We start from the raw sequence: 71,886 nt of genomic DNA on the forward strand, positions 1-71,886 counted from the left end.
TTTCCATACCCTGACATTCCAGAAACCGATGATCTGATCGGCATTATGACATTGTTTTGAAAGTAAAGCCAAAGAATTTCTCTTATTGCCGATTAAAAAATTAAATGCCCATCATGCAAACCTGGCACACAGCAACAATTTCTACCTGGAGAAGGTTTTAAACAAAGGTACCGTACTAAGTGTTTTCCACAGCTATCACTTGTCAGCAGTGGTACCCAGGGTAAGGCACAAGCACGTCCTCATCTTATAACGGGAGTTTCCCAATTCAGCTGATCTCGGCTCTGGTAGAAGGCATCCAGCAGATCACTTGGCCTCTTCCCTCTCACCACCTGCAAACAGTGATTATCCTGTTTATAAACAGACAGCAAAAGGCCTGTAATCACCCAGAGCTCCGACGAGCTCCAACTTACACTCATCCTTCTGCCGCACCTGAGAGAGGCCAAGTCCGGGCGCCGCAGGCAGGTGAAGGCAGGCCCGGCGGGGCCAGGGCGCCTTTCCGCGGCAGCCGAGCTCCTGCTGTCACCGCGGGGCCGGGCGCTGGCGGCCCTGTGTGGCGGCGGCGGCCCCGCAGCCGCTGCAAAGCCGCCCCGAGCGCTCCGATCCACCGGGGCGCGGCTGCCGCCCGAGGGCAAACCGGGGCAGGCGGCCCCGCCCCTCCGGGACTACACTTCCCATCGAGCCCTGCGCCGCAGCAGGGCCGTCCTCCCAGGAGGCCGCGCGGCGCCGTGCGCTGCCATTGGTCGGATTCGAAAAGAAGCCGCGGCCGGAGCAGAGCGTGAGCCTGGGAGCGGCCGGGGCCCGGCGGGTGAGCGGGACCGGGACCGGGACATGTGGGGGTGCCGGGCCTTCGCTGTTAGAGGGGACGTGGTGCTTGTGACGCGGGGGTTGCGGGGCCGGGAAGAGGCGTGGGTGGTCTCTGTGGCGGCGGCGTGGAGGCCGCTTCCCCTGGCTTACCCCGCTGGCATCGCCGTTACGCGGGAGGGGCTGTGGGGTGTGAGCAGTTTTCGGTGGGGCCTACAGGGCCTGGGCAGCTCCGGCCCAGGGCTGTGCTGCTGCCAAAGCCGCGGCAGTTGTGTCCCGTAGGAACAGGCAGATAGTGCAAAGCCTGGAAGTGAAAGAATGATACCTGCAGAGAGGAAAGTTTCCTTTTTTTTTTTTTTTTTTTTACGTGTAAGGGCTGGTGCTTTTGCTTTTGTAAGCTGCTATCCTTATTGTGTAGTTTGGAGCTCTTTCTACCTTTTTTTGTTCTGCCTGGCAGCACCACAGTCTGTGTATATGTGCTGTGACCGTACTTTACTGTGTGCTTCTCGGGATCCCCTTTTAGGGTGTTTCAGCTCTAAATTCTATTGCCACAGTTAGCAGGCTTCTAATAATACATCCCAGGATACGAGTACCTCTTAGTGCCTGCAGCCGGGCCGTATAGTTGTTCACACCAGAATACCTGAAGTATTTACAATGCTGTGTGACTCAACGTGGTGGCAGATAAACAGTCCGCACCTTGGGCTTTGCACCCTGTAAGGGCTTGAACCTCACTCTTCTGACCATTGGGCCGTGCAAATACTTTTTGTTCTGGCTTTGTATACACAGCTTAATATTTGTCTTTTTCTCCTTAAGGAAAAAGATACAGAATTAGAGCATAATCTTGACAAATCACACTTTAAGCTTAGTTTTAAAGCAATTAAATGTCAGTCATCTAACAAATATATTTCCTGTCAAGGACTGATAAGAGTTTTGCAGTGTGGCTTTGTGTAGCTGATGAATGAGACTTCCAGATCGTGACAGCACAGGTATGTTTCTTTCCAACAGTAGCTTATTCACAGGTCAGTCTTTGTTCAAGCCATGATGATATTTCAGGCCAAGTTTTTCCTGGTTTTCATACAGATGCCTGGACAAAAAAAAAAAAAAAATAGATTAGAAGAAGCAAAGTAAACATTGGTGCTTAGTTTATGTATACCTTTATCTCTCTTGCAGCCTGGTGGTATTTGTCTAACTGCTTAAAGTTGTGTCGGCTTTTACAGCCTAGCTGGGAAGACTGAGCACTTAAAGTGTTTTGACACTGAAGTGCAGACATATCTCAGGTTTTATGCTGGGGGAAATTAAAATGGGGCTGCATTATAGGCAGGAAACCAACACTCTTCACGAGCAAAAGGATTTTGAACCAGCCCTACTCTGTCCATTGCTTTAATGAACACTTCATGTTCTCCATTAGTATTTAGTAAAACAATTTATATGCTTTGCTGTAGCCTAGACATGACAATGTAGCACTAAAAGGCTCTTGAATTGTTGTGTCCAAAGCTTCAAAATGTAGGCAGTCATGTGGTAGGTGTCTTTTTGCTGGATCCTTTGCTGCCATAGTCTATTAGTAATTGCTCAGTGGATTATTTTAAATTTGATCTGTAAAAAAAAGCTGCCACATCACATCTGTAATAATATCACGGGAAAAATCAGTAGGAGAGTAAAGTGCAGAAAAAAAATACTAAAACTTTAAAATAAAATGCCCTTATTAAAGGCTATTTTGAAATTTGCCTGTCAGCTATCAACACTGAATCATGTTACTTTTATTATCTATAGCAAATTTTCACTGCTTAAATTGTGAAATGCACAAAAATAAGTAAATTATAGATTAATAAATTAATTGCTGAGCTGTAAAGTTACTAAAAAGCAATACTTGTACTCTGGCATGAGGTTTTCTAATTTACTCATGCCCTTTTAATGCTTAAAATTATCTATTAGTCTTTGGAATGTCTCTGAACTGTGTCTTGTATTAAGCTACATTGTGTTATCTTTATAACACCAAGTATTTTTCAGGTCCTGCAGAGATAACCATGACATTCTAAATGGACACTATAATGGGATGATGAAGTTGATGTGGAATTAGGGTTTTCTAAAGTTTTATCTTTCTGTCAGACATGGTTTTTAGCAAGTTTGTGGTATGTAAGGCTTTTCCCTGGTAAACGTTTCCTTTCCGTTTAAAGAAGAGTGGCTGTTCCCGATTCATGATGCAAAGCCCCCTGCAGACCCCCTCCCCAGCCATCAGAAACTTGCTATGTAAATTATGAATAGGGTGAAGAAAACTTTCTCCTTAAAAAAATTACCAGTTTCACATTGTCTTCTAAGGGGCTTCAGGAGCTCTATGTTTTATGATCAGAGAGCACAAAATAATTTTTTTCTCTTGCAGAATGGAACCAACTTTGGATAATGAGAAGTTTTACAGACCATCCTATATTGCTAGCATTGAGCCATCTCCAAGAGCAGGACCAGTAAGTGTGGAAGATATTAAAACAGATCTCTCCTCTGAATTTTCTTTGGTTTCTTCAAGCTCAGACACAAGCCAGGTAAGAAGACTTTACTGTTTGGATATTTATTTTTTAAAACATAAGCTTAGTGCTTTCATAGATAAGAACAGTCAGAATTTTACAGGGAAGATGAAAAGCTGCTTTGTTATTTTTTAGTTTGAAAGAGATGCATAGGATTTAGACTAAGTTGTGTGGCACTTGTTGATGCCCTATTGGGCACATCAGTTTTCTGTGACTGAGGCTGATTGCCAGTTCATTGAACGTTTTTGTTGGCCTGAATGCAGTGTTTACGTATATGAGCTGCAACATTAACTTACTACAGAAAACTTCTGCAGAGGCCTAAACACTTGTAAAAACTGATGTAGTAAAGTAGTTTTGATTCTGGTGTTATCAAATAAATCTGTTCAAATCAGCCTGATGAAATAAAACTGCTTTGACATGCTAATTATCAAGAAAAGGACCAAATTTCTAACTGTTGTAATTTTTTTTTTTTAAGAGGAGCAGTTTGGAGTCTAAGGGACACATACAAGTCTGCCTGCGTATCAGGCCATTTACGTCACTGGAAAGAGAAAACGGATCGCAGGTGTGACATTTACTTAGTTTAAAAACACTTAAATTTTGTTTTGTGGGGTTTTTTTGTTTGTTTTCCCTGTAAGCTGAGCTTTTTATAATCTCTTTGTGCCTGCATTGCTTGTTTCCTTTTAATAGGACTGTGTTTCACTCGAAGACTCAACAAATATCGTACTGAAGCCCCCTCAACACTATTTGAGTCGACTAAGTGAAAAAACTGCAGGACAGATGTTACAGAAGTTTACTTTTTCACAAGTAAATGAGTTGTCTTTAAAAGCTTTTTTATTTTTTTCTGCTGCAGATTGTTTTAACTTACATTATTGAATACCAAGCAAACTGTTTTTTAACTTTATAGTCTTTAAGATTGTAAACAAACAGAACTTAAAAGATTCTTTAAAAGTCTCTTAATAATTGCTCAAAGTAGAAATATTTCTTGGTAATACTCAGGTGTTTGGACCTGAAACAACCCAGGAAGAATTCTTTGAAGGTACCATGAAGCAACCAGTGCAGGATTTCCTGGATGGATATAATCGTCTTGTCTTTACATATGGTGTTACAAATGCTGGGAAAACTTACACTTTCCAAGGTATGAGTAGAAATGAGTTCTTGAAAGCACTTTTTTTTTTTTTTTCTTTTTATTAAAGCAAGGCTTACTTCTAGCAGAAACATTGTAACTTTTTCCTGCATTTAAATTGTGGTCTCTATACATTTGCTTCTCTTGAATAGTACTTAGACTTTTTGAAAGTCTCCTTCTATATCAAATTTAACTGCCAACAGATGGAGTCACTACCAGAGTTAGCATAAACACATAGTCATATTACTTTGTAAGGCTCTATAATTTCAGCCAGGTACCTGTGGTCTTTCTATTTTTCTCCAAGTATCTAGTATGCTAGGGATAAGGGGGAGTTTGAAAAAATACATGTTCTATGGAACAGGATTTGAAAAGTGTATGTCACTCTATACCAGACTATTGTTTTCTTGAGCTTTATTATTATAAAGGTTATATGCACAAATAAGAAATAATATTTGGGTGCTTCAATTATTATAGGCAGGGAATAAATATTTTGAAACATATTTGGTTATTTTCATGTATTTCTGTCTTGGCTTGAGTTCCCAAGCATAATAATATCTTGGGAAGCCTTGTCTCCTGGTGCACTATTTCTGTTCTGTTAAATCTCCATATCCTTTCTGGTCAGAAGATGTCATTCTTCAGTTATTTTTCGAAGCATTTTAACAAACGAGGTGATTGATTCAAATGGAAACAGTTTCTCCTATAATGAAATGGCAGATCTGGATGCCATACCACTTATTTTATACCAAAAAATAGTAGAAGGACAATGAGTTGTGTCACATGAAACTGGTCTTTATTGAAGTGACATTATTTTCTAAGCAGTCCTCTGTTAGCTGCATTATAGCTAACTGCCAGTACTTTCAGTTATCATTTGTCTGGAGCAATAATAGGATGTTTTTTTCTGTCCTACTAAATAAAGGTAAGTAACAAAAACCCCAACAATTCCTCACGTGTACAGTCCCCTGTGCTTGACAAGTTTAGGGTATATTGTGTGGGGTCTCAAGAATTTTTGATTCACATCTTTTTAGACTAGAAGCTTTTTCATGGTGTTGTATTTTTAGGACTTTGATAAAAATTGGCAGGGCAGAGTGTTGCTCACTGGGTGCCATGATTTACTCTTCTGTTATTGCACTTGAACATTGGAGCCTGTATTCAGTCAGTGGCAAAGGACCTAAGTGAAGGATGAAGCAGGTTTTCAGGGCTTTTCCTCATTCACTGGTGACTGTTCCTTTGTTCATATTGGGTTGAATTACAGCTGGCATTGCAGCATACAAAAAGTTATTAGAGAGGAGATGAGGAAAAACAAATGTAATGCAAGAGTACCTGAATTTAATGTGGTATTTGGCTACTAGCTAGGGGTCTGAGTGCCAACCAAATTTTATATAAATTCTGATTTAGGTGACACAGCTAGGGCTGTAACTATTAAACGTCCATCTGTCTCAAAAGCAGGAGAAATTATCAGCCTGAGGCAGGACAGTAGTTTCTCTTCCACTCTTCCCTTTTCTCTGGTTTAGAAATCAATGGAAGTGAGCCCTTTTTAAACTTGCATTTGGATTCAGAAAGATCAAGTGTACACTGAGGCTTTTATCTGATTCCTTGTCTTTTAGGTACAAAAGTAGTATGTTCAGAGAAAAGGGTCTGGGGCAGGGAAAGGAATGTGTCTTTGCAAGGCTTCTAGAAACTGTTTTGGAGATTCTGTGGAATTAGTACAGGACTGCAGCTAAGAGATTATTCATGAATTTATTTCAAGATTACTTCCTTGACAGAGTGAAGGCAACTTATGAAATACAGTTGAAAAATTGCAAATCTTTATCAAGAATGTCTGTTGGTCGTGGAGTTTTTATTTGTTTTCCCTTAAGGCTAAGCTTATGCAAAATACTCCAGCAGTTTGTTTTGTTATACCCATTATTGATATAGAGCATGAACTGTTCCTGAAAGCCAAATACTTTTCAAAACTGTAATGTTTTGTTACCTTGAGAATACAAAGAAAACTCCACTTCATGCTGTAAGTTGTCTTCAAACTCCTCATGTATGCCTTGAGATTTATATTAGTTTTCTGTCCTCATTTATCTGTATACCATATAATAGTTGGATTTTTCTTTTGTATGTCCTTTCAGGGACAGAAGATGATGTTGGTATTCTGCCAAGGACTATGGATATGTTGTTTAAAAGTATTCAAGGAAAGCTATACACAGCAATGGATCTCAAACCGTATCGGTGTAGAGATTATATAAAGCTGACTGAAAACCAAATGAGAGAAGAAACTGCTATTAAAAATTCACTACTTCGTCTAATAAAAGAGGTAGAGGAGCACTTCTTTCTAGATTCATGAGTACATGCATCTTTAGATAGCTCCATGTTCTTAATTTTCAGTGGGAAGAGACTGGCTGTGTTTAACCACGGACGGGCCTATTTGCTGGCAGCTGACTGTTCATATTAGCAGCAAAGTGAGCAGTAGCTCTGATGAACCCTCTTCTCCTGGGGATTTTTGTCTTGTGGCTGAATACTTCATGGGCATGTAAACTCTAAGCTTTTTTTCCTTTTTCCTGTAGCTTGGGCACCTGATAATTTATCCTCTGGGTTTACTGGTGGTTAATAAGAACTGAATGTAAATAGTCCCCTCTCTGTTTGTGGGGATGGTATTAGGTCTGATCCTTTGAAGAACATACTGTCTTTCAGGATACTTGCAAAAAATTAGTAGTTTTGCGGTTGCTGCCCTTTCAGTTGGACACATATCCTTAAAGGAAGCAAAAGTGTTTGAAACAGCAGAGCTATAGAGCTAGTGGACTTAAAGGTTTGAATAAAACATGGGTTTCTGCTGGACTTTTTTCTTACAGTTCACTGTTGAGCAGTCCAGAGATACACTCCAGTTTAGAATTTGAGTCAACTCCTAAAAGCTGTTTAGTCCAATTACATTTATGGGGAATTTGTGCTTAGTATAACCATACCTTTTTCTTAGTGTCTTAATTCTGAAATGAGTGGAATAATGTAAAATAAAGCCGAGTTAGGATTTGGAACTAGAAAGGTACTATTTTGATTTTTGTTCTGTTGGTTTTTTAAAATTGTTCTTAACAAAAAGAATTTAGCATTTCCCTTGTGGTATGCTAGGTTGTAATAGCTAGTGTTGAAAGGAATGGATGTATCTGTTGCCTTGATTTTTATCTGTTAGTTTACTGGGCTCTAGTGTGGAAGGTAGGTGGCAGCAAAACACTGTGACTTCCAAAGCACAGGTGTGAGTTAAATCTAGCTCTGTCAGCCTTCAGAAGGGGCTTCAGAAAAACTTTTCATGTGTGTTTGAATACACCTTCTAGTTTCTGAAACTGTTTATAAGAACAACACTTAAACCTACAAATTTGCTGGCAAAGTTTGCATCTACTGCAAGTGTGGTTTGGGTGGGTGTTTTGTATGTGTATAGCCTAATACCTAGAATTTTTATTTGAAAAATTTATTATGAGATCTACTCTTGAAAAAACTAAAAAACACCCGAACCAAGCCATACCTGTTTTTTATTTTATGTTAGTTCTCTTAAGCATGCTTTAAAGTTTGTTTTCTTTTTGTAGGTAGACCACCAGATTAACACCAACAACAAAGCACCTATGGATTCTAAGGGTATGTTTTATATAAAAGGTTTGCAATTAAAGCTGACAAAGAAGCTTTCTTAAGGTCAATAACTGACTTCCAGCCTATGTTAATAGAATGACTATTTGTCAATTTTATATGCCTGTGAATTGGATAGCAAGCAAATATTTTGGTCAGAAAACCCAGGGATAAAATGGTTAGCAGAATACCTGAACAGATGTTAGGTGGGCTGAAGTTATAGCAGAGAAAAGTAGTACCCTGACAGGCTTTTAGAGTACCTATATGTAATTACATTAACTTAATTCCAGCATTTAAAAAAATACCTAAATATTAAGTCTGCTTTAAAAAGTCAAAATGAAGTGTCTTGTCAGTTTGTCTTCTGAAGATATTGAAGAGACTTGGCTAATTTTAACCAAGCTGTATGTGTTCGATAGGATTTAAAAGCAGAAAAGGAAGCAGTAGAGTAGGTGTCTCTTGCAAATATGTAAATTTAAGTATGTGACTTCCAGATATTTAAGAAAGGGGATGGGAATGTCAATGGGTTTTAGAATGGATTAAATGTTTCTTTAGAAGGTTGCTGTAGTATAAATTTTTACTTATTAATTTTTTAATGAAACTTACTTTCCTAGGTCTGTAGTGACTTGTAATATTTTTTTACTTGGTAGATTTGGAAGATATCTCAGAAGACTCAGAACAATCTATCACAACTGCAAGAAATTACATCAAGTTTTCTGTTTGGGTTTCATTTTTCGAGATTTACAATGAATGTTTTTATGATCTACTGGTTCCTATATCGAATGACAAGAAAAGAAAAACACTGCGCCTTGCTCAAGACATCAAGGGATGTTCTTTTCTAAAAGGTAAATAAACACATTGCAAATTGCCAAATATAGTTTGAGAAGTTGGTCTACCTGTAATGATGTTTAGATTAGAAAACTCAAAATAATAACAAAATTATTATAATCTACATACATGGAAGTATCTATACCTTTAATACTGTTTTGTCTTTACTCTTGACTGTTAAAAGCCTCTGCATTCCACTGCCATTGTGTCCCTAGATATTTCTTTGAAATGGAAAAAATATTGGAAATAATTGACAAACTTTTTAAGTGGTTTGCTTTTTTTCCATTTTATTAAAGATGCCAATAGTTCTTAACTGTATTTATAATTGGCTCAACAGTTCTTTAGATTTTTGTTTCTGGGCTTTTTTCAGTATTCTCTGTAGAGAAGCAGACTTCAGATATATAGTCATCATATTGCAGACAAAATTCTTCTCATCTTTTTCAGTTAAGTTGATGGCCCTGAAAAATAACCATCTGACTTCCTCTTCCTCCCTTTTCCCTCCCCACTTGACTGAGGTATAAAATAAAGAAGCTGTTCAGACAGTTCTGCCTTGCTGAATGCGACTATAGGGCTTTCTTCTCATATTAGACTGTACTTTTTTGACTTGTCTGTGCTCAGGCTAAGGTTGCTCACTTAATTTGAATGGAACATACTTAATGTGATAATAGAATGATGAAATTATGTGATGTACTTGCCCTTCCTTTCCTATGAGAGGAGGCATTTTTATGATTTGTCATCATATAACTTCTGTCTGAAGCAGGTGTAGTAAAATGTTTCTATGCCTAAATGTAGTGTCCTTGCTGTGCATACATTATCCCCATAATACTTACTTTGGTAATGTTATCTAAAAAATTATCACATTTGTTCTTCCTGAAGATCTGCAGTGGGTCCAGATTTCTGACTCTAAAGAAGCTTTTAGACTTCTAAAACTCGGCTTGAAACACCAGAGTATTGCAAGCACAAAACTAAATAATTGCTCCAGCAGAAGGTAAGAAACATTTTGAATAGCATTGGGTATAGGATAGTGTGTGGGAGGAAGAAGAAACTAAAACATGTCTTGTGGTTTTTAGGAAGGGAAGAGGCTTTAACAAGGTCTGGATTTCTAGGTTTCAGTTTTGGTGTCCTTTAGCAGTATGTGATACAATGCTTGATGCCAAAGGGATTCAATCCTTCACTAAGATGAACATGTACTAAAGCTCATAGTATTTTATCAAATACTATACAAAAGCACTTAACTTTATGCCATCTAAATATCTGAGAAAAAAGCAAAATACACACATGCTACATAAACATCTCTTTAAAAGTTCGTATATGATCGTATATGCTTAGATATGTTGAGAAATCCAACAACATTTTGAGCAGATGTTGTGGAGGCTAAAATTGTTTTGAAAGTACTGGTCTACCTTATCACTTCTCTGATTATTTCAATTTCTCTTTTTAGCCACAGCATATTCACAGTTAAAGTACTAAAAATTGAAGATTCAGGAACACCAAGGGTGACCCGAGTCAATGAGTAAGTTCAGAACAGTCTTTTGTGATTCAGTTGTTATTTATCTTCCATGTTGATGTATTGGTACTGCATCCAGCACTCACTGGCAGAGCATCCTGCATGTCTGGTGGCTCCCCAGTTCTACCCTTGTACAGTACTTGGCCCTCTCCCTCAAGCCATCAGGTTGCAATGCTGTTCTATCTTGTCACCTCTGTTCAGCACAAAGTTCTGCCAGACATCTTTACTCCTGAACTCATGCAAGTCCTGAGAAGGAAGAGGATGAAGAGATGGATGGGGTGAAATAGGAAGTATGTTGGGCAAATATTTAGCAGGAAATATTTAGTGGGAAATTTGATTAGGGAAGCAAACTTCATAAGGATGAGGAAAAGTGATCATTTTTAAAAGTGGGTAATTTGTGCATCTTTAAGGTAAATATGGTGATTTTTTCCTTGTGTGCTTTCAGATTGTCTTTGTGTGATCTTGCTGGTTCTGAAAGATACACCAAGACTCGCAATGAGGGTGACAGATTGAAAGAGAGTGGAAATATAAATACCTCTCTCCTGACTCTAGGCAAGTGTATTAATGCACTCAAGAACTGTCAACAGTCAAAGTAAGTCCTTTTATGAATTACCAACTGGTTGTGGTTTTTAGGTATTTCCTACGATGTTTAAAAGCTATTGTTTAAAATGTGCAATAGTAACACTTCAATTTTTGATAGAAGAAATGTATAGATTACTGAAGTCTATACTGTAGTCTTGTTGATGCACCGAAGTTATCTTTAAACTTGTTTTGTTTTTCAATTAAACAATTTAAATTATAACATCCTTTAAACATGCTATGGTAGATGTTAGCAATTTTGAAACTTACTTGTTCTGAGCTTGCCTTATCAAAGAAACTTTGGAATAAATTTAAATTTAAAACACCCTTGCCACTACTGTCATAGTAAGAGTGAAATTTTCAAGTCTTCAGGCAGGATAGCTCTTAATTGACTGGAATTTACTAAACTTCTGATCATCTGTTCTTTTGTCTTTTAAAGGTTGCAACAGCACATACCCTTTCGGGAAAGTAAGTTAACTCATTTCCTTCAAGGATTCTTCAGTGGAAAGGGGAAGGTGTACATGATAGTAAACATAAGCAGATGTGCTTCAGCATATGAGGAAACACTCAATGTGCTAAAGTTCTCAGCCATTGCACAAAAAGTAAGCGTGTTGTAGTCTGTCTTGTTGATCAGTAACTTTGATTTGCTTTAAAGAGCAGGTTCTCTCACTTTTACTTAATAACTGGATTTTTTGGTCTCATGTTGCAATCATATTTCTAATTACACTGGTTGAGCTTTATCTCCTAGAGCTTTTAAAAAGGCTTTATTGGGACATTTTTTTCCCTTTGGAGTGTGGGGGTGGAAGCATCTACTGAAAATTTGTAATTCCTAGGAAACATCCAGCCTAATAAGAAACTTATTATATTTGGAAGAATTCCTCTGAGATTTAGGTAAATTTCTTCTGCAGGTACAGCATGCTCTCACTTCTAGCTGTCCCATACACTACTGCTTTCTTAACTTGGAATATTGCTCACCTGAAATGTTAAAATGATAAAATAGGTTGAGCACCAGAGATCATCTTTATGTTCACAGGGGCCTCAGTGGGAAGGTGGAAGCAGAGTCAGTAGGACTAAGTGCAGTGATGTATCTTTGGCAAAGTTGGAAGATGAAAGTGTGGAACACCAGTGCTGTAGCTTTAATGGAAGTCATGGAAAAGTTTTGTTGACAGTTAAGTCCATACCTTTGGACCTTGGGCAGGTTAAGGACAATACCAGAAGGAGCAGACCATAGGGGTTATAGAGCTGTTAAATAGATTTTGTAGGATGGCATTCATGTAATGCAATTGGAAACTCAGACTACAGGAAATGGACAGTCTGTTGCTGCCTCTTGTAGGTTATCCAGCTAGTGAAACTTGGTGTTCCTGGGATCAAAAGAAGGGTTAGGCTATAAAGTGACAACTTTGTACTGTAGCTGGAAACTGGTCTAAGTAGTGACTCTGAACAGTGGATGAGCTGGGAGAGTGCTCTGCTCAGAAGACATATAGGAGAGTGCAGCAGGTCTTCAAAGTGCCAATGGAGCTTTAAAAAATAACAATAACTTTCTGATTTTGATTTTCTGGGTAGGTTTTAGTTATGGACACATCTATTCCTCCCCAAGATCAGTCATTTGGCCAGAAATTGGCAGGAGAATCATCATTGCTTAATGTCACTAGAATGCCAATCCCAAGGAAAAGAGGTACTATCCTATGGGACAGAACCTTGGAAGATGTGTTTGAAGATGATGATGATGAGATGGAGGAACAGCCCAGTGTGTCAAGAGAAGAAGCAGTGCAGGAAAATGAAGGAAATGAAGTTGTTATTGCGAAAGAAAAATACATGGTATGTGCCAGGGCTATTTTAAGAATTAGTATAGCATGGAGTCTTGAAGCAATGTGTTCTTCTGGTTTCTTCCATCTCACCCTTTCTTTTTTTTTTTCTTCCCCTCGTCAATACCTTATCCTACCTAAATCCAGTGTTTAAAACTATAAGTGGGATTACTTATAACTTGGTGCTTATTGTGGGAAAACTATGAAATGTGTCAAAGTGCAAAGTGAGCAGTAAGAATTGCAGCATTGGCTTTCTCTTCTTTTGGTATCCTATGGTCAATACACAGGAAATATTACCTGTTTTTTACCAACACAGAACATTTTTCCTTTGTTATTTTATGCACAAGAAAACTCTGGACACTGTTCTTTAAGAAACAGCAATTTTAGTCACTTGTGCAGAAGATAAGGAGTAGGGAACAGAGGACTAGAAACCAGTTTGTGGAGGTTTCATTAATACCTGAAAAGGGGCATCTGGAAAAAAAGGCCAAATTCTGTGGATCTTAAGCCTATCTTTAAAGATAACTTCAAGAATTTTTGTGATAAACTTGGTGTTCTTTGGAAATACTCACTCTGTGCAAACCTAAATTGCTGTGTTAGTACCAAACAGGTAGTTCAATCTACTCATAAATCCTCCTGTTTATGAATAAGCTAATAAAAGAAATGGAAAAACTTTTGCCAGCTGCAGAGTAAAGTGTTGTAGTGTTAGAGGAATGGGAAAAATCTCACTTGTGGGAAAGTATTTCTTTATGAAAAGTATAATACTGATTGTAATTCTAGATGCTGGTGAGTCTGGTACAAGACCTGAGGAGCAAACTTATTACTGAAAAGAAAAATAAGTTACTGCTGGAAATAAAAATTCGTGAAGAAGTGATGCAAGAATTTACCCAATATTTTGCTGAGCGGGAAATAGATTTCAAGTAAGCTGTCTTTAAGTGGTTTTAAAGTTACTTGTTAAGAAAGTGAAAGTAAATTTACTTATTTATTAAATCTCTCTTGGTTGTAAGAGACCACAATCTTAGATCTGATCTTCTACTGCGTCAGCTCATGTGCTGGTTTCTGTTTGGATTATGAGCTCAAGAAAAATGCTCTGTAGAAAAGGCTTTGATTTTTCTGTGGGATGAGTAGGAATGTGTGTGTATAATTTGTAAGCAGTTTCTTCCTGTAGAACTCTTAAGGGAAGAGCTGCTTTGATAAGTTGTCTGTAGAAAGAATGATGTGCAAATTCTTTGGTTCCCTTTTGTTTTAGTGATACTCCAAACATACTGTCTCAAGCAGCTTAGAAAAAAATGCTTGTTGTTAAGTGCTATCCATAATCTGTGTTATTTGTTTCCCTCTTGTTCTTCCTGCATGTGTGAAACATACTTCTGGTTTAGGGTAGCAGCATTGTTTTGTTGTGCCAAAATAAAGAAGAAAGCACCTTTGTAGGCAACTGTGCTAATAACTTTGTAGCCTCTCATAGCTAGCTTTTAGTTGACTTATTTTTTCCTACTCTAGAGAGTGCCTTTCTCACGAACGAGCACAGCTTGAAGAAAATTCTGAGAAACGCCTGGAAATCTTCAAGGAACTTGTAAATAGTTATGCTAAAAATGCAGATGAAAAAAGTAAATTACAAGATCGGCCTTGCAGTGAGCAAGCTGGACCTCTGGTATTTTTATCTGCCTGCCCCAAATGTCCCTTTTACTAACTACCTGTTATGGTCATGGTATTTCTCAAGAGTTAGAAGGATGAGTTCAAGGAATTGCACACACTGTAGCTGTGTCATCAGCAAGATATATTTATCTTATTTAATAGATGAGGTTGCTGAGCCTTGGGATTCAGGAATTTTTGGTGTTTTCTGCATTTCTCCAGCACAAAGAGACAATCGTTCCATACAAAGAAATTGGGGGGAAAAATCATTTTTTGTTATATAAAATCCATTGCATTTAGTGCCTATTTAAAATCTTTGAGGCTGACTTCTTAGGCCCCATATATGGACTGTGCTGGAGTAGTCACAGAGACTTCTCTCTTAGGGCAGTAGTTGCTACAACTGAAGCAATGAGAATTATTTATCCACTTAAGCCATACCTAGACTCTTAACTTGAGTCTGTCTCTTGAGACTTTGAAACCCTTTGTTTTTAAAAAAACAGAGAGGGAAGATATAAAGTCAGTCTTTCAGGTATAATTTAGTTATAAGTTACTGCAGATTTATTTGATCGCACAAACTTTTCCTGTTATATGAAAATTTCAGATGTATTCCTTCTAAAACTGTTTGCATGCTCTGTTCATTCAATATTCTCATTGGTTGAAAATATGCTAACTTTTATAGTAAACTTGGATGGATGTGGAGATATAAGGGGGAATGTAATGGTGGGTCATTAAATGCTATAAAAATAAAGTAGCTCTTGGTACTGGAGACCAGTGTGTGAATGTAGTCAGAACCTGGCAATCAATGCATATGAAACTACAAGATGGTTTTAAAGTCAGAAGTAACTGTGCTTATATATTTGAACTCCTAGTGATCTTCCATATTTTCTGTAGAAACAGTGGCTTTTGTGTAATTATTTGCCACTTCTAAATGAATATAAATTATCTTCCAGAATGAAGAAAACAGCACAGACACAGGTGCCTACATTGATTTTGAGGGTGTTATTGATTCTCTGCAAAATGATATCACTGATATCAAAAATCAGGCAGAAGCAGCACACCAGTACATTGTGTCCCTAGAGGACCCACAGGAAACTATAGGTTGTCTTGAAAAACAGCTGGCAAAATTAACTGCAGAACTAGTTGAGACCAAGGAAGAGCTGGAAAAGAAAACCAAAGGTAAGCTGGGTCTAAGTGTGATGTGAAGGACACAAAAAAGAAATGACTGAGTACTGTAAAACAGGAATAATAATCTAGTTGAGCAGGATTGTGTAACCAAATCATATATATAATAGTGGTAATCCATTATTTTGTGTATGTTAAACAATTCTACAGGCCTTATTGCATTTTTAAGATGAACCTTAAAATTGTCAATTGCAGACTTAGGAATTGTGGGGTAAAACGTGAAAGTTTTTGATTTCCTTGTTGTATTGTAATCCCTGTACTTCTTTGTTTTGCTGATGCCGTGTTTTCAGACATCATGTGGAACTTTGATGGAGGGAAAACTAGCAGTACCTCATAGTGATCTCAGCAGAGGTTTTGTGATACAATCTGTATTTTGTGTGAGTTGCAAGTCCCAAATGTCCAGTTCAGAAAACATAAACAACTTTTGAAACTTCTATAAGTAGAAGTCAACTTGAAAATAAGTGTATTCAGAAACTACTGAAGTACCAGAAGACACAAAGAAATGGATTACTGAGTGAACTGTGGTGGCTGATTATGTGATGTAGGCTTTTTTCCTGTTGCAGGTTTTGAAACACAGAGGATTAAATTGGATGAGTCTGCTGAGCAGCTTAAAGAAGCAACTGAGGTAACTTTCTCAAAAAAGACTTGTGCAAAATTATTTGCTTTAATTCTAAATTCCAAGAACTTAAAATGCTATTACACTATGCTTCTAGCTTTTTTCTTTTATATCAAGCGTAGTTTAACTGATCTTGCTTCTAAAAGCATGGTAGAGTTCAATTTAACACTGAACTACTTTTTTTTTCCTCTTTTTCAAGAAAATGAATATACAAAATGAAAGGATTCAAGAACTAATTGATATTGTGAAGCAAAAAGATGAAGCTATTATGAGACTACAAGGTCAGGTAACACGTTCAGAAGAAATCATAAAAGACTATGTAAGTCTTAAGCATCTCTATTGTGTTTATACAAAAAAACCTTAGTATGTGCTTATAATGGATGTCACTTTGGAAAATTGGAGTTTTCTTTAAATAATTGCTGTTGAAATGATAGCAGGTCAGTTGGCATTGAAACTAAAGCCGAAGCAAAATGTTTTCAGGGATGTGTGTAAATAATGGAACTTTCAGAAGTAGTGATCTGAAGTTGTTATTGGAGGACTCCTGGTGAGACTCTGAAGAGCCATTAAATAAAATAAGACCACCTCCAACTGTGAAGAGTTAAACAGTGGGAATAGAGGAAGATCATCACTGTCTCTATTTTTTGCCTGAATGAAAGAAGAGGAATAGGAGGTTTTGTTGCAACAATAGGTCAATTGTAGTTGAAGTTAAATTCTAAGAATGTAAAAAAGACAATTTTCTAAATTGAGGGGGGGAAAAAAGAGTGTATTCCACCCACCACCAACATGCTTGCACACTTCCAAGGGAAGAGTGTTAATATGAATGTATTGAGCAGAGTTTGAATTAAGAAGGTATGACATAGGTATTTCTGCTTTTGATGTGATTAATAAAACTGGAGTTATCTAGTCTAGTGATGTCTGCTGAATGACAGAAGACTAGCTTGGCTAAATGTATACAGGTAAAAAAAAAATCAAAAAGTGCTGTTAGAGGTTTTTTGGGTTTTTGGTTTTTTTTTTTTTTTTTTTTTTTTTGAGCCTGGTGTCCAGTAACCTGAAGTAGTTTTGAGAACATTTTAAATGAAACTTAGTCAGTACTCTGATCCATTTCTTTTACGCTGTAAACTCAAAGCTTTGGCCATACTTAATCTTGTGTTCTCTCTCTCTCTCTGCCCAACAGCTGCTTAACTTGTCAATAGCGAGAGTGTTCCAAGAGTGAGTGGAGTTGTGGTACTTACTATTACTGCTCCTTCCAAGAGCAAGGCTTTAACTGTCCAGTATTCCTATGAGGCTGTGTGGCATTAAATTTTAAACATGACCACAAATCTCAACTCTATTCTATAGTCTATTGTGGTTTTTTTAATGAAGTAATTATAGATGAATCACTGGTCCTTGACAACCACGTGGCTTGCCACTGGTGTCATCTTGCAAGTAAACAACTTTTTTTCTTAGTCAAATAGATATATGAAGTATGTATGGCAGAACTGACTAGGCTTTCAAATCACATCAAATGTGTCATGACAAAAATTATTTGTGGCTTTTCTGAAGGCTGTTAAAGCTCCCAATTCTATCGACCATGATCAGAAAGGGATAAATTTGTAGAATTGACTGTGTGTACTTTTAACAAATTGGGAATTACATCAACTCTTTTGACGCTGGTTTTCAGGTGGTAAACTAACTCCTCTTAATGTGAGTCTTGCATTTTGTAGGTCTCTAGTCTCTTGCTCTGATTCCGTACAATGCAAAGTATTGTGTTTCTCCATATCTGAAGGTGCACCAGGTCTTGGTGTAACTAACTTACGTCACTGACTTTTTTCCTCTGACAACCCCTGTGCACCTTACGCATAAAGTTTTGTAAAAATATTTGTAAATAGAGATACTAAGCTTTCTAAGTGCTCAATTTGTACAGCTTCTAAGCAATTGATCTTATTTTAACACAGGAGAACACTTTGACTACCATTAAGAGAAAATCAGCAGAAAAGAACTCTAAGGAAGTGATTGAAAGCAGCCAGTTAAAGGATTGTGTGGAAACTGTATTGGAAGTGGGAAGAAAACGTTGCTTGGAAAATAAGCCTACTGCAGAAGAAGAACCACCTACAAAGAAAGGTACATTTTCTACCATCACTCAACAGCGGGCCTTCAAAAAAAGCTTGATTACTATTCCAGAACAGAAGCAAAAAGCTGGGAAGCGTAAACATTATGCTCTGAGGAGGAAATCTGCTCTGTTAAACTGTAAAAGGAAATAACTGTTCTGTAAATGTAATCTCTTTTGCAGAGGGCCCTTTATCATTTACTCCTAAATGCTTTAAATAAAAGTTAGTTTTTAGACTCTTTCCTTTCTGATGCTTTTTCTTATCTGTGTATATACCTGCATACCCAGCTGTAGTTCTCAGGCAATTTCTTAACAGTTGTTGTTGTACTAAATTTTCTGTTGCTGGACTTCTGAGAAAGTAGCAACTCCTGCTCAAGTTTTTGAAAATTGCCTAAGCAAGCATCAAAGGTGTCAATGACTTACTGATTGTTCAGTAATAGTAAGTGCTGTGAACCTTGATATTTTGTTCTGTGTGCATGTTGTGAACACACCAGCTCTGGTCAAGGGGCTGGTAAAGGAGGAAAATGAATTTTACTTCCATTCAAGTGGAAAGCTTAAGTCCACAAATGGCATATTTTGTACAGCTCTCATGCTTTCACTTTCAGTCTTTTTGTGTTTCTTGCTTTATCTGTCAACTTATCAGATGAATAAAGTCTGTTAATGAGTGGGCTATGTAGGACTTGTGCAAAATGGTATTTGTAAGAGCTGTCTGCCTCTAACATGACTTCAGGACCCAGCTTGCTTTAGTTTCTCATAGAACTATGGAAAGCATATGCAAAAGGAAGGTGAAAGGCCTTTCCTTTCTGTAAAAGGAGAATTGTCAAATTCACATATTCACAGAAAAATGAGGATACAGTGAATAAACTGAATGTTGGACTGTCATTTATTACATTGTGCAGTGAAAGAACAAGGGACCACTCATAGTAGTACATCAGTCTTAAGTTTATGGAGCAAAGAGTTCTATTCACTGGGGTAACATCAGGCACTAGTGGGGCTCCCCAGAGCTCCATAATGAGCCCAGTTCTATTCACCATCTTTATAAACAACTTGGATGCAGGACCCAAAGCTATCTTAAGTTTGCCAATGATAGCTGTTGACTCCCTTGAAGGCAGGGAGGCCCTGCAGAGGGAACGAGCTGGGCAATCACCAACCCTATGAAGTTAACAAAGACAAGTGCCTTATTCTGCACCTGGGCCAGGGTAACCCTGGCTCTAAGTACAGACTGGGGAGTGAGAGGCTGGAGAGCAGCCCTGCTCTTGATGATCATTGAGGGTCTGTTTGAACTCAAGATCTTCTATGATTCCCTTAACAAAGCACTTCATGCAGAGGGTATTGCACCTCTAATATTTGCTGCCCTAGAAGGTGGGGAGAGGCAGCTAATTCTCAGATTGCAGGCATAGTTAGACAAGGTAACAGCCAACAGGTTCATGGGTAGAGACTGAAAGAGTTCAGAAGCAGTATAGTCTCAATTCTTCAGTGTCAAGAAAAGTCCATAGAAAATGGCTGGGCCTGCCAGCAGTAGGAAAAGGAGATAAAAATATTAGTCTAGGTCAGCTGATGCTGTGGGATCCAGTAGGGCACTTCTGTTGTTTGTACGGCTTGAAGTAAGTGTCATTTGAAGCCAAGACTAGTGACTTCGGCAAACTATGTGTTAGGACACCCCAGGACCTCTCCCTTTTAGTGAAGTTTGCAAAACTCCAGTCCAGGGAGAGGAATATCTAATATTTTGTCTGATCTGTTTTCTTAGGACTACACAACTGGGCTTTCAAAGAAAACCATTTCCAAATCCAAAATTTTTAATCTTGTAGGATTTAAAAATATGACCTTATATGCTACAGTAAAGCTGCTGTTGTGGCTGAGCTAGCAGAAGCCCTTGATGTATCCTGTTAACATAGGAAAACTATGGGCAAGCAGGAGCAAAGTGTCCTGTTGGCTTTGATTATTCAAAAACCAAATTGCTATTGCTAATGTTTCAGAATGGCCTTTTGTTAGTGACTCAAATTTAGTGACTATACAACTTGTTGGCTCTGTTCAGAGGATATTTCCATGCAGTATACATGTGCTTAATGGTCCCAAAGTGAGATGGTTGCCTAACTAACCCTACCTTACTGTAGGTGCAGTACTCACAAGAATCCATAGCAGCTTCCTGTAGTGCATAGCTGTGATGGCCTAATCCTTAGAGATAGTCAGGCTTGATTTAATAGTGAAATGTTACTAAAGGGACACAACTGGATTCTTAAACACTTGTGTGAAATACAGCTGGAGTCAGTTTGGAAAGTGATGAAATACATGTGGTTTTAGTTAGAATGGCTCATTACTTTGTGAAAATAGTCTTAATAAAATATGGAAGTTTTGGGTTGGGATGATATGTTGTAAATCTTTCTTGGAGAACTTTACCTGCAACGTATTAGGTGTGGGCATTAATAGTTATCCTTTTATCTAGTTTGGAAACCTATTGAATACATAAGAAAGGAAGGTTCCAAACACAGAGCCAAAACAAACTTGTGCTGGATTTTTTGCTTTGTTTTTAAAGTAAGGTGATATAGTGTGCATAAAACTTCTCAGAAAAGCATATGACACCATTGCTTCCCTAAATGGAGGATGGGTAATTGGTGGCTCTGTTTAAAGAGATTGTTGAGTCAGTGGAGGTAGAAATTGGATATCACTGTGAATGTTATCTAGCTCATAGGCATTGCAAATACTAGTAAAATTAGCTAGATTTTTCTGCTAGTGGGGCAGAATAGAAGGTTGGACTAGAACTGTAGCAAATTTTTTTTAAGTCTTCTGGACACCTCTTTCTTCAAGTTATGCCTAGAAGTCCAAGAGGCACTTTATTGCATATAAAACATCTCAGAGATTTATAACAACTTCCAGGTTATAAAATGCTCTAAGAGTCTGGCTTTTAGGTGGTGCTAATTTTCTACACAGCAATTACAATTTGATGTTGCTAGGGACTTTTTGATTTTAATTAACCTCAGCTATATGGGGATTTACTTGTTCATGATGTTATTTTGGTTTTGTTTTTAGGAGATAAGAGGGAGAATTGGGAAAATTACTCTCTTGATCTAAAGAGAGCTAATAATTCTGAGACCTACATGGAAATACTAGCACTGAAGGAAAAAACAGAAACTTTGGAAGGTCAGATGGCTGCACTTGAAGAACAATGCCAAAGAGAAAAAAAGGAAAAAGAAGAGTTAAATCAGCAGATAGCAAGCTTGCAGCTCAAGCTCTCTGCTTCTGAAGAAAGGGCTGTTGGTTTAAGTGGAGAACTTCAACAATGTCAAGCTGAATATCAGGAGACTGTTTCTGAATTGGACAAACAGAAAACCATAAATAAGGAACAAGAAGAGAAGATTATTCAGCTAAACAACGATGTAAGAGGCGCTAAACAAAATATAATTGATAAAGTGTCACAAATTAAAACAATGCAGTCCCAGGTAAATGAATTGTATAAGTGTCACTCAGAATCTTCTGCTGTGGATATAGATTCAGTTAACCTAAAGGATTCCTTAGACCCTCAAAAAGATGAACCACAAACAGCTCAGATGAGTCCTCTATCCATGCAGTTCCAAACTGCTTCTACAGCAGATCTGAGACAGGAGAGCTCCTTTCACCACAGTATTGAAAGTATTTGGGAAGAATGCAAAATTGTGATTAAGGCTTCCTCACAAAAAAGTCATCAGATTCAACAACTACTTCAACGAGTTGAAGATTTAGAGAAGAGACTTTGTGATAGTGAGAATTACAATAATCAACTAAAAATAAAATTAAATGAGATTACAAATCAAGATCATCAGTCTGTAAAGGAAAAAGATCTTATGAATCAATTACAAGAGCAAATCCAGAAGAAAACCCAGGATTTTGAAAACAAGGCTGCAGAAGATCAGAGAGTAATTGCACAGTTTCAGGAGAAAGTTACCAGCTACAAGGGAAAAATAAGAGATCTTGAATGCCTGTTGGAGGCTTTTAGGGCAAAAGATGACAGCATGAGAGAATTAGAAGAAAAACTAAAAGAAAAAGAATCTACTATTTTAAATCTAGAAAGTAATACTGTAGCTCTGCAAGAGAAATGTACCAGTTTAGACAAAAAACTGAAAGAACTCAGTGATCGAGAAGAAAATCTGAAGGATGAAGTTGAGCAGTTGATGAGCAGTTTGGAGACCATGAAACATGTTCTTCAGGAAAAGGAGAAAAATGAGTATGAGCAAATACAGTCTACAGAACTGTAAGTAAATAATGAGATTACTCCTAACCCTTTGAGAATAAAATTAAGTTAAAACTCCCTTATGTCAACATCAGTTTATTTTGACATAACACATTTGCATGTTTATAAACTTGATTAACCAAACTGCTTCTTTGAAAAGTTTGAATATACTACTTGAATTTTATATTTGTATATTCTGCTGGCTATGTTTTCCTCACATGTTTGTATATTCTTTCAAAAATATACATCTGAATCATGTGGAACTATTGTGCAGGGAAATAGGAGCATACATTGAAATTAATTATTTGGGGATTTCTAATAGTTTTGTTGCAGATACTTTCTGAAAGAAATTATGTAGTATAATGTTATATCCTATAATGTGTATAAAAGTAGGATATGTTTTCTTTGGAAAGGACTGAATGGTAAAAGTAAGGAAGAAAGGGGGGGGGGAAGCAGATGATAAATAGATGGTTTTGGTAATAGCTATTCTACTGTAAGACTCAAAGGAATAATGGGTGTTGATGCCTGAGGTGGCCCCCTAAAACAGAGACTAGACAAGAGTAAGAGAATGAAAGGAGGTATTTGTTTGAAGGGCCTTCAGAGGTACACCCTGGGCAGTCAAAAGGCTACACCCAAGATGGACAATGGGTCACGGGTTCTTCACCCTTTTATAAGTTTGGTCCATTTGCATCTCAGGGTTAATTCTCCAATTATAACCTCAGTTCATGATGTAATGACCCCAAGTTGGCCCCCCCCTTCAGAGGCTTTTAGTTTACACATTTTGGGGCCTGCTGTCCTTGAGGTGGAAGCCTAGAGAGGCTTGTTATGTCTAACCAGCATGAGATAACAGCAGCTAACAGGTCACAAGAAACTTCAGAGTTGCACACTAGGCAGTAGAGGATTTGAAAAATATAAAAGTTAAAACCTTAGGTATCAGTGTAGAGGGTAGAACTTTCCCTAGTACCCTCTACTTTTTAAATCTCTAAGAAATAGGAGATTACATGTATCTGAGAGATTATATTTGCTATATGGCAAGGAAATTTCAATTATGTAAAAATAGCTTTAAGATGCTATGCAGCCCTTCTCCTGGCTATGGTTTCTTTAGTGCCATATCTGTGCAAACTGCACATGCTCCAAAGTACAATCTGGCATGAAGGTCTGATGATCCCCAACCCTGTGCTGGTGAGACTTTGAAAGGATTTCTTTTTGTGAGGCCTTGTATTGTATTGCCAATTATAGGACCTAAAAAACCTTCCTTTAGTTAGTTTAAAAGTCCAAGATGTCTTCTTAGAAACTCTTTGAAATAAATGTGATCACTTAAAAATAAACCCATCAAACTTATTGTTTACTTTGCAGAACTTGTGATGGCAGGAGTTATTGCAATATTATTGGCTTTTTCCATTTTTCTTTTTATTTATCTTGATACTTACAAGAACTAGGATGTAGTTATCAACTTCAAACTTATTTGATATTAACCTTGGGTTTTTCTAATTTGTAAGGTCACCTAATGACAAAAATGGTTGCTCTACTGTGCTTAGAAGATAATATTTTTAAAAATTGAGTGTTCAGAAGTGAATCTGAGCAGTTTGTTACTTCAAGCTCATATAATAAGAAATGGAAATCCAAACATAAAATTATAAGGCTTGTCACTGATCTGATAGAGCTGAGATTCTGTTTGCAAATAAAACCAGCAAAGGGCCCGAGTTAATATATAAGACTAATTTTATTTATGTCTCTTAATTTCTAACCCAAGGCTACGTAAAGATCTTTCGGAGAGCTCTGCCCTGGTACAAAGTTTGAAAAAAGATTTGCAGAGGAAAGAGGAAGAATACACAGATTTGAAAGAGAAGTTTTATGATGCCAAGAAACAAATTAAGCAAGTACAAAAAGAGGTTGGTAACCATAGGCAAAATGTTTTTCTGCAAGTTTGGACTTCTGTTAGTGAAACCTGTTTTCACAAATCTCAATCTATGGATGTTAAAAGAAACTCATAGTAAGGCTATTTTGAGGGATACATTTAGAGTATCTTTGCTTGTGCACTACCAGCCCCTCAAATTTAGTGAAGATGCTTGCAAAAATTTGACTCTGATTAAAGTAGTTGGTTATCTAGGTAACTTACAGAGATTGTAAAAGGCTTTTAACTAAATATAGGTTTTGCTTGCTGTCTTTCTGCAGGTGTGTACAATGCAAACTGAGGAAAAATCCCTGAGAAAACAAGTTAATGAACTTGAGAAAATTAAAAAGCAGTTTAGTGAAGAATTAGAGTTCAAACAGCGCACAATCCTGCAACTTAAAAAGGTATTTTGTTTTCTAAAATTTTACCTGCTCTTAATTTTCTACCTAATCTACTAACGAGGCAAGTTTTCCAAGCAGCTGGCGAAAGCTTACAGAAGCTGGGGTAAAAATAAGAGTAGCCACCTGAAATTAGTTTTAACAGATGAATGAAAAATGTTTAAGGAAATTCTCAATCAGGACATTATTTAAAACAATTTGACAATCTGCCTAGTAATAAGTACTTAATACCTGCAGAGTTTCTGATTAGGGACACTTAGATACATTAGTAGTAATGTCTCTTTTTATTTTTTTAAACAGCTGGAATGCTACTTTGTACTAGATGAAGAACTTATTCATTGGGACCATTTGTCTCAAGTACTTTATTCATTATTTATTAAGTTTGAAATGAAAAGCTATTAATTTCTAGCATAGGTATTTGTTCCTTTCAGCATGTTTTAACTTCTTTAATTTGCTTTCAATGTGATATTCAGGAGCAGTTGAATAAAGAAAAGCTGGAAGAAGTCTCCAAACAATACGAGAAGACACATAAAGGTCAGAAAGAACCATTATCGTTCCAATTTTTTTGTGTGTGTGCAATGACAACATAATGACTGATCATGCCAATAACAAATTTGGGGAGTCTTGTATGTTTAGAGTACCAAGACACTCCAACCTGGACATTAAAATCTCACAGTCAGAAAGTAATTTTTATTGAATTGTTATTAGATATATTTGTAAGCAAAGAAACATAAGCCTCGGATAAAGTGTTAGTGTTAACTTATTAAATAGTGGGGTTTACTTGCTATTTTAGTTGCCCATTTTAACAAAAGAATGAACTAGCACAATATTGTGCATGCTGGCATGATGTTTCTGCAGATTTAATAAACATTAGTAGTTGAAGTAGTTAGTTTCTCATAGGCATACAAGCCAGAGTCTGACATTTAACACCAAAACACACATCTAAGTTGGTGAGAATAGAATTGCGTAAGAGTTTGGGATGTGGATAGTTCAGTACAGATGCTCTATTTCCTTCTAATAGAATTTTTGATCTCAGGGAATGGAGAAATGACTTGTAATTAAAGCACTTTGGGAGCAAATGGTGGCAACTAGGAGGCTCATCTGTAAATTTATTTTCAAATTTTCAGATCTGTGTGCAAAGGAAAAAATAATTGCAGATATGCGGATGACATTAGAAGAACAAGAACAGACTCAGATTGAACAAGATCAAGTGCTTGAAGCCAAATTAGAAGAGACCAACAGATTAGTTTTGGGTAATCTCTCCATGGAAAGGGAGCAGGGAAGCAAAATTGTTTTGAATGTGTTTTACATTTGAATAGTGCTTTACATTTCTGGTTTTACTTGTCAATTGTTATTTAGGCATTAGTTTTATGTAACAAATAGCAATTTCCTAAAAGGCTTCTGTTGTCTGTGATCATAGCTGATAAACCCAAGCAACTTTAGTAGAAGGATGTGAACATGTTTAAATACGTGTTTAAAATTATGCATTATGTGATCTCATTTTGTGTTCTGACTAGAACTGGAAGCATGGAAGCAGAAATATAGAGAGCTGAATAGCCAGTGCAGTAGTGACTGGCAGCAAAAGATGAGCAAAAATGAGGAGAATACCATAAATGAAAATGAGGAATTAATAAAACTGCAAAAAGAGCTGAAGGTAAAACATAATGATATAATTCATATTTAAATCTAAGGCCATTTAGGAGTCTAAATTTTTTGGGGATCATTGTCTTCAAGAGCCTAGAGCATGATATGGCAAGTTATTACACTGGTAAAGGAAACCTCCTCTGAAGAATCTTTTCATGCGGCATCACTGATGCCCCATAATGGAGTGCACCCTGCCCTATGTTTTGCTACTGCCGTGCACAGTGATTCTGTAGCTGGTCTCCTCTTAGTTGTCTTAATCCAACTCCTGATATCAGCTCCAGACATCTTTCCTATCAGTTGCTAAACCAGACTCTCTCAAGATCTTGTGCTTGCTGCATAACCTGTAAGCCCTTCCTGTAATGCTGAGGACTTTCCTTTAACTCTCCTTGCAATGGAAAGTAGACTTACTTTCTAAGCAACTTTACAGGTGCTTGCTGCCTTATATGGTAGAATGTCTGACAACAGGTTTGATTGTGATAGAAAAGGAGACAAAATTGCTGTGGATTAGAGTGGCATTTGTAGGTACATGCTATCTCTGCCTGCCATTCAGACTGTACTGCATTGAACTGTACTCACTTTCAGTCTTGAAGCAGAGGTTGGTTTTCTAACATGACCTTTAAGGTAGCATAAAAGATTGGGGATTTGTAAGGTAGAAGTGTCTCTTTACCATTACTTTTGGTGTAACTTTTATAGTATCTGTGATTTACTCAGAATGCTTTGAGGAAAAAAAAAAGCCTCTGTTCCATGAAGATGTGTCAATCTGAATAAGAAATGCTGAAAATTGATAATTTTTTTTAATACAGAAGAACAAATGAGAGTATAATACTTTTATCTTGGAGTATGCTAGAGTAAAACTATGCTACTGCTTCTGTTATGTTTCTGAAATTAATCCATTCAATGGTATTCTGAATTTTAAGTCTTTTTTTTTTCTCTCTACTTACAATTTTGTTTCTGGTTTCATCAAATTAGGAAAATGAGGCAAAGTATCAAACTGATAGAAAAAAGTGGCTTGAGGAAAAAATGGGACTCATAAATCAAGTAAAAGAAGCTGAGAACCATCGCAATAGAGAAATGAGAAAGTTTGTGGAGGATAGAGAACATCATGTAAAGCAACAAGCAGAAATTGTAAGTGACTTTGTCTCAGCAGGGTCCTGTGGTATCTTCAGTACAGAGTAAATAACATGTCAAGTGTTGAACAGTGGGGGCACTTGAGAGTAGCTGGCTGTAGTCAGTTCCCTGACTTTCTCACAGGACAAAGCCCAAATGAGATGCTCTCAATGTGAAAAAGGAAGAATAGGAGGATCATAAAATGAAAAAACTTTGTACATAATGGAGCTTAACATGCCTGTTCCTTCCTGTCCCATCACTGCTACCTCTCTATGAAGTCTTCAGATTTCCTTTTGTGTGTAAAACACCAATAAATAACCTACACTTTAATGAATTGCTCCTTAAAAGCAAAGAAAACTTACATTGGAAAATACTTGGTCAGTATGCTGTGGTAATATGTGCTAGCACTGGGGAGACTGATAGTTATTGTCTAAGACACCCTGCTTGCTCACTGGACTCCATCAAGGTTGTAATTTTTTTATCAGCTGAAATTATTATATGAACTTCTGCAATCTAACACTGCATTTGCATCTAGAAGTAGGTAGCAATGCCTTTATGGACCTGCAATCAGTACAGGAGGATTTTAGGAGCTTACAACTACTTTTACTTTATCTATGACTTTTCTTGCCTGAGAATTGTTATTAATAAAATCTTCAAGTGAGCAAATAGGAGCTGTGGTTCTCAAAAAGAAAATTCTCTTCACAAAGAGTATAAATACAGATTTTCTAATTGCAACATGGCTTACTCTTGCATATTTGTACTGAAACTAGTTCTATGTGAGCTTTATAAGAGCTGCATAGGCTCTTAGGCTGACTAAAGCCATAAAATAGTGCTAACTGCAAAACAAAACTAGCAGAAGAGTTCAGATAGTGCCTAGAAGTGGTGTTCTATTCTAACTTACCTTTTTCAATATTTAGGAAAGACTTGCTGCACAGCTGGTAGAGAAGGACAGCAATCTTCAGAAGTGGCGTGAAGAAAGAGATGAACTAGTAGAAGCTTTGGAAGTACAGCTCAAGACTTTGGCCTCTAGCGTCATACAAAAAGATAAAGAAATAGAAGAGCTGAAACAGGCTGCACTAATAGCTTCAGAAAAGGTCAATTCTCTTTATTCTTTCTGTGTGATTTTTTGGGGGGGTTTTGTTACTCATTAATTCTGCAAAATACTGTAGTTGCTCTTTGCATTCTGGCTCTATTTTTTGATCTTAAACACTGTCATATTGAAACCATTTGCTGCTAATTTAAAAAGAAAAGCTTTATGTTTGTTTGAAACTGAATTTTTAATAGTAATTTGAATTTGAAAATATTTAGTAGTGCAAGTAAACACACTGATTGTGAATTTGGACTGGATATCTGAAACAACTCTCCCATTTGTTGTCTTTTTCACTGCACCAAGAACTTCATGAGCAAATGGAAGGTGAACTTAGAATTCTAAATAAGTATAGTAAAATAGAAGGTTTTGCGTTAGGTTTCCTCAGACTCTTAGAAGACTTTTCTTCACTTTACATAGAGGCATTAAATTATTGCCTTTGTATTGGATACCTGGCTGGTTTAGCCTGCAGTTATAAAACTGATATGACCAAGTAATCACAATGATGCTCGTGATATATAGTACTTTCTTTTGACAGTCCTAAAATTTGTGGCAATTTTCGTTATGTTTATTAGGATAAGGAAACTGACATAGAAGATCTAAGGAAACAGCTGGCAGAGAAAGATGACTTTATAAAGGATATGAAACAGCAGATTAAGCATGAAAATCTTCAGTCTTTGGCAGAAGTACCTTTACCTGAAGAAGGACAAGTTAAAATTGATCAGTCTGTAAACAAAGAGGTATGTTTGTTTATGTACTAATGATATGTTAATAATTCTGGGGTTTTTTTCAGTATATATTTCTGTATATAGTTCTGCAAATCTCCCAAAACTTCTTTGTACTTTACCTGTACAGTTTTTCAGTTCTAAGTTCTTATTCATTCTTTCACAATCACTCTCAGAAAATAAGTACTTTAGTTAATCGAGTATTACCTCTCTATACATTATGGAACCTTTACACCTGAGGCAAAAACTAGTTAACTAATCCAGGTTCTAGAGATCTGGAGACCTGGTATTTGTAGTGTCATCTCAGTTTGATTATGTCAGTGTTAAGGGAATTTCAACTCACACCACTTTCACGATGTCACCTGTCATGTAGTGAGATGATTCTGTAATTAACCAGCCCATATGGGGGCTCATAAGAACAAAACAGTATCTTACATCCTACTCAAAACCAAACCAAAATAGTATTTGAAGTGTACACAAAGCTAGAAATAAAAGCTGTATAATATAATCATGTGAATAATTATATCTGAATTCAGCTGTGTGCTCTTGAAAACTCACCTCTCAGTGCTGCAAATGAAGTGGCTGATTATTAGATAAGTCATCTGGGAAAAGAATATAAACCGTTTTAAATGGATGACCAACAGCAGGGCAGACTGGGGTTTGCTTTCTTCTGCTGTAGGAATCCTGTGTGTAGCTTTGTTAGCTAATGAACTAACCATTCCTGGGCAACCCTATTAGTCTGCTCCATTCTTGGGAATGCAGTGCTGCTGGGATTCTGGGTGGGATTCCCTCTCAGAATCCCAGCAGAGCCTGTTGGAGAACTACCTTTTGGTGTTCCATGAACTTTTATCATTTTCCTTTCTAAGAGGAAGGAGGTACCCTTCAGGGTGAACCAATGTAAGCAGGAACATCAGCTACTCGGGAATTCTCTAGTGTAAGAGGGGAAGAGAAATCCCTAAAGATAAGCTAGAGAAATACACTTTTCTAAGGAGCAGCAGAGTTAGGATGGAGACAATCACTAAGGCTCTCTACCCTTGAGGAAAAATGACTTGGAAACAAAGTATCAGGCTGAGTTCAGCAAGGAAAGTTCTGTGATCATAGATCCAAATAAGTTCAAAATTTAACAAAAAAGGTTTTAGATAATAAGAGTTAAACTCTGCTGTAATTGAAGCAGATTTCTTCACTTCTGTTATAAGTGTTCTGAAAGCTAACAGCTGGAATATAGAACACCTACTTTGCAATCCACTGGGGGGTGGCATGTAATATGTATCATATATTATTTAACTCATAGTTAGTTTAAAACTTGTTTTCTTACAATTTCCATATACTTGCAGGACCATTCTGAAATTGTCCTTGACTCTACAGAAGTATCCACAGAGGATGGAAAAACTAGTCGGTTCCCAAAACCAGAGATGGAAATCCAGTTCACACCTCTGCAACCCCATAAGATGGAGGTGAAGCACCAGGGCAGCACCTCACCAGTTACAGTTAAAATGCTCAGGCCAAGAAGGAAAAGGAAGAGTGTAGAGATGAATGAGGTGTGAACTAGACCAACTGACAAAATCTTCTGTGCAACCTTTCTGTTTGTTACTCTGATCATTTGTTAAAACTCTAACTTCTGATTTTCTGCTGAGATCCCAGGGTATAAGTAGGGTATTATTTAAACCCCATGTTCCCCACATGGTGGATCTCTGGGCTTTGCTGAATAAGGTCATAGACTTCAACTGATCCAAACTCTGTCCCTTTGTGCCTGATTTGTACTTTACCTGTTACATTTCTCTCTCTCACACAGTGCCATTTGTTCCTGTCTCCAGCTCTCATCTGTGGGATTACAGATCAGTTCTGTCAAATTGTTTCTTTTTGTTTAGGCAGTCATTGGTATAAAAATATTGGTATCAATTATAGTTTCTTCTAATTTTCTTTAGGATTTTGTGAAAAGTGAGAACAAAAGAAATGCAAAACCTGCGATGGCTGACTCACCTTCTGCAAGCAACAAAAAAATGGTTTGATTTTGTTCCATTTTTGAAGTTAGTTTATCTGTAAAGGTAGACTTGTGAAAGGAGCAAATATTCTCATGCCAGCAGTATTTTATCCTTATCTATGTATTTCAGTAGGATTCTTCAACATTTATGTTGTCTTTCTACTAAATTCTATAAGCCAAAGGGTCTGTATTTGCAAGAATGTGTAGTGTCCCAGCTGCAGTGTGTAGTGATTCGAAGGGGAAGGATGTTGCATATTAAATAGTTTAAAAGACTATAGAGCGTGCTATTAAAATGTGCTGTTATAGGCAATGCATTTGAAGTAAAACTAAAGTTTATCTATATTCATGGCCTTAAGATTATTTTAGGCCGTAGTAGTAACCTGGGCAGCTTCAGAGGGCGAGTGAGAGATTTATTTGCCCCACCAGATTCTTTTATTTATAATTAGAACAGCTTGTCTAATAAAATACTCAACTTTGAATCTGCCTTATTTAAAAAAACCCAACCCTCTGTTTCCTTTATGACTCATGCTCTTAAATGCATTCTGTGAAACTTTGGCAATTTTCTTTCCTCTAGGTGTAAAATGAGGTTGTCTACTTTACTTGCTGTAGTGATACTATGAAAATGAGGTTTGCTACTGACACCTTTGTTCAATGTGTCAGTTTGGACATAACGTTGAAGTAAAATAAAATGAAATTAAACTTGAAGCTTAAGTCAATTCTTAGCTTAAACAATGATCCTGTATTTCTGTACAGATGTCTACTACACAATCTCTTGGAAAAGAATATCCCTTAAGAAGGCAAGAATCTACTCTAAGTAAAAAGTCAGCTAAGAAGAAAGATGGGACATTACAGAAAATTGGTGATTTTTTCCAAAGTTCTCCTACTATTTTTCATTCTAAAGGTTAGTACAGTATAAGTAAAGCTTATTTTCTATTCTCTGGCCATTGCAGAATGGCAGAGAAGAAAAGATTGTCTTGGTTGTGAGGACCAGGTAGAATGAAAGATGCAGTGTGAAATATGTGCATATTTATCATAAAAGCAATGATAACTGTTAGGCCCAAAATGTTGTAGTTACTCTGTGCTTTTTTAGAAACTCACCCTGCTGCTCTAACAAAATCAAGGGCTGAATCCAAACTCTAAATCTTACCTTGTTTTATAAGCAACCCCTTGTTGCTGTGGAAACTTTATTAATGTTTTTTGATGTATGTTATTTCTATGAAATCTGAAAGCCAGTGACTCATGAAAATATTTGGAAGACTTCATTAAACTGAATATAGAGCAATGAATGGATTTTTTTAAATTTAGGTATAGCCTTGGGAAGATTAATTGCTAGGACTTTCTGTTGAAGGATATGTTTTTCTTTTTTCCTACAGTAAGAATGATCTCTGGGTTACTGTGCTTCTTACAAAAAAAAAATTAAAATTAGCAGAGGGAACAGAGAATCACCAGTATTTAATTCTAAAAGACACTTGCATTTGTTTGTTTAGAACAAAGTCGGTCTTTATTTAAGGTGGACAGTTAAAATAAACTCCTACACCAACTTGAAAGCTTGTTCTGCTACAGAGTACATCTTATCTGGCATAATACAATCTAGATAATAACTGTGTGAAATTTTAAAAAAATTTCTACCTTTGTCATACTGGTACCATGAGCACAGTATTTATTATTATCAATGGAAGCCAAAGTCAGACTACTTAAAATTTCATCCTTAACTTGGATATTTAATTTGAGCAAATGAGTTCTGTTTTGTAACCTTTATTACCATGTCCTGTATGGTTTCCCTCTTTGTATAATAGTATTGCTTATTTCTTATATTTCTTATTTTTGTCTAGTGCACATTCTCTTCTCTTTATGGAACTAGTACTAGTTTGATAAAACTATAAAAATGTATAGAGAAAATTGACTGTACTTCTGTCTGCACAAAGAAGTTAAGCCTGTTGTTCAACTTAAAAGTCTTTAAGTGAGATCTCAATGAGATCTGAATCCTAATTGGTTTTTAATGTGCCATTTAAATGTGTCCTTTAAGCATTTGCATCTGAAGCTACAGAAAACTCCTTCCAGCTACAGAAAACTTGCAGTCAAATACCACTTCTGAATTTTTTTATTTGAACCTTGGACTACACTGGTTTAATTTTTAAACTGTTTTAATAAAGCCTGCTTTATTCATGAATTTTGAGGCTCACAAAACCATGACATGTATTTATGATAAAATTTGTCCTCTAGCAAAGAAGCTTATTGAGACAATAAGCTCTCCCAAGTCTGCAGAACCAGAAAATGTCAAAGAAAATGAGCTGAAGCCAAAACGGGCTAAGAGAAAGCTGTATTCAACTGACATTTCTTGCCCTCTGGATATCCCTGGTCCTTCAGTAAGTGATTAAGATTTTTTTTCTGTAATCTTAGCTTAATGTTTTTCTGTAATCTTACTTAAAATTAACAATTAGGGGAAAAAGACAAATCTGAAGGTCTAATCGAGTTGCAGAAGAGGTTTGAAAATACCAACTTATTTCTTTATTCTACCTAACCATTCCTTTTGGTCTTTTCTTTCTGCTCTTTTACTTTTTTTTTTTGTTTGTTTTCTCACCTGTCTTTCATTGACTGCTGACTGACTGTATAGGTGATAGAGCAATCAGAGATACCTTCACATCTGGATTCACAGATATCTTAGTTGTGGTGTGTGGAGGATTACTTTTTCTCTGCTACAGCAGTGAAGTCTTAATTTGTTTTTCCACTAGTTGCAGTTCATTTAAGTGTAGCATAAAGGGAAAATAGAAACAGAGACCAGTAAGGGATCCATGGATTTGGAATGACATGGTTGAAACACTAACGATAAAGGTCTGCATGTACAATTAACTTTACACGTGAGCACCAGAGGTATTTTTCAATTCCATTTATGCCCAGCTAATATTTGGGCATAATAGCATGTGGATACATCCATGCTTTTCAAAGCACAGTCTAAATAGTGTTCTGGATGTGTTTAAATTGTGTGGCTCTGTCTAAACCAGTCTAAGAGTCTTACAGGCTGGGGTTTGAGGTATTGCTTCTGAAATCCAACTTTCATGCTTTAGACAGTTAACTGTAGTGCTGAGCATTCTTCTGCTCTGTTGGAAGTACATCTCTTTATTCTGTTCAGTCCTTTCTTCCCTAGCTATGGTAAGCATTTGCCCATACAGGGTAGCCTGTTGAATTGCAGCAGAACCCAAAATGCTGTCCATAAGAGGAAGAAGAAAATGGCAGAAATGCTTAGCAAAATGAGGCAAGAAGTTTGGAAGTGAAAAAAGCGGTGAAAGACTGGATTGTGGGGAAGTCAGAGAAAGCTAGAGAAATTTAAGCTAAAAGTGTTTCCTTAACACTTCCAGTATCAGAAAATGAATATTAGAGACTAGAAGTAAGAGCTGCATTCAGATAATATTTTTCTTTGGACTTTGTTATTTGTTCCAGCAAAAAAGGGATTTTGTATGTTTATGGAATTTGTTGCTTGTTACGATGCACTAAGATGGTCTCTCCATCCTGGAGAGCTCTGACAAAAGACATAACAGAATCATAGAATTGTTAAGGTTGGAAAAGATCTCCAAACCATTGAGCCCAACTGTTAACCCAGCACCACTGGATTAACACCAGCAAACCATATCCCCAAGGGCCACATGCACACATTATTTGAGCACTTACAGGGATGATGTTTTCCACCACTTCCCAGGCCAGCCTGTTCCACTGACTGTCCACCCTCTCAGTGAATAGGTCAATTTCACCAGAGTGACTCAGGTAAAACTCTGGAAACAGATTCTGGGAAAAAATATGGTGTTGGGCACACAGGTCTAAAAAGTGAATGTCATTTATCTTTGAAGAAATGCTGAATAACCATATTTTAATGCATCTTTTTCAGATCCTTGTAGAACAAAAAAAGAAAGAAAGTGATCATCTAATCATCAAGCGACGGCTGCGATCAAGAATAGCAAAATAACCTTGCAAAAATGTGTTTATATTTCTTAGCTAGGACCTATTCCCACTGTATTATTCTTGCTCATTATATGTAGGAAGTAATAGATACTTAGTCATGCTTCAAAATCTGTATATAGTTGTATAGAATTGTTCTGACTCTATTAAAATCGAGCAGTTCAAGAAAGGTTGTGTGTGAAACTTCTTTTTTGTTTACTAGGGAACAGTGTCTTTGGAAGTGTTCATAACTTACTCATTGTGCAGTAAGAGCAATGCCTGTGTGGAATGATTTAAATTATTTTTTTTCACACAGCCTATCTACCTTGACTTTGAGTGGAAAGAAATGAGTACACATTGATACTTTGGATATCCTTAAATTCTTTAAAAATATTGAAAAAGTTGCTTGCCTCAACTTCAGCTCCTTTGGGGTGAATTTTTTTCATCCTTATGGCATTCCAGTTACAGACAAACTGAAGGCTTCTGGAAGGAACATGAGGACACTGTTTCATAGAGGTCAAGCCTTTATCTTTGGGGAAAGAAAACAAGGAGGAACAGTGGCACCATTTGATCAGACAGCTGATGAAAAAGGGGAGTGACTTCTTGGAGTTAAAGTGAAAAAGGGAGCAGAATATTTTTGGGGTGTTTCCGTAGATAATGCAAGTATTTGAACGTGGTTGAAACCTGATTCGTGCTGTGAGAGAGGAAAACTAAAACTGCTTTAAGGAGGCGTGGCCGCAGGCTCTGTGCAAGGCCGGTTCCCTGGCGAGCCCCGCCGAGAGCGCAGCCCCCGGGCGGTGGCGCCGGGACCCCGCCGGCCGCGGCACGGGCACTGAGCCGGGAGGGCCCGCGGCGTTCGCTTCGTTCGGAGCTAACCCGCCTCTGATCCCGTTCAGCCGAGCTTTGCAAAGAAAGATTCGGAGCGGGGCCTTGTAGGACTGTATTCTCTTGCCCAAGTCCTAGGCCTCCAGATCTTTGTTCCCCGCTCCCACCTGCCCACGCACACAGCAGTGGGCACAGAGCCCTGGCAGCAGCGGGGTTTGGTCAATATCCCTTAAACAGTATTTCTGCTCTGCCTCAGAGCAACACCAAAAATGATTGCACAGGCTCTGTGCAAAAAACCAAACACTAATCCTGCCCTCAGCGACCTTTAACGCTGGCTGTAGTCAGATGAGCCTGTTGAAAGGTTCTTGGCTGGCAGCATGTCCCCATGCAATCTCGTACAGATTCAATTTCTTAAAGGATAGAAGCATGGAAGTAAGCGGACATGAACGCGTTACTTGAGAGTGTTTGACAGGAGCCTTAAAAGCAGTTGGCAATAGAATACTTCTATTCTCTGAAGAAGAGAGAGTCACAGTATTTGTTACTGTATAAATTAGTTTTTCTTTGCTTGTAGACTTGGGATGTCGACGTTTGTGTTCTGGGGAAAAAGGATTGGTGAAAAAAAAGAGAAATTGCATGTTTGTATTTAAATACCTCATTAGGTTTAACTGCTTGGTGTTAACCAGACACTTCTGCATATGGATTCCAATGTGGAAGTTAGTCTGATCTCGAGACGGATCGTAGAATCATGCTCCCAGGAGAGACAGGCAGCTGCTACACAAGTACTAAACCAAGGAATTTATAGAAGTAGATGCCTTTGAAATTAGCTATGCTCGGGGGGGTTTTAACCTGTTCCACATGTAACAATTGTAATATAACACTGTTTGAACTTTGTGAGGTTTTAGAAGTTTGGTTTGAATACTGTAAGAGGATGCATCAATGTTTTATTCCACTGTGAAAGGTGTGTGCTACATTTATCCCATATTACTTATTATGATTTGGGTTTTAGGATAGCCCTGAAAAGGGGAAAAAATAATGCTAACATGGGAGGCAAAAGTACCTAGAAAAAAAGAATCTAATCAGATAAAAGCTGTTGTCTCCTTCCAGTGTTAATGATACCGGGACAAATAGTTCCAGTAGACAGCAGTGTGTCTCAGGACCAGATTGCAAAATCAAACACTGTAACTTGAAGTGTTCACAAGGCCATTGCAACTGACTGATTAACTGCAGTCTGAATTACTTAAACTGATTTTTCCATTCTAGAAATCTCAAAGTTATTGACTGTGACATTGGAGGCAGAGGCTTAGTAGTGAGCAATCTAGAACAAGAGATGCTGTTTCAGTTTCACCTCTATCAAACATTTATATGTGATTATATCACCAAAGAGCTATTTTTTATTTTGAAACAGCATTTTCATCATGAGAGCAGCCTAATTACTCATTTCCACTGTACAACACCTCCCTTTCCCCTCCCCCCCCCCCCCCCCAGTGTATTTACTTGTGTTCTGCTACTACAAAATTGACCTTTCAAAAAAGGTCAGTGTTTGGTGGTTTTCAGACTTATTTGTGTGCATTTTCATAATGCACAACTGTCAGGGAAGATAAGTTGCTCCACTTAAAAGAGTAATTAAGCATTTAAGACAACAGTTTAATCAGTTTGACACCCTCTGACTTTTAACTGCTGTGACAGTAGTGTCATACAAAGTTATTGGCAATTTTTTGAGACACCATGTTGTCAGTGAGTTCCATCAAGGCTAAGTCTTTTGAGAGATGATGAAGGCAACAGAGACATTATTACTACAAAAATTATTTTCAGCACTGCTGTTCTGCTAGCAGAATTTCCTAGCAAATGACAGTACTGCCTCCTCACTCCAGCACTCTGGGCTGCTACGGTGTTCTCATCCAGAGCCAGGCCATGGGCACTGCACAGCAGTTGGCTAAGGAACAGATCTACTGGCTGGCTTGTCATTTCTGCAAAGTCTCTGAGCTCCCTATTGCCCTATGATAAGTGGAATAAAATTACCTGCATTTACTCCCAGATACATCAGCCTTTTAACATTTAACATGATGTTACTTTTCAGGTTTTGATGAATTATTTAGACTGTAATTTCAGTGGAACTGAGATTTTGCATCTAAATGCAAGAAGTGTTTGGAGGTCTCAGGCTTTCCAAGTCCTTCCTTATTGGAAGAAACTTTTTGTGATCATCTGTGGGAAAGGAGGTTTCACTGATAGTTGAGATGCTGCTGCACAGGTTTATGTCCTCCCTTCCTTCCACAAGAAACTCTGGCTTTATCAATCATGATGATTTGGACATGTTTTATGTCTATCTTTGTATCTGGGGTTTAAGATCTTCATGAGGAAGAGACAGTTGTAGGAGAGAGAAAAAGGTCCATGCCTTTACAGAAGCATGCTGCTTCTGTAATAGGGAAGTCTTTGAAAAGTGGTTTTGAAGGAATATTTTACTTTGAGCATTTCTGGGTTTTGAAATAGAGGCAGTGACTGAATTCCTGAGGAAAGTGGTTTTACAGAGATACCTCTGTGCTCACAGGTATTTGAAAAAGTCACTTGTCCCTCTTTTCGAAGGGAGGAATGTCACTAGCCCTGATCTGATAGCATTATATCTGATACTCATGTGAGTACTTGAATAACATGTGTTCTTCTTTGGAAAAGAACACAGGTGTTCCTGTTGAACATCCCAGGAAATACTTCACTTGTTGAAGTGTTTCTGTCTTTCCTTAGCTGTAATAAAAGGTCAGGAGAAAGAATCTGTATTTTAGTCACCCATTTAAGTTTTCCCACTCTGAAGTGCAAATCACCTGGCATTCAGATTCCAGAGCCTTGGGCTTTCTCCAGCCACCAAGAAACACTTTCGGGCTGCTTGTTTTAGGTGCTTCAACAAATAATTTTGAAATTAGGGAAGTAAAGGTTTTGTGGAAACTCTGTGTGCAAGATGTTCTGGATGTCTTTCTTTCCAAGTGGTTTAGCCAGCTAAAACATATTATCCAAATAATAAATTTGAATAATCCTTGTGTTTCAAATAGCAATTTCAACTGTTAAAAAAAAAAAAGAGATAATGCTTTGAGCTTAATTTATGTCATCTTTTTAGGCATATAATGTCCATGTGTGAAATGCCATATGGTATTTAATTCCACTAGCATCTATTAATAATGTTAAGATGATCAGATAGATGTTCTCATCACTAATATTGGCTGTTAAACTTCTTGCTTATGAAAAAACACCCAGTGAAATGCTGACTCCTGCAGACATTGCTTAAGCAAAGCTGGAACAGTGAGTTCCCAGCAGGAAATCACTTGGACAGTCTCACACAAAGTAAGTTTTCTCTTCCTTGCAGATTAAATTTCATAAACATAGTCAGACTCTAGCAATGCAAATCTAATAAAAAATTAAATAGCAAGTACAGTCAGTCTCTTTGGTTCTCGTGACAGCTTTTGAAAGAAAAATCCTGGAGTTGAATTTCCCTTAAAGAGTAACTCCTGTTTACTAATGTAATAAACATAACTGATGAAAGAAATATCTGTTATACAGATATTGCCAAAATACAAAGTTCTTTGTAACTTAAACATTTCAGTCTTGTGGGAGGTAGAAATCTGTGTTCCAGTAAAAGATATGCCTGTCATACTTCACGCAAGCTCTATTTGCTTGTCATTTGTGATTTACAGGAATTAAATGTTCTGCTTGATTCAAACACGTTTATAATATTTAATTCCCAAAGATGCTGAAATTTCACTTTTAGTTACAAAGAGTTTCAAAAACCTGCGTAAAATGAACTTTTTCACCTCCTCATTGTTTAGCATTATAGCTACTAGGGAAAACATGTTGTACATAAAAACAGCTACAGCACGGTCAGTACCTGAAGTTTTGCCAGCTGAACTTTTGGTTTGGGAGATCACAGGGCTCATTTTGGAGCATCAGATGGGCCAGTCCCAGCTCAGCCGGGCTATGGCTGTACTGATGAGCCTGTGCCTCTAAGCAGTTCCTGCTGTCTGCTCGGAGTGGCAGCAGTGTCCTGTACTCCTGTGCCTGACCGAGCTGAACAATGACATGGCTGAGCCTCCCCTCTGTAGAGCTGCCCCGTGGCTGCAGGTGCGGGTGTCACCAACACAGATCTCAGCCTGGGCTAATGTTTCCTGACTGGCACCTGAAATTGCTGCAGAGGCTGACTCGCTCCGTGCTCAGGTTCTTCTGCTCTTGTAGGTGCCTATAAAGTGCTGAAGTTGGGCCATCTTGAGAGCAAATAAGTGTCTCAGTGGGTATCTTCTCTACCCTTCTTTTCCTCTCTTGCTCATTTTCTAATACGTCACAGCTTTCAAAATAGAGGCAGTGTTATTCCACTGTTTATCCATTCTCTTATAAAGATTTATGTTCTTTATCATATTTTGATTTTACAGTTCAATAATGTATCATCTTACAGTAAAAGAGCACTTGTACATTTTACTGCAGTTGGAATGGGCTGAATATTTTCAGTTCCCTTTTCGTCTAACATTATTTCACTTCTTTTCTCCCAGCCTACGTGCAGGATCAAAATATCAATCTTGGGTTTGTTTTTAACTTTACTGAGAGAGATCTTATTGCTAAAGCACAATAACACCTCTCACATCTTTTTAATATCTAATTTTTCGGATTTTGAAGATTCTATTAGTTAACAAAAGTATCTTATTGTTTTATTCAAAAACTGGGTTCCACATCAGATGAGCCCTTAAATAGTATTTCTTAATGTCAACACACAAATGACTGAAAACTGATTAATTTATTACCACATGCACAACATTGAATTGAATTAAAAGAGTAGGCAGAGAACTTCAAAACTACCTTTTATTTTTCTTTCTTTTGACATATTTTTCTCTTGGTTGCTGTCAGTTTTTCTTGCATTAACTAAAGGCACATGAAATACTAAAACTAACTACAGATGTTTGGGAACAGGTCATGATAGATGCAGTGTTGGACAACCCACTAAAAATACATTCAGAAATGAGATTCTGCAGACCACCAGTTATGGCAGAATCACATAATGGATCAGGTTGGAACGACACATCCATTGTGTCCAACCTCCCTGCTCATCCCAGAGCACATGGCACAGGATTGTGTCCAGATTGTTCTTGAATATCTCCAGTGAGAAAGACTCCATACCCTCTCTGGGCGATCTATTGCAGGGCATGGTCACCTGCACAGTAAAAAAGTTCTTTTTCCTATTCATGTGGAACAGCCTGTGCATCAGTTTCTGCCTGTTGCCTTTTGTTCTATGTACTTGGATATTCTAGGTACTTGGATATCAGCCAAGCACCCTGGACTGGCAGAGAAAACTGATATGAGAATGTAGCAATTGTAAAATTTTAGATAATGGAATCATTCTTTCATACGTCACAGCTTTGCTTTCCACTGCTGCCATTCAAATATACGTACACTAAGAACTAAAGCAGAAAGAGGAGACTACATCATTGTGTTGGGAACATACATCTCCTTTTGTTAGAACATCCTCTCCCAGCCTGGAAATTGATTTAATTTGTAAATCAAATTGGAACAATTTGCCTGTGTGGTAAATAAAATGTCTGTTTTAGCTGCTATATTGTTCCAGCTGCCATGACTGACTGCTCACAGTGTGCCAAAATCCATCCTTCAGTGCAATTTTATGTGACTGGGTTGGCTTCCGTGGACATTTGCCTGCAAATACAATTTATCCCTGTGGTTTCATAAGGGACTGTAATAAGAAGAAAATGCTTTAGAAGACACAGCCTGTGAGTTCTGAATGAAAAGTAAGAAATGTGTGGCTTGGTGTATGCCAAAATAACAAAAAGTTACTGTTTCATGGATGCTGATCAGAAAAAAGCTCCTAAAGTACTGAATTACTTGCTGGTGTTATCAGAGTTTCATTGACAGGCAAGTGCTGGGAAAGTGATTTTATTTAAACAGGGAGCTGGGGAAGCTGTTGGCAGCTGCTATGAAGAGCAAAGCCTCAAACCAGCAGAAGCATAAAGCTTGGACTACCTCAGATATTTTAAACAGTTTTTCATTGATGGGTGCTTAGTCTCTGCAGTGCTTCTTTGTAGAGCTGCAAACAATGAAGGGATGAAAAACAAACGAATTAAGCAAAACCACCACATTTTTAGCCTCCTGCCCTTAGTGAACACCACAAACCTTTGACAAAAAGCAGTTCTGCAAGTCTGTCTCCACAATTTAGCATCAACCTTCTCTTGCATACAGTTACGGTGTCAGTGCCTTTAGGACCAGAGAAACCTCACAGAGCTGCCTTAGTGGCCAGTGAGAATAAAGACCAGGCAGAAATCTGAATTCACACTTCTCCCCGGTTTGTTCTGTATTCTGTCAAAAACATTCCCTGAAAGCTGTGAATTTATCCATGAAGCTAGGGAAGATAAGAATGTGCAGCTCTAAATTTTTAGATTTTATCTAAGTTGCCCATCAGCAAAAAGACTTTCTTGAGTCAGTGATGTGATTTTCCTGTAATAGAGATTAGCAGTGTCTGCAGGCTGTCAGGTGTTGTCTCTTGTAGAGGAGTACAACAAAAGCACAAAAGGAGAGCACATCTCTGGAAAGGCTAAAGCTAATTCTTAATTTCAGCAGTAGCTGCAGTCAACTTTTGTGGGAAACAATCCTCAGAAAATGCCCTGCATTGTGTATCTCTGTGAGATTTGTTTTTCCCTTTTAAATGACACAAACTTCAGAAAACATCAAGGCATAAACATTTCACATTTGTTTTGATCTTGCTGACTTCAAATGCCATTTGTGGGTTGTTTTGTTTTGTTTTGTATTTTGACTGTTTCAGTAGGCTTAACAACAGAAAATTAAGGGAAAAATAGGGTGGATTATCTCCATGAAAACTTAGGGGAAGGATAATTGAGTGGAGTCAAAATGTCTTGAAGAAAGGAAAGAATAAAAAGAAAAAGCTACAGGAATAAGAGACTGGAATAGGGTTGGATCAGATGGGTTTGTCAAGAATCAGGTCTCTCTGCTGCATCCATAACAGACAGTAGCCCCATCCAGTACCGAAGACCTTCAGAGCTGGAGTCCAGACCCTTCTGGAAATCTAGTCTAAGAACTTTTTACCCTCAGTTCTCCCTGCCCTCTGGATCTCTTTGCTGCAATATCAGTTCGTTATTCCTTGTTCTGTCCTCCCAGGATATAACTTTACAACTACTTCAATGCATTTAAAAATCATTTTTGTGTTCTCTGATGTTCAGCCTTTCTTGAAAGGTCATGTTTTCTAGATGTCAGCTCATTCCCTGTGCTCCCCTTTTGTTGTTTCCAGTGTGTGGGGGGGTTCTCCTGGTCACCATCCTGCCCCAGCTCCATCTCCCTCACCAGCTGCTGCCTGGCTCTTGCTGGAGATTGATTTGGAGGTGGTGCCAGCAGGTTTCTTCCCAGGGTACTGTGATCCTGTGCCTGATACACTGGGCTAGAAAGGGTGAGCAGGGTCAGGGTCTTTGGCTCTGAGGCAGCATCTTGCCCTGTGGTGCAGCAGACCAAACCTGGACAGCATGAGAAGAATTGGTCACTTCACAGGGGTCTGGGGTAGGTTTAGATGCCATTTTGGCTCTGTGTAGCTTCTTGCTTTAGTGGAGCTTTTATAATTTCAGGGGAGGTTAAAATGTGTTTTCTCTAGAGACAAATATTTGCTATATGTAATGAGATTTATGTGCTTGTAAGGAAAAAGCTAACAAAGTAATCTTCATCTGCTTTTAACTATGAGATTTCAGGCTCTCCAGGGATAAATAACAGTAAATAAAATACATAAATGATCATAAAAATTCTCTCTATCAAGAGATGAATTTTTACTTTGTGTAAATGGAGCATAATTTTACTCTGTAGAGAGAATAAAAAAGAATTGTTGCAAGATGTGCTCCACCTGTAATTTTCCCATGTTAGCACATAAAACTTAAGGTAATTTTTTCATTAGAAAAAAAGATCAGTTCTCAGGAAATGCTGTCATCAGACTCCTCTAAAACAGAGCAAGGTTATTCTATTAATTATAGTCCCAGTCACTTGTCTTACTAACGTCAAAGTCTTTATCCACAAGATTCCACCTTGATGAACAGCTGAAGACAAGTGATGGAGCAGCATTACAAGCTTCTGGTTCCTGCTTTCAAACACAGAACACAGAGTGAGTTAACTATGGATGTCTGTCAGCAGCTGCAGTGTGCTCCTCCACAGCAAATCTTAGTTTGTCCCACCTGAGATTCAAGATGTTTCATCTCTGGCCTGCTGTGGGCACTGCTGCATGGGGGGTGGGTTTCTGCTGATTTAGGGAGTAGGGTCAGGTGGTGAAGGGCCCACAGGTGATATGAGAACACAGGGCCACAACAGTGAGGGGGCGTGGTGTTAGGGTGTCTTTCAGTGTCTGGTAGTAATGTTCTCTGCTTTTTGAGCTAAGGCTGGGGTTTCACAGAGACTGCTGTACTCAGAGGCACATCCAGCCAAATTTATCCAGTCTGTTGGGGGAGCAAATGGTATGAAATGCAAAGGGGATGAAAAAGCCTGAGAGGAGGAGGAATGTGGGGATCACCCTGTGCCAGTCATGTTTTCTGTGAAAACCAACACACCCCTTTAGTGTTACCAGACTTTTTTTACCATGGTGTATCGAACATAGTGGGAAGAATATTGCCCTGGAAAGTTATTATATGGCTGTCCCATTATCCCTGCCCTTTCACCTTTTCCTTACATTAATTTAAATTTTGGGGTTTATTTTTCTGTGTGTATGTCTCTAGATATCTGAATTGACTCACACTAGAATTTCAGTAACAGTTTCACATAAAAAAGGCAACAAAACTTTTTGCTTTTAATTTCTTGGTGGTAGATGGCTAGTCATGCCCTTGGTGCCTCAGGTGTTATGGGAAGAGAGTTGGAATTATGGAAAAGAATTCTAATGGGATGTTAATGTAGTTCTCAGTGAAGGAATGGCTAATAAATCAATGTTTCTGAAGAGCTAATGTGCTTCTGGTGTGCTTGGAACTGTAATACTGTTTCTGAGGTGGAGGTACACAGCAGCATCTATACTTAAAATCTCCAGGTAAACGCTGATATATTGATAAGTTTATAGAAACACTATAAACGTAGGAATGTAACTATGAAAGAATAAGAACTGTAGATTTGTGGTAAAGGATACCTATGAATAGCTTCAGGCAGTTTTCTGTGTGAGTACAGCATTTGTACTGCCCTCCATAACCCTGTTTTGGGGAGAAGTCTCCCTGGATTCTTGGACCTGTGGTTTTCTCAGTCCCTGCAGCATGCTGAAATCTCAGAATTTGTACAGCTTGAGCTTCTGTCCCTCTCAGACTCCCTATGGAGATAATCTGAACAGTTCTGTGAAAACACAGCAAGCAGTCAGCAGCTGATAGACTGAATATTTATCAGTGCTGAAGGCACATTCTTGTCTCTAGGGTAAGTGACAACTGCTAATCTTCTAGTGTTTCGCAAACTCTTCTGGGGCTCCCAGACAAATTAGTTTCTGTGCAGCCCATTCTTGATCCCTTCTCAGATTTATACTGGCCATAAAGCAAGAGCTTTCTCTTGTGCTTCCTGCACCACAACAATGCAAAAAGAGGGAGAAATTGCACTAAATTCTGCAATGAAAGCCTTTCCTTCAAATGCGGTTTTTGCTTTAGTTGGGGTATATTGGAAGTATAAACAAAGCAAGGAAGCTCTTACTCACAGTGCCTGATAATGCTGGGATAAGTGGGTGCTTTCTTAAAGGGTTTGGGATAGATATGCCCCTTTTCCTACCTGGTTACAGGTTTTGCTTCTCCTTGATTGCCCCAGCTGCTAGCTGGGGGTGTGGAAAGGACAGCTGAAGTGCCTTGCTGTGGCCTTACACAGAGGTTAAGCCAAGGACCATCCCCTCTCCCCAGACACTGATGGTTGCTGGTTTACTCGGGCTGAGGGCTGGAAAGGCAAATGTGCCCGTGGAATAGTGCTCTTGCAGGTCACAGCTGTCTCCAAGGTGGACCTTGGTCACTTCTCTTAACTCTGCACACAAAACTACCCCACAAAAGATCATATGGCTCTACCTCCACCTCAGGCCATTTGACCTCCCTTTTAGCAGCTTAAGTGATATAAAGAACTATGATGCGAAGCCCTGCACTGGTAAAGGATTGGCATCTTACTTTACCTCTGTCTTCACACAATTTATCTATTCCATTATAACCTGATGTGTGCTGAGGTGTGCACCTTGGTAAATATTTTTCTCTTAGGAAACTTATAAAAAATATAGGAGAAAATCTATCTTTGGGTCAAAAAATAGACGTAATTTAGCATTTTTTGTTGTCTTTGAAAGTATTTGTATTTAATTTAATTAAAACTCCTAGGGAAGAAACCACATGAAGCTATCTTTGAAAAATCCAGGAGCATCCCCACTCTCAGCAAAACTTTCTCCTTCACAGAGTTCAGCATCCTGATTTTCATTAATGAGTGCCACAAAGGATTCTTGGAAAACATTTATTATGTCCAAAGGAGTTAATCTGAAGTAGGTTCTGGGTAAGATTTATTGGAATTTTCTCTAAATTCAGATTTTATGGAATTCCTTTTTATTTTTCAGGATGTTTCAGTGTAAAAAAAAACACCCCAACGAAAAAAAGTAGTGTATGTGTATGTGCATTGGGGAAAGAAAAAGTCTTTTAAACTCCAAATTCGATTATGGTAGCCAAATCTTTGCTCTGTCTGATTTGTTGGCATAATTTTACAGCTGTTCACAGTTAAGCCAATTACTCACAAATCCTTAAAACAACCCAGTGTCGCTGAGCACAGATCAAGTTCCCTCTCATTTAATTATAGCTACTACACTCTATGGTATAATTGGATCTTCAAGAGAATTGCCCTCTAAGTCATGGAGGATAGGAAAAAGCGGCCTGACCTCAAAATCAGCTGTAAATGGCTAGAAAAGGGCTGTAACTATGTGTTAAAATTTTCCATAAAGACTTTGAAAAGTATAGATTCTTTCCAAAGTTAACATTTTATGCTTTGTTGTTTGTGATTTTTTTAATGTCTAGAACTCCCATTTTGTGGTAGATCATTGTTTACCACTAAATTTGAGAATCCTGAAGCTGGGTTAGCCTTATATCAACAATTCCAGGTACAGATGTTGGGGGTTTTGGTTCTTTCTCTGGAGAACAATTAGATTTAAACATGCCACAGAAGTGAGGCCCCTATAGGACTGAGAAGGTAAATGCTGATGTGATATTCCCAATGCAGAATTCTGCTGGCCTCAATGTCAGAACTATGGAGACTGTCTCATGGAGTGTTTGGAAAGAGATGATTACAAAAGCTGGTTAAATATCTTGTCATTATAATACATATCTGTGTAAGTGTGCAGGGAAAGGAAAAAAAACTTATTTCATCCACCCCAAGGTGCCCTAGTGTAAACTGTATTTTTCTTGACAGTGCTGTCTCTATGTCTGACAGGGTCTTGGTACTTTGGAAATGGGGATCAGAGAATTAAGTGAAATTTCCCTCATGTTCAATTTAAACAGGCAAAGTACAATTCCAACTAAACACAAATGCAAGGAACAGGAGACAGATTTTTCATGAAAATGAATGGCTGTTTGAAGGCACAAGCAGTGCATGATTTTTTTTCCGTAGTGTGAAATTGGTTTTGCTACTTCTTCAAACAGTCCCTTGAGTGCTTTTGGATTTGCAGAAGACATATTCTGATGGTTTTGTTCTGTATTTTCCACACAGATTCCTTGAGGGCTTTAGCCCATTGCTGTGTATCTTTCACTGAAGGGCGCAGAAAGTCTGCACAATGTTGCCTGTCAGTAAGGAAATTCCCGAAATGGCTGTTGTCCTGCTTGTTGCTTACACCTCTCCAGGCAGGGAGGGGACATGTCTTCTTTCCCTATCATCTTGAGCAGGGCTGAGGGCACAGAAATCGGTCACACTCTGGCTCTGACCTGAACAACAAGGAATTATCAACTCTTTTATGGGAGCATCTGTAATGTAAACCAATTAGCATTACACTTCTTATCACTGTGAGCTATCAAACATGGCAATTTACAGAAGCATTTGGCACCTTATATCAGACATCGTCTGATACATCACTGCAAAGCAGGTTCTCCCAGTAGGGGAAAAATCATTCCTGAATTCAGTCTCTGATCAGCCTAATAGTTGCTGTTTACAACTGAGAGACAGTCTCCCAAAATGTGTCTCACCAGGGTTTGGTGCCAGAGCACGTTGTTGTGCCAGGAGAAGCTGCCCTGGCTTATTTATGGAGCAGCATGATGTCTCTGCTCTAGCCAGGGCTCCAGCACTGGGTTCCCACGCTCAGAATCTCTGTGCCAAAGTCTGACCTCCCTCAAGGCAGCCTGATCTCACCATCCTCATGTAATCCAGGGTGGTTAACATCTGATTAGTGCGTTAGGCACAGAAATTAAACTGTATCCTTGTGCATTGGTTAGTTTTCCTTTGTCATGAGGCCAAAATTATCATCGGGTACAGAGTCCTTTGTTAAAGTGTTTGTAGGACCTGCAGTATCGTTTCAGTCCTAAGTGACAGCTCAAGAGGTAGCAGCACTGAGCTGCTGAATATTTCAGTGAGGGAGGTTATAGATGCCCCTCATTTATGGATTTTGCAACATCCTAATACATCCACGTGCTTTATATGAGAGAACATTCTGATAAAGAGGCTTTCTCTTAAGGGCTGTAAACACAGCTAGAGATGCTATTCAGTAATGTTTCTCAAAGGCGTCCCAGCAATTTCTAAGAATCCAGGAACTTCACTGTGTCACTTCACAAAAGCCAAACCAAAACAACAAACCCAACCAACCAACCAAAAATAAATAGCATTGTAAGAGCAAAACCTAGGAGAAATGGTGTATGGACTGGCAGATCCACAAAACTGGTCATAAACCAGCAGTATTTCCAATGAAGCTGTGAAGACCAATGCTGGAAAAACCCTGGGTTTTATTAAAAAATACGACAAAGGTATATAAAATCTTTTACAGTTACGTGTTGTTAAGTTATGTTGGGAGGTGAATCACAGGGGTAAGCTGAGCACATTCAGCTGAGATGTGGGTTAAATGCGAACAAACACAAAGTTCAGCATCTAGCAGCAATGCTGGATGGTCATGCTTACAGAGGAGAGGAATGCTTCTGAAATATGGTGTTTCTGAGCACATTTGCAGGGTTGCAGATCAGACACCACTATGTTGTTTTTAATTACAAGCTCAAGACCTGAAAAATTGTTTAGGACTACAGAGATCAAGGCAATTCAACGGGGAAAATAGGCATCACTTTTTAGACTTAGAAGGCTTAAGTGTTTCTAGGATATCACTCCAGGAACAGGCAAACCCACTGCTTGATGTGCTCAAACCTTTCTGGAAAAGATGTTTTAGCAGAAAAACCTAAGCTCAGTGGGTTCAATTAAATACTCTCACATGTTCTAAACAATTTCAAGGAAATCTGGAACTGAGAAGGGATCAGTCTGATCTCCTTACGGAACCTTCTGGCCTCGGTTCCCTTCAAACCTGAAACAGGGAAATAGCAAAGGCTGTTAGTAGCTGTGCCCCTGTTACCTGCAATGTCACCACAGGGCAGCACATGATGCCATTTCCCATGCTCCACAAGATGAGGTAAAAGCCCACAGAAGATGTTCTGTGATGTGAAAATGTTTACAAACAACCCTACTCAGCAAACCCTGAGTGGGAGCAACAAAGACTAGAAGAATTTGCAGCTCAGTTTGAAAAGGAGCTTCATCAACACCCAGAAAAGCACAGCTTAAGTTAGCTCCAGAGTGACCAGGCCTGGACATGGTGCCTGCCTAAAGTGCAGCATATTCAAAGATTTAGGTGTGACACTGGATTCTTTCTGTTTGTATGTTTGACTGCTGAAAATTGTATAAAGTAGAAAATACCCCTTTCACTTCACAATTTTCTAGAGGGGAATATAAGAACTAAGGTGTGCTACTACTTGTTGACTCTCAGCAGAATTATTTACTGAGGTAAATTGATTCAAGGTGTGAGAGCTTGCAGGGATAATTTGATGCCTGAGGAGTTGCTCAGGTGTTGGTGATGAGGCCTGATCTGAGATATATTAAGGAGCACTGAAATCAGATGCTAGAGAAGTTTTTTGGTGCTGGGGAGGAGGGATATGTGATGTGGAAGAACAGGGCAGTGGATGTTGGAAAAGGAAGTCTTTGAGGAGCAGTTGCTGGTCTGGAGCATTGAGCGCAAGTTTGAGGCTCTGCCCGCTGAAGACTTTGAGCAAGATTGTGTAGCTTCAGTTCCCTGATAGGTAAGGGTTGGGGTTTTATTTTCTTCTTTCCATCTTTTATCAAATCTCAAGAGGTTAATACTTTTCCTCATCTGTGAAGTGTTCCTGCTGTTTGTCTGGGGGGTTATTGAAGAAGACTTCTGATGTAGGCTTTATCTTCTGTGGTGCAGAAAGAGATAAAAATACCAAAGATTTTTCAGATTCTCTGATCTTTATTTAGCCTGTGTTTTGTAAAACTCTATTTCACTTCAAAGAGTGTTCTGCTTACACAAGAACTGAAGTAAACATTTTAAAGAACAGTTATTGCTGCAGCAGTTGAAAAGGCTTTGCCTTTTCTGGTGTATTGGGCTGTGTGTTCAGTGCTGTGGAAGTGAATACTTGACTACGAATTCCATTAAGTTTGTGTGAATCTTTGGGTTTTCATAAGTGCAATATGGTGTTTTCATCTGTATTTCAGCAAGCAGATTTTTAAATAAGTGTGTAGGTAAATATAATGGTGCTGTTAAGGCATAAAATATTTGAATGTAATGAAATATTAAACAGAAGGTTTTGTTTTGCTTCTTCTCACTTAATTGTAAGTGGAAATCCTGGGTTGTGCTGAACCACCTTTTGGTGAATTTGAGCAGACAAATCACTTCATGTCTTTCCTTGTATAAAGACTGGCTCAGAAAAACAAAATGTAGGGATGCACTTGAAGCAAATGCTCTCCTGTAGAAGTGGGCTTGAAACAACTGCATGAAGTGTAAATGATTTGGGGGATTTGAGGATCCATAGCTGACTTTGAGTGTGCTTTTCTGTTAAGAGTTTTGTTGAACCTGCTTGGTCCTTTGACTTTCATTGCAAGCAGTCCAGGCTGGGAGTAACAACAGGCTTTCTTGGAATGTGACAGTCTGAAACACCAAGTCGTTAGCTAAAACATACAGAGTTTTCAGGAATAGTATGATTCCTCTCACAAGTCTTCATTAATTGTCATAGGAACTTAATTGCAAAAGAACAAACGGCTAAAAACTGAAATCAAATCTTTTGGCAGGTGGGGAAGGAAGGACAGTTCTACCTATAAGTCAGCTGTGCTCAATAAGCCATGATTGCTTTTTGTAGGTCTGGTTTCTGTCAGTATGGCCCCTGCCAATGCAATATCAGGTGCTTCTGTTCAGATTCTGAACTTTGTTAGCTGTGTTTTAATTGTGACACCTGTGGATGGTACTTTCAGCAGGTGGCTAAAGCAAAACCTGTCTGAAACTTTAAGTAGTGGTACAAAGATGAAGAAGTACCACTACAAGCTATAGTGTGTTCCCTGAAATCCCTGCCTTCCTGTGGAGGGACAGAACTGACTCTGACAGAAGGGTAGTTTTGCCTGCAAGTTGTTTCTGTCTGCATGTCAGTGCAAAAGCTTTGTTGTTTGCATTGATCCACTTTAATTCTGTCATTAAATGCAGTAAAGGTTGTTAGGTATTTATTCACAATACTGAAGAGCAAAACAGTACAATACAGTAAGAGCAAAACATCTGAAAATGCAGAAGTATACAGTGGTTTGTACAACTTTTCTCTGAAGGTGGCAGTAGCTGAAGAGGATGCCTGCAGGTAATTCTGTTTGCTCTGGGTATAACTGGGCTGTCAGTTTAGTTGGGGTTGTATGGCAGTGCTGTGAGACTCTGACAAAATGAAGTGCTGTAGAGTCTCAGCTTACTGGGTTTGTGCTACTGTGCTTGGCATCTGAGAAGGTTTTGCTTAAGCATCTGTTGCAGCTCCTCACTGCAGAGATGTGGAGGTGAGCCTCCTGTAGATCTTCAGTGGTTAAAGTGGGTATCAGTGGGACTTGAGATGCAATGATAGGTAATTACTATGAAGTGGGCTGGTGGCATTGTGGGAACCAATAGGACTTTGAAGCTTATTGTACAGGGGCTCATTTCCATGGGTGGGGGATGTGGGCAGCAGAAATGTTGGCTGTTGCTTAAAGAGACCAGAGTTCAGAGAGGGGAAATGTGATTTTTCTACTCAAGTACTGCTGAACTTGCTATGCTGGAACAGTACTAAAAATCATTTGGCACTCTTAATTTTTAGTTGTTAAAGCTGCTTAGATGCCTTTTAAAGTACATTTTTTCCTCTGAAAAGTGGAAGATCTCAGACAGTTCTAAGAAAATACATCCAGTAAATCATTGCTCTGAGGGTAAAATGCAGTGGTTAGAATGTGGGTTTTATGTAATTCATAAATATCCCACCTTGCTCATGCACATTTTCATCTCTAACTGAAGAGACTGACACCATCTCTCCTCTGTTGTGACAATTATACAGTCTTACATAAAGGCTGCACTGGAACGTGAACTATGCCTGGCTAGTCCTGAGGGCTGCCTGCTTTATTCTCAAGGACCAAAGAATTTTCTATGTAAGCACAAAGAATTTTAGATGCAGCTGCAGTTTGAGAGCTGGTGTTTGGTCTGTATAGACATAATTTGTGTCTCCGAAGCGTTAACAAATTGTCCAAGTTGGAGCACAGAGTTTTCTTTGGAAACCACCAGGGAGGCTGGAATGACAGAACTTTTGAAGGCTGAGGGACAAAGCAGAGTAGTGAGCAAGGAAGGTTAGGAAAGGCAGCAAATGTCTGTGCTTGGGAGGGGTGGTTGTGCTGTCAACTGGCACATGCTGCTGGAGAGCAGCCTGGGGGAAGCAGGGCAGAGGGGCACCTTCACCACCTGGCTCAGGTTTCCTTGTATATAGGATTTTGGTCACTTGGGAAAATTGCTCCTCTCTGCCTCTCTTCAGTCCATTGTTAAAGCCACCAGTTTCTTCTCATACAGAACTCACGGCTGTGTCTAGGGGTGACACCATTGAGAGAAAAATCCTTAACAAAAGGTCTCAAGGGAAAAAACAGACCCAATGAGAAAAGGCTACCCAAACACTTAAAAAAAAAAAAAAATCAAGAAAAGTTGTTCAACGTTCAGCAAACTGGAACAGGACTCCTGGAAAACAATTACAAGCCAGTTCAAAACTATAATGTGCATTTGGGTAGTAACAAACTAGGTAACTATTCACAGAGTTAAAAAGGATAAGTGTGTCATCCCTTTGTAATGGCAAAATAAAACCAGATCATAGTGATTGGGTGAAGATTTTAAAAGTCTTTAATTTGAATGTTCTAAATAATTAAGGTTTAAATAGAGAAGCAGACAGGTACATTGATTATCTGGGATTTAAGAGCCAGACAATGACATTGATTATCTGGGATTTAGGTTATGTGCAGTGGTTATCCAAAAAGTTGATACAACCATTATAGGGATGAGACTAGTTATTATCCATTTTTAATGTTAATGGAATTATCTGCTTCCATTTTCCACGTAATTAGGGAGATTTTTCTTGAAGTTTATGTAGTCAAACCTTTCTCTCACCTGTCTCCAAGAGCCTATACATTGTTCAATTCATATTCTCTTCAGGGTCACAAGGTCTTACTTAAGATCAGGTTGGAAATTAAAAAGACAAAATTAACAAGTGACAAAAACCTTCTGATTCTCATTTTCATTGCTTGTCCATGGCAAGTCAGCTGTCCTTACTGAACCCCATTAAACTCACCATACTTACTGAAGAATTATGTCCTCAGTGTTACATAATCCAATTAGCTCAGTCACTCTCATTTCTTGAGAAAATGATAGTCTGACTAATTCCTTCGTTTTTCTTGAGATTTTTACAAGTAATTTAGCATCTTGTAAAGATTAATGTCTCAGAAATGTCATTCTGTTCTTTGCTCCAATCTGATAACTGTTATTTTCATTTTTCAGCTAGGGCAAATTAGTGAATTTCAGTTAATGCAGCAATTTGTCTTCCTGGATACAAATTTGCCTTTGAGCATTTTCTTTTTAGGCTGAAGGATTTTAACAGTAGTAAATATTAGTGTTGAAGGAAACCAAATTCAATCGTATTATTTCTCTGCCTGGAGTACTCCATTACACAAGTTACAAGAGGTGATTGATTCAACTCTTCCATTAACTCTGAAATATTTCAGTGAATTCTCCATTGGATTTTTTAGCTGAATAGTCCCCATCAATCTGACAAAATCCTGAATGCCCTTAACAGGTTTTCATGATGTGGGAATTTTATTTCTTGTCTTGAGCTTTCTTTGTTGTCAGCATTTTAGATTTCTCTGAAATGAATAAAACTCATTCACCAACTGGCTTTAGTTATACAAGACATAAATCATTCACATGTTATGCACTGTATTGAAATAATTGTGATACCTATTTTTGCTCAGGCATTCATTTCAGGTGCCTTAAACTTTTTGTCATTCTTAATACATAAAATAATATTTTTGAGGTTTTTAAAATCATATTTTCATGTATAACATCTGGCATTTGCCCTGTGAGACAGCATTTAACACATTTCACACTTACATTATGTCTTTAGTTAAAGGGACCTGAATAATTTCTGGAAACACTTACTTTTCCTGTCCCTGTACATGAAATCCTAAACAGAAGAAGTGATGTTGCCTAGGTAACTGCAGTAGTCACAGCCCTGACTCTGAATGATACTTGACCTTACTGTTGCTACTTATTATTTATACTTTTAACTGACTCCTGGTGTTTGTGGTTTGGCTTGGTTTTGGACTTTTTTAACATTGAAGTTAGCCTGAGCTCTCTGCCTATGTCTTCTTCTCCTGGATACCCAAATACATCTAAATGCGCACGACAGGAGTGCTAAAACAACCCTTGGGCTAAAGAAATGTGTCTTCAAGTGTGCTGGCAGGGTGGAAGAAGATACAAAACTTTAATGTTCTCGTTATCACATACTAATATGTACTTAATGTACATACGGTTTTGCTGGGGAATGTTAGTGAGAATTAAGCAGGTGCACTTTTAAAATATTCTTACTAAACACAAAATTAATCTAATCAATTTTAGAAAGAGGAATTATATTGATTGCATTTCCTCTTGGGATGGAGCTGCTCAGATCCATATCAGTAACCCCTTTCTTTACTCTTTCTGTCTGCAAATTACTACTGTGTAAGAGCACTCATTTTTCGTCTCAAGCACTAGCACCATTTGCAATAAAGCTGGGGAAAAAGCTATAAAGTTTATCAGCTGTGTGAAGTACAGGGAGTGAGAAGGCCAAGCAGCTGGCAGTGGCCAGGTAGTAAAGATGTAAAATGGAGCAAGTCTGAAACTTTCCAAATGAGGAGAAACCCTTAATGCAGAGGGGAATAGGGGATTGTTTCTCCTGCTTGTGTCTTGTATCTCCTGGTCCTCTACCACATCACAGATGACAGCACATGTGCATTAGCCTGTGGAAAAACTTGCACGTGTTCCACCAATGTGATTCTTCCCCTTTCCTCCTGCAGCAGTGCCTTTCTGTTGAGAGATTTGGGCTGCCAGCTTTTGAAGTGCAACAGCTCTATAAAGCTCCTGAAAACTTTCTCCTTGGACATTCATCCTTTCCCTAAAATGTAACTCTCAAAACTGAGTTTTATCAGCTGAGTATGTTTCTGGTCTGGAGGTCAAGCAAAAACTTCAGTTTTTCCTTGTGTCCTCTTCCTCCCAGTAATGTTATGTTGCCGAATAGATCTGGTGTAAGCAACACTGCTGGTCTTCATTTACATTAATATAATGTAATATAAAATAAAACTAAACCACCTTAATTTAACTGATTATGAAAAAAAATCATGATTTGGGGTGTATCATGAAAACTGCTGAAGTGAAAAATAAAAACTCCCAATAGAATTTGGAGCATGGCTACAATAGCTGGCAATTTTGCACAAGAGTAGCTTATGCAATGACTACTCTAGCATTAAACTTTATCACCACAGAACTTCAACTGGGTCTTATCAAATAAGTTTTTTTATTAATTGTAAACTAAGTGGAGTTTTGGTCTTATTAAAATGAGTGAGGAAAGAAGATCCTTCCTTTTTGTTTCAGGCCAGGAATAGCTTTACCCCATATCCTTAGGGACTTTGCTTAAGATCCTGTGCATATCCGGAGAAAGTGATTAGACGGTAAAAAGGGAAGAAGCTGAAGGGCTGAGGCTGTACAGTTAGGTAAAATTAGGTCATCATTTTACCTATCAGTGTCCAGAGCTCATTTCCTGGGATGTTTGTCTCACCAATATTCTGCTCTGTTATTTCCAAGCATTCTTAAACTTAGGACCCCTGCACGTATGAGGAAGTGCTGCCTTGCCTGCCGGTAGCAAGTGCTTTCTTATCATCCTTTGGGCTCCAGATACGTCATACCAAGGGACTCTGCAGGGATATTCATCTCCTCCTCCTGTGAAGGGTCCTCTGTATAATTGTGCAACATATTAGCTTTGCACATGTCAAGCTTTCAATTAAGAAACTTCCTATTACAGCTCTGGATTTTAGCCCTGTTGAGTAAGTGCATCTCCTTCAGCCAAGTAATATCTATTTATGACACAATGGCTCAATTTTCTTTTGGCCTGGAATTTCTATTCTGTCTTCTCCAATTTATACCCATTCTTTGCTGTATTGAACATTACTCACAATCCTGTGTTTATCAGTCTGAAACTCACCTTTAAATCTATTTTAAAGCTCAAATGCCATGGCAAAGGGTAGGAATGTTAGCCCCAATCAGGAGACTGTAAACGATGAGTTATTACTACTGTATGTAAATTTTATGCTATTTAGATAGCAAATGAAACAATTTATACCACTTGTAAAATGAAGCACTGGAGTCCTCTTTTTTTTCTTTAGTTCTCTAATGACTTGTGCCTTTTTCATGCCAATAAAATTATTGCTGTGTACTTTACTCTGCAGGACACACAAGCTAAAAAAGTTACACTGCAAATGTAGTTCTGACTCAGCCTGTGGCTTTATGTCCATTTTCAGCAGGTTGGTAGGTTTCTCTGTTTCTTGCTGAGCTTTGTTTTCAACTTCTCTAAGAAAGAAAGGAAGGAACGGGGGGGGGGGGGGAAGGCAAAAAAATCCTTTCCCAACCTCTTTTACCTCAGAGTAATTTGGCCTACCATGTTGCCCCGCTTGAATGGGGCATGCTGCTCCTGTGCTGCCAATGCCCTGTCGAGAGACTATGGGGATGTGACATTGTTGGCACCAAAATGTGATACTCAGCATGCAGAAATTTCAACATTTTGCCACTTTGTCAATGTTTTCTATTCTTAACCTTAACAGAAATTTTCACCACCTCTGCTTCATCTCTGTGTAGGAGATAATAGCACGAAGAGCCAACTTGCGTAATTACCATCATATGTGAATACTCATTTATTTTGTTCTTTTACCTTGTTCTAAAGTACTTACTAGAGGGGCTTTGTGACTCAATAAATAAGTCATAAAAACATAACACAAAACTTCCATTTTCGTACATACCTATAAGAAGTAATGCAAATACTTTGTTGTCTGTTACCTATTTTTAATAATTTTTAAGTATCAATTGCATGGAGATCTTCTAAAACATTTGTCATATTGCTGTTACAGACTCCCTTTCTTTTCAGCTCCCTCCTACACATCTCATTATTTTAAATCTTAAATCCTTGCAGTAAGAGTTAACTCTTTGATGCAGCTCTATCAGTCCAAGGACAAATAGCCCATAGCCATGAAAACTGGAAAATGAGTGCAAAATAATTAGGTAGAAGAATATTATCAAAGATGAGTAAAGTACTAAGGCCAAAACTTGTGTAAGTAATCACCCTGAAATAATAGGAAGCTATTACAGATTTATTTTCTGCTTTAGACAAGCCCAGAGCCAGCTGGCTCTCAGTCTGGTAGAATTGTAATGTAAATAGGTATGAGCCAGAATATTAATAAGGGGGTAAAAAAGTCTTTCTGGTGTAGTGGTCAAACCTCTAACTCTGATTCCCCTGAGAAATTAAGGGGAATGGTATGTCTCTGTGCTGCTTGGGATGAGGAAAGTAATGTCTCTGTCGTGGGGAAAACTGACATATTTTTCCAAGCGTATGATACCAATATTAGGGTTAAGCTTTTATTGAGTTTTCTAATTACAGAGACTATTAAAAAAAAAAATCACATGATGGATGGAAAAGTTAAACATGAAAAAGAAAATATTCAACCAGCGAACCTCCATATACAACAGGCAGTGCTGGATGCCTCAGCATTTTGTCTTAAAATAGAGGGCTTGCTAATACTGTCCTGCCTGCCTTCAGGAAATTTGTGGAACTCCTGTTAGGTGGAAATGGTCATACAGTTGCCATTTGGGATCAGTCTTATTGTTTCACCTCTGTGCCAGCTGTATTTTTCACATTAAGTTGTTTCCTTTCCCTTCTCAGTTGTTGGGTTCAGTCATCTGTTCTTCTAGCTGTCTCCTCCTGTTCTCCTTCCTTTGTCTCCCACCCAAATATTCTGTGATTCTATGAAACAAGCTGCTTTTATTTTTGCCATTGCTAACTGTCCCTTGTTGCATTCTGGTAGTTCTGGGTGAGACACTAGTCACCTGGATGGTTAGTTTTATGTTTCCTTGGAAACAGGAGCTGAAAACATGAAAGAATGTGACAAACTTACTGATTTCACTTTTACAGTATTTATTTTTAAAGTAGGCCTGGAAATACACCTTTCAGGAGGCAGTGAAGTTAAAATTATCTCTGCTCTAATTTCCTGATTTTTGGTTGTCTGTATTAAGAGCCCAGTAACAGGAGAGTTCCAAGAGAACCTACTTAGAGCGAGTGTTAAAACCTGAAACTTTAAGTCTTGCCTTAAATCTTTCTGCCTTCTTTCTCTGTGACCAATATAACAAGATATCAAAGGTCTATGAAGTTTTTCTCCATGGAAAAAAATATAGATAGGGTTGTGACTGCTGCTGTAGGTTCCCTACAATGAACTTCTTTTAAGAACACAGAAGAAAGTGTATCTTTCTACCTGCCTTGTGGTGATGTGAAGTTTTTTTGTGGTGAATTTTGGTTTAGTTTTATTATCATTGGCTTTCTCTTCCCTCAGTCATTTATGAATAGAGTATGATGCCATCTGTATTCCATGGGGTGTAGAAAACTGGGCCTGCTGTCAGTATGGGATAGAGTCTATAGTTCATAGTATACAGGTTAGATGTCATCTGTTCTGAGGTCTGCAGGGTCAGTAAATGTGAATATGCGCTGCTATGGATGGCAGCACTAAAGTCACCTCCACGTTCCCTTTCATCCTCTTTCACAACTGAACCTATGGCTATCAGAGAGTGGGCTCTCAATGCTGTAAGGGAAAAGTTTGCAGCTTTATGAATACATAAAGATGTAACCTATTTCCTGCTGAAATAATTTTCTGTTTTGACATAGGTATCTTTTTTTGTCCTTAACTCTGATGAATTTTCTAAACAATGCATGCTGAAATAGAATGTCACATCTACCACCTCAGGTAGCTTGGTGTCAGATTACTACAGTCATCTGGAAAGTGTCAGGATGTACCCTCTGATTAGTTAAACTAGATGGCTCAGAATGTTTTAGCAAATGAAGTTGTTCCTTTGGAAGTGAATGGGAAATATGTTTAGGATTTTCATCATCTGTGACATCAGATGGAAGCTTAATGCTCAAGAATTGGCAGGTGGGAAAAGGTCATGCTATGCTTGTGTCCTGGGGTGACTGACAGCTTGTCATTTTCTTGACAAATATTCTTCACCAAACACTTCCCAGCTTCTTATTTGGAGGTATGAAAATAAACACAGAATACTTCTGTTGCTGAAAATAACCAATGAAATAAAATAGATTAGCACAGCTGAGCTGAACAAATGGTTCCACAATTGTATCCCTTCCAACAATGCAGGAGAAAGTGCTTTGGAAACATATTGGGGAAAATGAGTCAAATCTATATAAAGAATTTGAAAAAAAAAAAAAAGAAAAATAAGGGGGATTATAGCCTGTAGACTATTTTTTTTTTCTGGGCCTGATTCAGTGATGAACAGAAAGCTTAGTTCTGTGCAGGGGTGTATTTTCCACCCTCAAATGTGAAGATTAATTATGTGTTTGTCCTGGGTAGACATTTTATATTGGATTTTGGGGTGCTTTTGTTGTTTTTTGTTGTTGTTGTTCAATGTGTGGTGTTTTCCTGTGGCGGTTTTGGTTTTATTTTGCTTCATTTTCTTTACTTTTTTTTACAAAAAAGCACTCTACAATAGTGCTTCCTGATATAAATGAAAAGACTAAATGAGGCTGGATGTGGCTTTGTTTTTCCTGTTTGAGGACAAAAGCTGCCTATGTCTATAAGGCTCTGCAGTTTGCAAAATTAATACATAAAATAATATCAGGTGGTCATCAAGACAAAATGATTTTAAGGAAAGTTTTGGATTGAACTCCAGAGCATTTAAAATTAGATATAATGAGTAGTAATACTGTTTTAAAAAAACAAACCATTTAATTTGTATTTAATCAATCATAATTATTACATATTATAATTTTAGATTATTATCAACTTTTAAACACTTTCTAATTGATTGGTCTGTGGCAAGGTAAGAGTATGACAAACTGTAAAATGGCTGACTTTAAATTTATATAAGAAAATTATCAGACAAAACTCAAAAAATATTACAAAACTGAAAAATAGAATGGGAAGTTTTAACTTCAGAATCAACTTTTTCAGTCAGAGTTCTGGAAAAACCTGATGTGAAGTATTTCACCCTGGTTTGTAATAAGCCTTTCATTTCTTCAAGTGAAAAATGATAAATGGTGATGGATTATCTATTCAGGGAGCAGAAGAAGGAAAGTTCTTGGGGGATTAATTAGTAATTAAAGTTAACTTGTGTTGTTTAAATAAGATTAACTTATTCTAAGTGATTTTCTGCTCTACTGGGATTGTGTCTAAGGAGAGGGGATTACAATATCAGCAATATCACTTGCTGTTATGCCTGGATATCTGTCTGGATGTCTGGTCTGGTTATGCACTATTCCTTGCAACTCACTGGAAAATTATTTTTCCTCTTCTGGTTCAAGTGTACTTCTTCTACTGAGTCTCACTGTGAAATTAATTGATAACCTCAAACTCTATTACATAGGGCTATTACTGAGTGACTTTTTCCATTAAGTCAGATTCAGCTGAGGCATTTGGAAAACCATTTGTTCCTCATGCTTTTGATTGTGAAGAAATTGACCTTTTGTAGTTGCAGTCTTAGAAGATTTAGACATGGATATATATTTTTGGTATTTTAAGGATATATAAATAATGCATATGTTTAAAACAACAGCAGCAATAAAACCCAAACCAACCAATCAAAACAACCTAATACCAAAGCAAACAGCAAAATAGTAACTGAAGGCTTCAGCTGAGTTTGTGCACCCTAGCAAGGTAACCCCGGGCGAGTCTAGCTTATTAAAAGCAAGAGAAGAAAGCTTCAGGCTTAGCTGTTGCAAATCTGGTCTTTCAAACTATTTCTTTGGTTCAAAAAGTAGCTTCTTACATTCTTTTCTGTTTTGCTGCCTTGGTTTATATTACAGTTTTAGTGTGTTCTGCGTGAGAATGATCTGGCCTTTCCCTCTTACTCATTCTTGTGTGTGTGAAGAGCAGTTCGTCCTGATAAGTTATAAAACTCTGCCCCTCTAAAAAGAGGGACAGTAACTTCATGTAGATGGCATTCCATTGAAATAGGAAGTGTCAAACATAAAGAATAATTTATGTACAAGTAGGCAGAGCAAAACGTATGTCCTTAGATGACTTTTTCCTGACTTGTCTGATAACTTATTTCTGAGGAAAGGCTAATGCAGGCAAGCAGGTCTTGTTCACAGATGTGAAACTAGTTGGATTATTCCAGTCCCTCCACAGGGAGCTGTAGAATAGCAGGTTGATTGCAGGAAGAATTTTGTGCCATTCTCATTCAAGCTTTAAAATTGGCATGGAAGATACTTTAATCACCATTTCCATTCTCTAGCTCTTGTGTGTGTGTAGGGTTTTTAATTTTTATTCTTTATTTTATATTTTTTTTGAGCAAAGACAGTAAAACAATGTTTAAGGTTTCAGAACTTAGGTACAAATGATTCTTTGTCTCTTTTTAGTACTATAGGCTATAATCTGTTTATAGTTCTACAGATGTAACAGTGAGAGGCAGGCAGTTCAGATAAGAAAACAGTCTTCATAAGGGAAAACCTTTTGAAAACTCTAGCAAAAATAATTGGTATTTAAATTGGCTTTCAAAGATTCCTAGTTTGAACAAATTCACCAAGCAATCATAGATACTGTGAGTAGACTTATCAGTGGCCTCTCTCAGTGGCCACTCAGCAGAGGTGGGCTCTCATAGATGTGGAGTGAGATGAGATTAATATCTACTCTGGATCAACTGAAATTTAGCTTTGGTATGCAATCAAGTTTTATAGTCCCTATTTGCAGCTTTACAGCCCATATGTTTATGAATTGGAGAATTGCTAGGAGTTGGATGTTTCACCTTGGCTTCACTTTGTGTTTCCCTGTCTCCCCATTTCCACCTGGTTGTATTCATTTCCCATGACTACCATACTTCTTAGCCATATCTAGCCCCTGGCAAACTCCAGTCTAGCATGTGTCATTTTTCATTCTATTTGATGTTCTGGGTTCCTTTCTTCCCATCCTATTCCTCCCATACACTTGTACTGGGAGCACTTAAATATTATCTGCTGTCCTGTCTGTGATGCCTTGCACGATAGACTTCTGTTTGTGGTTGATGCCTAGCCACTCTTAGAGTAGAAATGAAGAGCAACAGTAAGAGCCAGCAAAAACCTAGTTGAACCTGAATAAAAGTTTACCTTTAAAGGGAGCTACAGAGACAACATAGTTAAGTGGATGTGAGAGGAGAAAAATGGGCTAAAATGTCTATCTCTACTGTGCTGGCTCCAATCATACCCTTTCCCTCTAAATAGAATACACCAGACTCTTCCAAAATACTTTCACTTGTCTCTTAGTTATAAATTTTTAAACGACTTTTCATAGCTATGCTTTATCGGACAATTTTTTTTTCTCATGAGCTTTTTAGTTTTCTAACAGGTTTATTTGTTAGTTTTCTGAGAATGTATTTTCTATGGTGATGTTCAAATATTTCAGTTGAGACTACAAAAATAAAATGTCTCTTGTTGCTTTTCAATTTTGAACTTCGGCCTGACATAACTGCAGATTTTCTATTTTTGTTGCTGGGAGGTTTTTTTTCTGTTTTTCTACCCCAACTGCACAATGCTTCACACCTTTCCAAGGCTGCTCCTCTAAAATGTGTAGGTTCAACCTGGAGAAAATTTGCTAAGAGCAAGAGCAGCCTGAGGTGTGAACAAAACAAATGGACACACAAAATAAGAGGGGTGCTCAGGCATGTGTGTACACTTTGCCTGTGTTGCTTTCTGCTTTAAGCAGCAGTGGCCTCAGTTACTCAGGGCACTGTTTGCTGAGAGATAGTGTTGGTTTGTTCCAGTGGCACTGATCCTGATTCTTTAGTAATTCACTGCTTTGGAGGGAAGCAAAGGCAAGATATTTGATTAGACTATGAATATGTCTTTTTTTTCTTTTCTTTTTATCCCCCTCTGCAAAGGGAAGCACAACAATAGACAAGGAAGACTGCCAGCTGGCTTTCAGTAGTGCCCCAGACAAATCCAGCCTGGCTTTGAAGCCTGAAATAACCTGCCTGCCTATTATGACTAGACTGGAATGTGAATATTTATATGAAAAGGAGGTCAAGACCACAGTGAGGACATGAGAGAAGCTCTGCTGGCTCTGTAAAGCTATTAAATAAGCTGATATTTCTGCTTAAATAATTTTGAAACTCTAAATTATGCATGGATATTCTGAAATTTGTTGATGAAATTTTGCCTTCCTCCTCTTACTGTTTCTGCCATTAATTATGGAATCCCAGATCACTGTCTGGACACCTCCCTGGGAACAGACATATGAGTTGCAGACAAGTTGTGGCAGAGCTCCTCATGCAGGTGACAGTTGCCAAGGGACATTCCAATATGCTTTGTTTGACTCTGTGATAATAAGTCAGGACTTCCAGACTAGGCAGCTGAACCCCAAATTTCTTCTACTCTTGACTCCTCACCTGCCTTCTCAAGGGTCAGATTCATTTACTGTGGAACCTTTGCTTGCTTGGCCCATCCCTTGGGTTTTTTTGTCTGGAGACTGTCCTAAATTGTTCTGGTACAGAAGGTGAGTTGTTCCTCATTGACTGCAATGCTTTGACCCTGCTCTCAGCAGAGTCCATACCACTGAACAAAGTGCATTTGAGGATGGAATTAGGCCGTGATAGAGTAGTGATCTTGTACTGGAAATGTGCAAACACATTTACTGAATTAAAAAGAAAATAAATTTTAAAAGAGTATTTCTTTTATCACACTGAACTAGTTCCCATGCTGAAGAAACCTTCTCGGTAATTGTTCTGGAATAGTTATTTTGGTTTCAATCAAAGCAATTATTCTGGGATAACTATTCTGATAAAATTCCAAGTGTAGACAAGTGTTAATAAATACAAGTCTGTCATTTTGTTCACACAAGTTACACTTCCACAATCAGTATTCTGTTTGCCTTCTTGGCTGCTTTGTTTCATGTTATTATTAGTGTCATCCAAAAAGGCTTTTTGTACTTAATTTGCCATGGTCTTTTGGAGACTTCTTGTGCAAATGTAATGAAAACTTTCCTCAATTTTTGGAAGGGAAAAGACCTAAATGTTAATAGTGAAACTAAAAGCAAAGGAAACAAACAAAAAACCCAAACACAAATCAGCTCAGTGGCAACTTCATTCCTGTTAGAATGCAGATATTCTGTGAAAATTAAAATACCATCTGTAACTTAAATTCCATGTAGCAAAACAATTCTGGAAGGGTTTTCTACAGATAAGTAATCACATAATGGCAACAGGTGGTTGAGATGGTTTTTAAAAGCTCTTTTGAAACAAAATAAGTCAATTTTAATTGTGACTAATTTGTTCAGTGTCATGTATATTTAAAATTGCTGAGAATGGACCACTTTTCTGTTTCTACTTAATTGGTTTTTCCTTACATGTAGTGTAGATTTTCCCCTTCTGAATTGTCTCCTAGAATGTCATTTTCTAAAAGCTGTCTTTCTAGCCCAACAGTGACATCATGGGAAGAAAGCCACATGAGATCATCAGTATTGTCATAAAATCACCATATGGTTTGGGCTGGAAGGCACCTTAAGGATCTCCTTGTTCCAAATCCCCTGCCATGGGCAGGGACACCCTCCACTAGACCAGGTTGCTCAAAGGTCCACCTAGCCTGGTCTGTTGACAGAAAAAAGGGGGAGAGAAGGCTCATGAAAAGAGTTTTCTTCTATTATTTTCCCCCTGTTGTCCTTTATTCCGTTTACATGTGATTACTGAGGTGCTTCGCCTTACTCTGGTGTAGATCCATCTACTTTCCTTATGAACACCAGGTAGGAGGTTTACAGGAGAAAGAAGAGTTAGCTAGTTAGCCCAACCATATTGACAGCGGGACAGCTGCATGACCAAAGTTAGGACAGAAATAAGCTGGGGGTTGGGGAGGCTTTTTTGGGCTTCTTTTTTTTTGGATGCCAGAGGAAAAAGACTCAGATTTCCAGTGAGAGAGATGGTAGAGGAAGTAATCTGAAAGTTGGAGCTTGCAAGGTTTGTGGCATGCAGAGAAGAGCTGTGAGTATTTGCTGGTTGTAGGCTGTGGTGCAGGAAATGGAGCATCTACAATGTGACTTTGAACAGGTGGCACAAGGAGATTTGATCTGAGTATATGTTTATTTTTGATAATAATCTATGTTTTTTTATATATTTGCCTGTGTTTGTCAGTATTTCCCACAAAAAGAGGAAGATGGGGGGAGCCCTGAAATTTCTCCTTCATTAGCTTCATCTGCTTTTCAAGGAGAGAAGGTCATTTGAAAACAACAGTTCTTCTAGATTAACACTCTTCTTTCTGAGAGGAGCTGAGCCAAAGAGCCTCAGATGAGCTTCAGATTCAGACTGTTAGCACAAGCAAGCATGGAATGAAAATTCACTCTTCTTAAATAAAACCTTTCAGATGCTTTCCAAACTGTGAATATGTTGCAGGAGTTGTCAGTCTCAATATGATCATGTTTCATTTTAAACACAATCACATAAAAGTTTTACTGATCTTGGACAGCACTTTTTTTTTTTAACTTAGTTTAAAAGAAAAAAATATTACAGCAATCACAACAAAAGAAAAAGCTCCAGAATCTTTGTTAATGAAGACAAGTGTATGGATTTGCTAAAGTAGAGGAGGCTGGCAAAGCTGAATTCCAATCAAGACAGTAACCGTAGTATATAGAGGGCTCTTTTTCAGGAAGCTGATTAGTCAATCAAAATGACGGCAACTTGCAATCTGCATAATATTTTGAAGTATTTGGTTTGTGGATACTTCTAGCAAAGTTCCCCTAAAACATTCACTGTGTTTGCATTTGAAAGCATGTGGTTTGTAAAAGGATTAGTGAACAAAGCAGTGTGACATGATTTGGTTGAGGGCAAGCTGTTTCTTTGAGCCTTTGTGTAGCCTCTATGTGGACCCAACTTTTTAGCTCACAGGCTTGTGCTTGTTCTTTCACATAAAATTGTATTCACTGTACTTGGAGTCCTTGGCTCATAGCTCTCCTCTGAGACCTCAGCAGACCCAACTGGGAAATCTGTTTGGGTCCTGTGAGTGATGGGAATAAATTAATTTATTTTCCTATCGTATCACCACCTTTATGTCTGTTGTGAGGTGAAGAAAAAGGAATCAAAGGCAAAAGCTCAAAATAGATTTTAATCAATCTAGAGTTGAGAAAAGCAGGTTTTATAACGTGTGGAACTATGTTGTTGCACTTGCAAGAAAAGACAACTGAGATCTGTGTTTGTTATGCTGGAGGAATGGGCTGATCTGTTTTATAATAATCTGGTAGTGAAGGTGACTACCTGACAAGTGGGAGACTTGAACTGCCTGGGAGGATGCCCTGCCTTCCTGTTAGACCTGTCCTATCTTGTACCAAAAAAATTAAATAGGCGATCAGATGGAACGAGAAAAGAATAGCTTTCCAGCCTGCCGGCAAGGATGCACTCTTCAGCCAGGACACAGAGCTTCTATTCTCTGCTCCAGTCATTTTATTACTTATTTAATTTTTTCTCTCCAGATCTTGGCTAGTGTACAGGAGAAAAATTTCTCATTAAACTATATTGTGTATGTTTGGAGAAGGTAAGCAAGCATAAAGGCAAAGCATTGATACTGAAAGGAGACTTTGCCAGGACACCCCACTGCATTCCTGCATTCAGGGCATTTCCAGGATAAGCAGGGTGTGGGACAAAATCCAGCCAAAAGGAGGAAGGAAGTGAGCTTGTACTTCTCTCAATATGCATGACTGGCTCGCTCAAGGGACGTCCATGTACCTGGGGGATAACACTATTCCCGGTGTCCTCTTCAGAAAGAGCAACCCCATGTTTCTGGGAAGCTTGCCACTGGCAGTGATCAGTGGAGGGTTATGGGGAACAAGGCTTGTCTGCTCAAAATTGACCAAAACTTATTTGTCTGTGGAGCAAATAAATTTATCATACAATTATAGGAGTACCACTATAATCCCTTGAATGTTTTTCCCTTCTTGCTTTATTTCACTGCACTTTGTCCCTATGTTCTTCTCACAAGGGTAGTGGCTGCATGCAATGGGCACTTTCCTGATGCTGCAGGGGTTTCTCCCTGTTCCTAAAAGTCAGGGCTGTTAACAAAGGCCGTTTGTTTGTCTCTTGTTCTGGAAACTTGGCTTGTGCATCTCTGTAGCAGGCTTGTGGCAGGAGATGAAGTTTAGCAAGCAACACAGGTTTGAGGTAATTATTTACCTGTATAGGCTTTGTGTTGATTTAAAAAAAAAAAAAAAATTAGCATTTAAGCTGGAACTTACACCAAAAAAGTTATCAGTAGTTGTAATACAGGAGACAAATTACCTCATGCACATTTTGTGGTTTGAAGCACATAAGTTGGAAGCTAGTAAAGAATATAAGTTCGAAGTTTAACAGGATGGACACTAAACAAGGCAGCCAGGCTGCCTCTGAGGTGCACTATCTACTGTTGAATGCTCTCACAAGTCCTGTGCGTAGGCACCAAATGCTCTCCTTTATATCTGCTGTATTACTCACCAGGCAATAATTTAAATGATACATGAGTGCATACGTATATAAAACAGAAGCAAAGCATGAAAAATAATAGAAAATTCTTCAAAAATACCTCTAACATGAGCTAACTTCAGCCCTTTCAGAAGTGCTAGCTTTTTTTATTCCATCCCATTGTACAGATCACTGCTTGAAGGCTTTTGAAAGTTGACTCTCTGGTGTTTCATTCATTATGTTGTTTTCTTTTTTACTAGCAATCAGTTCCCATAATGCTGGGAATTACTGCCAGTAAAGTACCTGGAACCCTTGCCTACTTCTACTGGAGAGAGAACACGATCAGACTCCACTATACTGTGGACAATATCAATCATTTCCTTGGTCTGAATATTATAATTGTTTATGTGTGTTAGTATGGCAGGGAGAGAGACTAAAAGAAGCCAAAGTTTGGGGAAACTTATATAATCCCACTAATGAATGCTGGCATCATGAATCAAACCCCATATTTGCCTAAGTCACCTGGGAATTTTGCCATTGAATCCTCTCAGGCTGGAATTTCTGTCAATACTTGAAATTAGAGAAAATTTGTTTGGGGCTTTGTTTTAGCAAAGAATGTCTTTTTACAAAAAAACCCCTATTTTAAATCCTTCTTGGGAAGATTGGTAATTATTATTCTAAATATAACTAATTGTTTAAACAGAAAACTCAGTCTAATGAGCAGATAAATGGGCACGACCAGAACAGTTTATTTGGACAGTGCCATCTAGTTGTAAAATGTAGCTTTTTTTTTTTTTTATTTAATTACTATGGCAAACCACAGCTCTATAAAAAAAACTTTAAGTGTAATTTAAGGTTGTTTTCATCCATTATCCAAGTAGTTGTTTCTCTGAAAAGAGACTATTAATGTAAACTAATGACTGCCTTAATTAATTGAATTTGTGGACCTGGCTGTAATATGGTTTTCCTGCAGTACTCTGAATTGGGAGGACTTTATTTACAATGTGAAAGGTAATCTATGAAAAGATCTAATGGGCTCCTGTTTTTTTCCAGAGCGTCTCTCCACCTCTTCCTAAATCTTCCCAGTAATCTCTCTTCACCATGGTTGTCAGTGATATAAATCCACCAAACCTAACCTACGTGGATATACTTAATATATCTGTGCCCAGACCAGCCAAGGTCAATGAACAATTTTGATTTTTCAATTATACAGTAAGAGGTCAGATATCAATAACTTCTAAGGAATTTTTTTAGAACTTCAATGGTATTTCATGCTTCTTTGATACTTACTTTGTTATATACCTGATTCTTGATTTGAATATTGAGCAAATGTTTAATATAATGATTACTTTCTGCCAAAGATTGCAGTTCTCTCTAGTTGTAATAACTGAGCACTGTTGCTGGTCTTGAATATGGTGCCAAAGACAGATTAGGAACACAAAAGCTCTTTATTGGGAACGTAAGCCTTGTGCTGGTGGAACAAATATTATGGGAAATGTTACTATTAGTGAATATATAGGAAGACTGAGGTCTCTAAATTTTACTCACTGTTTATTTTCCATCACAACTGAGTGTTTTTCGAACCTTGCCTTATAGTTGAGACTCTTGTGACTTGTTAATACACAGTTAGTCTGCAATCAGGAGATTGGTATTTGGCAACATCATTAGATCACCTTTACACCCCCCAATCCCCTTCCTAAAGTATTCATCTCACACTTCTATAAACCCCTTAATCAAAAAAAAAAAAAAAAAAAAAAGAAAAGAAAAAAAGAAAAGAAAAGAATAATCACCATCTATTCATTCTTTCTTATAGTGGTCCTCTTTTGCCCTACAGTATAGACTGAATAGTCTTTCTTGGAGTGAAAACATAAGGTTAAAAGGATTTAGCTAGTACCTCTAGTATTCAAGGGAGTCATTGACCCAGAAGGATTTCTGGGATAAAATTAAATGGAAATTTCTTGCTCTTAAAGTAAGCTCTTGGTGTAACACTGTGGGTTTGGAGTAGAGGACCCTGAAGTTCCTGAAGGCTGTCTCCAAGGGCAGTCAGCCATGGATATGTCAGGCAGAGCGTAGTGCAGTCATCAGCTCACTTCCAGCAGGTTATAAAAGCTGTGGTTTGTGTATATGATAGAAGGCAGACCAAAAAATGGGACTGGTGATGAGATGAATCATAGAATATCCTGAGCTGGAAGGAACAACAAAGATCATAGAAGTCCAGCTCCTGGCCCTGCACAGGGCAGCCCCCAGAATTATAACATACACCAGTGTTATCCAAAAGTTTCTTCAACTCTGGCAGACTTGGTGCTGCTCTTCCCTCTGAAGCCTGTTCCAGTGCCCAACCACCCTCTGGGAAAAGAAATTTTTCATAACAGCTGATCTAAACCTCCCTTGACACAGCTTCACTGCTTTTATATAGTGTGGGTTTGTTTGTTTGGGTTTTTGGGGGTTGTGGTTTTTTGTTGGGTTTTTTTTAAAGGAATTTGAATCGCAGTAGCATGCCAGGAAAGGAAATCCATATGCTAAGAAATTAAGTCATTTCACAGAAACTTTATTCACGCAGTTTTGTAAAGGTTGAAATATTCTTCCTTGAAAACAGTGCAAGCTCTGTGTGGCAGGGCTGTTGTGTATAAGACTTATGGGTTTCATCTCTTTCTTGGTCTTGGCTGAAAAAGAAGCTGTACTTAGGACATCTCACTGAGAAACAGAGGAGAGTGCAAGATGTCAGCAGGCATCCTTACATGAAACTGCCACAATGAGTTCTGTGGGAGCAGTTATCCCTTCAGCCAAGAGAATTATCTGCACATGTGAATGACACTGGGAAAACAGTGATGCTCTAATCTTTAATTTCTGCTCCCTAGGGGAAACAGTAAATCATGAGCAATATTGTGCTCACAAAACTCCTAATGAAGCTGCAATATGCAGACAAAACTGTTATTATCATGGCTTGGTTTCTTCTTGGTGGTTTATTTTTACTAAGTAAGACTCTGCCACTTCATTTATGTTCACCTCAATTTAATATTGCACTATTCCTTTCCCAGCATAGAGCTCTGTCTGTAATGTGATTCTAACCTTCCTGGTTCTGAAATCTTTCTTTCACAAGTAGTTAATTTGTAGTGATAGTTCCTGGTACTTATTTAAGCTGTATAGTCTGAGTTATTTTGCAGGCTTTTCAGAGACCTCAGAACTTATTGGGATGAACAAAATAATTAGATGGTCTGCAGTAAAGCTTGAAAAGTAAGAGTAGTTTTGCTGTTGTTAATCAGTTGGAAGTAGTCTGGGGCAAAGATTCATTGTGCACAACCATTTTATATGTACAAACAGTACTTACTACAGATAGCCACTGTAAAGGTATAGGAGCAGTTATGGGTCAAACTAAGTCACTTTGGTGGCTCAAAGATCATTTATTAGAGTATTCAAGTCTCTTCAGTGGTTGAGAAAGTGATTGTTCCTATGCTGTAATGGCTTTTAGATAAGACATAAATCTCCAGTGTCATTGCCCAAGAGTGTCATAACAGATTTCTCTGCTTGCTCTGATGAGATGCAGTCATAGCATCATTTTAAAAAACTTGAAGTATAAGTTTTGTTGTGTACTAGGGGCAACTTAAGGTTGAACAATGTTTTCTTCACACATCAGAGAATTTGCCACTTGAAA

The 71,886-nt window shown here is 38.1% G+C and overlaps 1 protein-coding gene across 3 annotated transcripts; it reads left to right on the forward strand.

Moving 5' to 3' along the window:
• The first annotated feature begins 747 nt into the window (after positions 1 to 747).
• On the forward strand, positions 748 to 35,302 carry KIF20B (kinesin family member 20B). Of its 3 annotated transcripts, XM_082286074.1 has the most exons (33): positions 748 to 805; positions 3,179 to 3,335; positions 3,793 to 3,879; positions 4,005 to 4,121; positions 4,314 to 4,452; positions 6,555 to 6,739; positions 7,998 to 8,046; positions 8,682 to 8,876; positions 9,736 to 9,847; positions 10,301 to 10,372; positions 10,812 to 10,958; positions 11,385 to 11,547; positions 12,509 to 12,763; positions 13,528 to 13,667; positions 14,245 to 14,395; positions 15,327 to 15,552; positions 16,122 to 16,183; positions 16,374 to 16,493; positions 18,109 to 18,274; positions 21,288 to 22,485; positions 24,218 to 24,356; positions 24,640 to 24,762; positions 25,230 to 25,290; positions 25,884 to 26,009; positions 26,274 to 26,410; positions 27,370 to 27,525; positions 28,425 to 28,601; positions 29,170 to 29,334; positions 30,654 to 30,857; positions 31,245 to 31,322; positions 32,054 to 32,201; positions 33,524 to 33,666; positions 35,181 to 35,302. In XM_082286074.1, the coding sequence occupies exons 2-33, from the start codon at positions 3,180 to 3,182 to the stop codon at positions 35,256 to 35,258; spliced, it is 5,475 nt and encodes a 1,824-aa protein (XP_082142200.1). In that variant the 5' UTR covers positions 748 to 805; position 3,179; the 3' UTR covers positions 35,259 to 35,302. The 3 variants fall into 3 exon arrangements, 2 of the variants coding, with proteins under 2 accessions (XP_082142200.1, XP_082142201.1); XM_082286075.1 differs by lacking the exon at positions 30,654 to 30,857; XR_014226608.1 differs by lacking the exons at positions 32,054 to 32,201; positions 33,524 to 33,666; positions 35,181 to 35,302 and having other exon boundaries at positions 30,685 to 30,857; positions 31,245 to 31,314.
• Positions 35,303 to 71,886: the final 36,584 nt, after the last annotated feature.

This window comes from Coloeus monedula (genome assembly GCF_965178545.1).
Source record: "Coloeus monedula genome assembly, chromosome: 8".
In the NCBI taxonomy this organism is placed as follows: Eukaryota; Metazoa; Chordata; class Aves; order Passeriformes; family Corvidae; genus Coloeus; species Coloeus monedula.

What these genes read in the sequence shown, in the direction of transcription:
- KIF20B (XM_082286074.1), top strand. Translation starts at nt 3,180, where the DNA reads ATGGAACCAACTTTGGATAATGAGAAGTTTTACAGACCATCCTATATT. An exon ending in AAAGAGAAAACGGATCGCAG is followed by an intron (nt 3,880 to 4,004) that starts GTGTGACATTTA and finishes TCCTTTTAATAG; the next exon opens with GACTGTGTTTCACTCGAAGA. An exon ending in GGGATGTTCTTTTCTAAAAG is followed by an intron (nt 8,877 to 9,735) that starts GTAAATAAACAC and finishes TTCTTCCTGAAG; the next exon opens with ATCTGCAGTGGGTCCAGATT.